Source organism: Triticum aestivum, chromosome 7D (assembly GCF_018294505.1).
Source record: "Triticum aestivum cultivar Chinese Spring chromosome 7D, IWGSC CS RefSeq v2.1, whole genome shotgun sequence".
Taxonomy (NCBI): Eukaryota; Viridiplantae; Streptophyta; class Magnoliopsida; order Poales; family Poaceae; genus Triticum; species Triticum aestivum.
In genome coordinates this window covers 512,986,770-513,058,858 of record NC_057814.1, presented here as the reverse complement: position 1 = coordinate 513,058,858, position 72,089 = coordinate 512,986,770, and the positions used below count along the sequence as shown (strand labels likewise).

General features: G+C 45.3%; 3 protein-coding genes and 1 pseudogene across 5 annotated transcripts; 1 reads left to right on the top strand and 3 right to left on the bottom strand.

The window, feature by feature from the left end:
- The first annotated feature begins 20,570 nt into the window (after positions 1-20,570).
- On the top strand, positions 20,571-28,723 carry LOC123165149 (TBCC domain-containing protein 1). Its single transcript, XM_044582782.1, has 9 exons — positions 20,571-21,118; positions 22,792-22,932; positions 23,769-24,173; positions 24,356-24,460; positions 24,808-24,948; positions 25,377-25,580; positions 26,017-26,103; positions 27,178-27,289; positions 28,336-28,723. The coding sequence occupies exons 1-9, from the start codon at positions 20,588-20,590 to the stop codon at positions 28,377-28,379; spliced, it is 1,770 nt and encodes a 589-aa protein (XP_044438717.1). The 5' UTR covers positions 20,571-20,587; the 3' UTR covers positions 28,380-28,723.
- Positions 28,724-31,020: 2,297 nt separating this feature from the next.
- On the bottom strand, positions 31,021-35,594 carry LOC123167072 (uncharacterized). The gene is made up of 3 exons (XM_044584907.1): positions 32,768-35,594; positions 32,388-32,628; positions 31,021-31,571 (listed from the first exon to the last, which is right to left on the bottom strand). The coding sequence occupies exons 1-3, from the start codon at positions 34,409-34,411 to the stop codon at positions 31,291-31,293; spliced, it is 2,166 nt and encodes a 721-aa protein (XP_044440842.1). The 5' UTR covers positions 34,412-35,594; the 3' UTR covers positions 31,021-31,290.
- Positions 35,595-41,625: 6,031 nt separating this feature from the next.
- On the bottom strand, positions 41,626-65,428 carry LOC123171215 (uncharacterized; annotated as a pseudogene).
- Positions 65,429-65,856: 428 nt separating this feature from the next.
- On the bottom strand, positions 65,857-67,381 carry LOC123169071 (uncharacterized). Of its 3 annotated transcripts, none has more exons than XM_044586917.1 (2): positions 67,258-67,381; positions 65,857-67,114 (listed from the first exon to the last, which is right to left on the bottom strand). In XM_044586917.1, exon 2 carries the CDS (start codon positions 67,085-67,087, stop codon positions 65,987-65,989), a length of 1,101 nt encoding a protein of 366 aa, XP_044442852.1. In that variant the 5' UTR covers positions 67,088-67,114; positions 67,258-67,381; the 3' UTR covers positions 65,857-65,986. The 3 variants fall into 3 exon arrangements, with proteins under 3 accessions (XP_044442852.1, XP_044442851.1, XP_044442853.1); XM_044586916.1 differs by having other exon boundaries at positions 65,857-67,131; positions 67,258-67,360; XM_044586918.1 differs by having other exon boundaries at positions 65,857-67,109; positions 67,258-67,357.
- Positions 67,382-72,089: the final 4,708 nt, after the last annotated feature.

The window sequence follows — 72,089 nt, the reverse complement described above, 5'->3', positions numbered from 1 at the left end:
CGACGTCTCCCTTGAGAAGTGTCACACTCTCCCTATCATTATACATTACACGGTTTTCATTATCTCTCACGTCTCTACTGTTCTCTGGTATCACTCGGTACCTAAGCTTTCTTTTTCACCGCCACACACACAGTCTCCACTCGTCTTTCACTTTGTCTTTCTCTCTATGGGATTCTCTCACACACCCTATATGTCTCTACATATGACTCATACCACTAAAATTACTCTCTCTCTCTCTCTCCTGTAGACACAACATTTGTTGCGGTCTCCTTTTCGTCTCCATCCCAGACTGACATTATTCATTTGTTTACCGATCAGACAACCCCGACTACCGTCTCCTCTCTCTCTCTCTCACAGACACACACACACAACTCCTGCTTCCACTCCCCTTCCCGACTACCGTCTCTCTCTCACACACACAAAACTCTCGCTTTCGCACCCCGACTCGTATTTCTCTCACAAACATTTATCGACTAGCTAGCCTCTAGATAGGTTTATACACCCGCACACTCGTGCTTCCACCATCGCATACATGTCTCTCTCCCGCTCCTTGTATCTATGTAGATTTTTCTTCCCTTCTTGAGACACGCCCTCTCGATCGTGCACACACACACTATCGCCTCATTTTAAGCTGATACCTATCGCACACACACTCCTTGTGTCTTTGTCACACATGCACTCCGTCCTCCTCCACTCTCCCTCTCTCTCACACACACATGGGCTTTTTGCAACAACTAGCAAGATGCCCATGCGTTGCACGGAACATCAAGATGCATTTGTATGAGTAGTTTATCTTGTGGGGGAAAAGGATGAACGAGGGAAGGCCTTATTTGCAAATGTGGAGAGGGGTGTGGGTATCTTTTTGCAAAATTGCCATAGTTTCCTTCCTATCCGTCAGATATAGATCGGACGGCCTATATTGCAGGATGGCAGGCACACGATCATCACCGACAATGCTTTTTATAAGAGTAGGGATAAAAAATAGAGTTGGTGATGATGGTGGGCCTGCCATCCTGCAATGTAGGTCGTCCGATTTATATCTGACGGATAGGAAGGAAAATATGGCAATTTACCCGCACTCTTCACCACATTTGCAGATAAGGCCTTCCCTCGTTCATCCTTTTCTCCCACAAGATCTTGATGTTCCGTGCAACGCACGGGCATCTTGCTAGTAAGAGTAGAAATTAGACATATACCACTTCTCGAATCTTGAAACCAACAACATTCCTCCCTTATCTCATCAAAACCGCCAAAGGAATATATTTTGAGTGAAACATAACATATTTTTAGTGATATACGTATTTCAAAACTAGACTTTTTTCTATCAAATCGGTGAATATGTATTAATCTACTTTGATCGTGTGGCAACGCATTGGCACATTGCTAGTAGTTATTATAATTTTTTGGACACCAGACAAACGATGGAGTACATATACGAAGAGAAGAGGTACACGCACGCAGTCGGCCTCTCGCTGTCTCGCACACATGAGTGTTACGTAAAGGCGACGTTAACAAATAAACCCTAAAACCCTAGGTGCACGATTGCTGCATTCGCGGGTACCGGGTACGTGGTGGAGCACCTTTGTAGGAATAGTCAGCTCGCATGATAATTTGATCCGTAGGAGTTGATGGTCGGGACCACAGGTGAACGACTTGGAGCGCGGTGGCTCGCCAGTTGCCACATATCAAGTAGCCACGTTTAAAATATCATTTTTAGCGGGGTTAAGAGTTCCGATTTTCAATGGCGCATTATAAGTAGTAAGTAGTTTTTAGAACGATTGGTATGGAGCAAAAATGGAATTCATAGTACTACGTACCTCCTTGGCGTATGGTTGTATGGTTTTTTTTTGCGATGGAGGTTGTATGGGTTTATGTTGCGAGATGTTGAACCTGGTAGTTCTAGGGCAAATACTATGGTTTAGATTTAGATGCTGGTTTTCAGTAATGAAAATCGAAAGGGGAAACCCTTCTTTGATTAAAAAAACTACTACCTCCATTCTGGTTTACTAGTCCCATCGTACTTTGGGTCAAAGTTTGTCCACGAATTTTACTTGTAAAATGTGAATGGAAAACGAGATTTTGTTATACCCAAACAAAAAAGGACTGGAGGGAGTGATTGCTCTGACACGGACGCGACCTCTCATAGCGCAGGCATTGAACCGGCGCGCCGGCCAAGAGGGCCGCACTCGCTGCAGGCCCGGCTGAGCACGCCTCCTCGCCGTGTGCAACCAGCTTAAGACTGCCCGCCTGCCTTCATTGAATCCGCGCGTGTGCCGGCAACACGCCCTTCCGCGAGCCGGCGGGCATTTTAGAACACAAAAAATGACTAAAATATTAATTGAGTTTCTGGACTTTTAATGTGCATAATCTAAATATGAATTGCATGCACATGCTCCGGTGCACCAAAGTGGGCTGAAAAATCACATGTGTGTCCTTGGTTCAATTTCTAGGTCCCATGGAAGAAATGAGAATGAAATTCAAACATTTGGGCGTCATGACTCGGCCGAGAACATCGAGAAACTTTGATTTTAAATTCATGTAAATCCAAAACTCGCCTGGAAATCATGAAACTTGGCATGGTGTCATGTCATGGCACTAACAAGTTGTGGTAAAAAATTGGGCCGATTTGGAAGCTCGTGGTTCTAAGAGGGAACGTGCCACCTTTGAGTGTGAAACGATATATGCTGCCCCCCCCCCCCTTGAGTTTCTTAACAAAGGCAACATAGAATTACATTAGTGCCCTGTTAAATTTTGGAATTATTCCGGGTTCGTTTGTCGTTTTTTATACATTAATTGAGTTTCTGATCATTTAATGTGCATAAGTCAAATTTGAACTACAAGCACATGCTCTCGTGCACCAAAGTTGGTTGAAAAATCACATTTGTGTCCTCGGGTGAATTTCTAGGTCACATGCAAGAAATGAGAATAAAATTAAAACATCTGGGCATCGTGGCTCGGCCGAGAACATTGAGAAACTTGGTTTTATATTTCTTGTAAATCCAAAACACGTCTGAAAATCATGAAACTTGGCATGGATGTCATGTCATGGTACTACCATGTTGTGGTAAAAAAATTGGCTGAATAGGAACAGATTTTGGTATAAGCTTCTTGCAAACCGAAGCTTCTCTCAAGAAGGCTCGTGGTTCTGAGAGGGAACGTGCCACCTTTGAGTGCGAAACGATATACGTTGTCCCCTTGAGTTTATTTACAAAGGCAACATAGAACTACATGAGTGCCCTGTTAAATTTTGGAATTATTCCGGCTTCGTTTGGCCTTATTTACACATTAATTGAGTTTTTGGTCATTTAATGTGCATAATTCAAATTTGAACTACAAGCACATGCTCCCATGCACCAAAGTTGGTTGAAAAATCACATTTGTGTCCTCGGGTGAATTTCTACTCCCTCCTTCCATCTATATAGGTCCTAATGCGTTTTTCGAGGCTAACTTTGACCAAACGTTAGAGCAATAATATATTACATGCAACTTACACAAAGCATACCTTCAAATTTGTATGTCAAAGGAGCTTCCAATAATATAATTTTCATAGTATACATCTCATGTGCTATTAATCTTGTCAACAGTCAAAGGCTGTCTTGAAAAACACATTAGGCCCTATATAGATGGAAGGAGGGAGTAGGTCCCATGCAAAAAATGAGAATAAAATTCAAACATCTCGGCATCGTGGCTCGGTCGAGAACATTGAGAAACTTGGTTTTAAAATCATGAAACTTGGCATGGTGTCATGTCATGGTAGTACCATGTCGTGGTAAAAAAAATTGGCTGAATAGGAACAAATTTTGGTATAAGCTTCTTGTCAGAGCTTCTCTCAAGAAGGCTCGTGGTTCTGGGAGGGAACGTGTCACCTTTGTGTGCATAATTCAAATTTGAAATACAAGCACATGTTCCAGTGCACCAAAGTTGGTTGAAAAATCACATGTGTGTCCTCGGGTAAATTTCTAGGTTCCATGCAAGAAATGGGAATGAAATTCAAAATTCTCGACATCGTGGCTGGGTTGGAAACATTGAGAAACTTAGTTTTTTAATTCCTGTAAATCCAAAACACGCATGAAAATAATGAAACTTGGCTTGGTGCCATGACATGGCACCAACATGCTGTGGTAAATTTGCAGTCCGATTTGCGAAGGCGCACACATTAACAATCAACAAAGTCATTTTGGAACAAGTGTTGTCACGTTACAATCGGAAACACAAGTATTACTGAAACCGTGGGCGTTCTACTTACTAGTACCATTTACGTGCCGCCACGCGTCCCCATTTTTTATTAGCTAGGATGCGCCATGCAGGGTAGCTATTTGAGTACGAGAGGCGTGCGATCAGACCCCTGCGCATGCTTATCGGGAGGAGAGCCCTTTGACCTCCATCTACCGTCCACCTCTCTCCCAAGGTCTCCATTAATGGCGCCCGAGCCTCTGTTCAATGGCGTGGCTATGTCTCACTCGACTGAGATTTAAGAGAGAAAAAAGAAAATCTGAAAGCACGGATCTTGATGTAAGATCCGACGGACCTATATAGCATCTACTGCGAGTTATAGCAAGACTGATGAATATATAAGGACGATTTTTTTTTTGATCAAAGAAGGGCTTGCCCCTTCCGATTTTCATTACTGAAAACCACCACAATTCACAAGAAGTTCAGCACAACTTGTTGAGAAACCACAATTCAAGGGGCGGAGGCACAAGGGGCAATGGAGCATGGTGAGGTCCATCGAGACCTTAGAGAGCTCCATCGTCGGGTCCTGTTCGGTCTGCATGATCTCGCCCTCCTCGTGCACAACCATCTCTCGACTTGGGTCGGGGTATTACAAAGCTTTACCGTCACATATTTTATACTACTTGAAGGTGCATTAAATCAACACATGCAAGTATCAAAAGGAGAGTCACGGCATGCACGCATGCGTTGTAATTAATGCATCGGTAAACGCAAATTATTGAAATATATCGAGTGCAGTGCTTTGATGTGTCGCGTCAACTCGTACATCAACAAGAAGTTTGATTATCCTCTCCCTCGCGGACTTAACTGCACCTGCCTTTGGCTGTATGACAGGTTGGCCACACACCTGTCGGGCCCACCTGTCATACACGCAAAGGTAGGAGCGTCCCTCCCTCGCCCATGAGCGTGGTGGCTGGCAAGACTAGGAGAAGCTTTCGCTACACGCTCTCCCTCCCGCACGCGATGGACATGCAGCAGTTTAATCGGTGTCAGATGGCCAGAAGCGTACTGTAGTACTCCTCCAGTGCAGTAGTACTCCATCATTGTTCGACTTCCTGAAGAGGCGAAGAGCCAAGCGCAGCCCGGACGCTCGTGTGGCAGTTTCATGTGTAGAGTAGTCTAGGATAGCGTGTGCCGTGCCTGTAAGCTTAAAATCATTGGGGTCGGCTCCATGCTATGTGGCCGTCTCGAAGTTTTAAAAAAAATAGTCTTCTGGCCCTACCTGACACCCTGGTGATTGTAGTTTGCACGCTCATCTGGTCAAGACAGGAATATATATTTTAATTTGTTTTTTTTCGAAAAGGGGGGACTCCCCGGCCTCTACATCAGAACGATGCATACGGCCACATATATTTTAATTTGTGGTGGGTAAATGTTAGAGGTTGCAGCAAATATATTGTACACTGCGGGTCTTTCAGCCAAGTTTAGAGGCAAGCATGTGGGGCCAGTGCTATGATGTGTGGCGTCAACTCGTACAACAAGGAGAAGCTTGATTTTACTACACGCCTTCTCCCTCACCCATGCGCGCGGTTGCTCGCAAACGAGGACAGGCTTTTGCTTAGTAGTACTTCTACAACAAGCTATCCGTCCCACTCGTGGTGGACGGACATGCAGCAGTGGATTCGACACTATAGAAGCAGTAGTAGTAACATCATTGTTCGTCTTCTCGAAGAGGCGAAGAGCCAAGCGCAAACCGAACGTTGCAGTTGCGGACATTAGAGCACGCATATAGCCAGGCTCTTGCATGAGACAAAATTGCTATGTGAGCCCACTATTGTACTAGTACGTACAACTACTTGCTAGTATAGCCCTGTAAACCAGAAAGGAGTATTTGCCCTTCTAGAGATTTCAACAAGTGACTAGACTACACCGAGACGGAGTACATATGGAGCAAAATGAGTGAATCTGCACCGTAAATAAATACGTACTAGTTCTATCGTTTTCCTCTCCGAGGTGCACAATATTGAGTATACTGACTAGTCTCTTTTTGACACGCATTACATTGTTTTTACACAGTACAGACGCAAGCCCTCATATACACGCGCATACACTCACCCCTATGAACGCACACACGCACGGCACTATCATCTTGAAATTTACGAAGTCACCATAAGCACCTCGTCGTCGACAATGTCGGAAAATTATGAGGGGGGTCTCTCCAACAGTGTTCCTTGGCTCGCACCTAGCATCACGGTGGTCGAACTTGGAGTCATTCATCTGGTACACGTGGCATCTCAGATCTGGACACAAGGTGACGCGACCTCTCACTTCCTCTGCCATTTGAAGCGGCACGCCGGTGGAGGGCTAGCATACTCCAATATTAGGTTGGCTCTATGTGATGTGACAACTTCATATACTAACCGGATGCTGGCTATACTCCCTGTGTAAATAAATACATGGTGTATTGTTTTATTCCTATCGGCGAGGTAACTTAATGTCTTTTTGCTACTTAATAGGATTACATGCAATGAACTAACCACCGCATGTGATGTTTGGTAGTCTCAAGTCATTGAAAGCATGCACGAGCACGGAGGGGGACGCAGCTTCATTGACTTACTGCACCTGCCTTTGAGTGTATGACACGTGGGTCCAACGGGTGGCTGGCCAACCTGTCATACAGCCAAAGGCAGGTGCAGTAGAGGGGCGAGGAGTAGATGGCCAACACGCACGTGAATTCAACGCAGTCTGCAGTTCTCATATAAAGGCTCCCGCCAGTCCAATCTACGAAATCCTACGCACCTACGCACCTAAGGGCAAGAGTGATCACTCCAATCGCAAGATCAGTTGACTAGAAGCTAGACCCATGGAGGCGATGAGCGCGAGCATCAGCCAGTTGTGCCAGATGGTCCACGACGCCGGCCTGCATCCTGGCACCGAGGAATGTCTCCAGGTAGTGCTTGAGGTCGCCAGGGCGAGGGGCCGCTTGGACGACAGCTTCGTCTCCTTGTTCGACGAGGTCCTCGTCGGCTTCCTCGACAAGTTCACCGTCGTCAAGAAGCTCGCGGACGACCTTGACATACGCCTCCAGCCCACGCGCCCAGGCTCTGCGATGCCTGCCACCCTCAACAGCCTCTATGGTGACAACCTCTTCGACGCACTGGTGGCCCTGCGACTGCCCGCCGTCGCGCCGGAGAATGTCCACCTCGAGGTCGCGCTCGCCGCGCAGCGCCTAGCGCAGCAAGACACCATCGACATAATCACCCACGTCTATGCGCAAATCGTCCACAAGGACTACTACATGCAAGAGGAGGACGATAGGACGCAGGCCTTCTTGGACCGCAGGGCAACCTTGGACGGCATTGTTTAGAAGCACGTTGAGCTTGCCGCCAACGCCGCTGCTCCTCACACGTCGGTTGGTGACCCGGTGCACTAGGGCGTGAGGATGTCGTTGATGGATCCGTATGTATCTTTATCTTTCCGTCAAATCCATGTAGTAGTATATGGTACTACTAGTAATTATCTTACCTTTCGCATCAACTTCATAATTTTCCTACGTACTCCATGCATGAACCGTGCCAGAACCAAACTTCTCATTACTCTAGGGAAAATCATTATTTTTATCTATCGGTCGCCCCATGGAGCAGAACCAAATTTTACAAGTTACAAGTTCAAAAGGAAAAGCCTGCCGTGTTCGCGTCGCACCCCCACACGGTTTGTCCGGCACGCCGCTTAAGGGGGAATGCGTGCTGTGTTGCATTTTCACTTACAAGTGGGACCGGAGTTGAGCAAACCGACTATCGGCAAACCCCCACCCCGCCCACCGCGCAATGGCTGAGAAAACAGGAGGGAGAAGAGATGGCTGTAGCTAGCACGAACTCCAAGAAAATTGGTGTTGGATGGGACTTGTGTGGGTGGCGTGTGCCGTACTGCTAGACATGAATGCTAGTTATGGCCCATGCCACCCCACTATATCGAGGTGCTGGTTACTCCACTATATCGAGTACGTAGAACAAATTTCCTGGAGTCCGTGCTCGGCCCTCCTCTATCTCTCTTCTCAGCCAGCCAGCAGACGCGCGGAGCCCGTCGTCTGTTTGCTCATATATGGTCCCACATGTCAGTGAAAACGCAAGAGGACCCACTGAACCTGCACATCTTTCACCTCGGCGTGCTGGTGATGAAAAACAAATCCAATAAAGATCTTCGGTGGCCGCTTTTGGAGTTACTCAAGAGTAGTAAGATTCTATTTACAGTTTAACCCAAGATGCACATCACGTGGCTTCACCTACCACTCTATTTTCTTGCATGACACGACCTGGATGCTGGATGTCCCACGTGTCGGCAAAAGGAGGAAGAACTCGACCAAAATCTTTGGTTGTGCTCTCGGATTAGACTAGTTGTGCTAACTTAAAATTTTATAGTGTAGAATGGATGCAAGTTTTGGTATTGGGAAGAAGAGTACAATGATATATTGATAGAGCACAATTTAGTAGATGTTCTAGCACTTTTAGCTAGCATAGAGGCTAGAGATGAGACTAGTGCACTTGTTGATAGAATAGAGGCTAGACACATCTACTTCTTTACACTCGAAGAAGAAAGAAGCACGCAAGATTGAGCCTCCGCAGATCAACAATGAATGCATCGAGAAGGCACTAATCCAACTTACAGGAGCAGTTATGGAAGTTGGATATCTTCTAAAATGTATTCGTGTGGTTCTTGTTTTCTTTGGTCTTGCTTTTCTAGTCAAAATTTTGGTGATGTATTTCCATGTACCAAAAAATCAATGATGAAAAAAAGATATGTGTTTGCAAAGAAAAATGTACGCGGCCGGGATGCGGTCGCGTGTTCGGCGCACGACCACCGCATCCGAGAAATGGCCCGGACACGACCCCATTGCCCTACCCAAACGGACAGAATCCGAGCAAAACAGAGGTCCGTTTGGGGTCGTGCATTGGAGTTGGCCTTACAAGTGGGACCGCAGTTGAGGAAACCGACTATCGGCAAACCCCCACCTCGCCCGCCGCGCGATGGCTGAGTTAGAGAAACGACTAGGTTGAAGAGATTGTTGTAGCATGGACTCCAAGAAATATGGTGTCAGATGGAAGTCGTGCTGGTGGTGTATGCTGTACTCCTGGACGTGAATGCTTGTTCTGGCCCATGCCACCCTACTACTCCTAGTACTACTTATAGTAGTAGTATCGAGGATTCGAGGTGCTGGTTACGTACAGCGAACACATTAACATATGGCCCACCTCACACTATGGCCAAATTTCCTGGAGTCTGTGCTAGGTTAAAAAGTGTTCTTTGTGAGGATGGGTGGCTGGTCTCAAGTTTAAAAATTGTTGTATTACGTACGTAGACGTAGAGATAGTGCAGCATGTGAAGCTAGTACAAATAGTGTACTATTGTTGATTGGCCTCATCCGATAACCTGTTGCAATGCACGTACAATTATGTATTCGGAAAATATTTTTTTGCCTCGTCGCAGCACCCACTCAGAGAAGCGACTCGATAGCCATTCATAAATTTAGTAAGTTTATCACAGGCATATCATTTTATTACATAGAACAGGTCATCAACCCACAACAACAACGAGGATAGATTATAAATACTAAAGTTTTCATCACACAACAAATAACAAGCAATGAAATGAACTTCAACTCAACCAATCCTCGGCGTTGGAAACGCTTGCTTTGAACCACAAGTGATTCTCTGGGAAGGGCCAGCTATTGTAAATCTCGAGGCCAACGCAGGACTGATCATCTAGGCTGAAGCGGCCTACTATATCACGACCAGGGTAGGTAACCACCGAAATGTCCGACATATAGATACAGTTGCTTCTCATAAATGGTAGTAAGTTGTGTCAACAGCAGCTGGATCGGCTTTCACCATCATTGGATAGTTTGTCCAAGGAAGAGCGAGTTTACTCCAAGAGCGAGTTTACTCCAAGAGTACTAATAAATAACTTTGATGTGTCCCATCAACTCGCAGAACGACGAGAAGCTTGCTTACTACGCCTTCTCCCTCGCCAACGCGTGCGCGGTGGCTCGCAGCACGAGGAGAAACTTTTGCTTACAAGTGGTGGACGTGCAGCAGTTCATTTGGTGTCAGATTTCCAGAAGTACTACTGTAGTACCATCATTATTGTCCGACTTCCGGAAGAGGAGAAGAGCCAAGCGCAAGGTCACCTACTAACCTAGTACAGTACTACTATAGCCAAAGCTGGTCCACCTTTTTAGAGCATGGTTAATAAATATAGGCGGCTCTTGCAGGGGCACATCATTTAGAGCAAGTACTCTCTTAGTAGGAACAAAGAAAGTGAAACAAAAGTTGGAGTGGATGCTAGATTGCCAATTAAAAGATGATTACATAGGAAAAAAATCCTATAGCATTCTATCCTATGAATCAAACGACCAATGTAGGAAAATTATGAGGGGGGTCTCTCCAACAGTGTTCCCTGGGCTCGCACCTAACATCACGGTGGTCGAACTTGGAGTCATTCATCTGGTACACGTGGCATCTCAGATCTGGACACAAGGTGACGCAACCTCTCACTTCCTCCGCCATTTGAAGCGGCGCGCCGGTGGAGGGCTAGCATACTCCAATATTAGGTTGGCTCTATGTGATGTGGCAACTTCATATACTAACCGGATGCTGGCTATACTACTACGGTACTCACACTCCAAGAAGTGACTCAAAAACCAATCATAAATTGAGTCTATGACATGCATTCGCAACTGAAATGTACCATTCATTAAATACAACAAGTCATCAATACACAACAACAACGAGGATACATGTTGGATTATAGATTATTTCCAACAAAACATTCTAGCAAATACTAAAGTTTTCATCACACAATAAATAACAAGCAATGAAATGAACTTCAACTCAACCAATCCTCGGCGTTGGAAACGCTTGCTTTGAACCATAGGTGCTCTCGGAAGGGCCAGCTATTGTCAATATCGAGAGCAACACAGGACTGATCATCCAGGCTGAAGCGGCATATATCAGGACCAGGGTAGGGAACCACCGAAATGTCCGAGGTTTAGATACAGTTGCTTCTCATAAATGGTAGTAACGTTGTGTCAACAGCAGCTGGATCGCCTTTCACCATCATTGGATAGTTTGGTCCAAGGAAGAGCGAGTTTGTTCCAAGACTATCAATACAGAACCAGGGAGAAGGTGTTTGCGCTAGCACACTAGTATCTGTCCTAAATACCATGCAACGGGTGTTGGAATAGGTCAGGAGAGGGCGACCATGGGAGACAACACCTGCTTCCTCAGTAGTAACAGTCTGAGTGCACTGTATACAGACAAGAAGAGGTGATCCATCGGAATTAGTTGCCAGGCGCCACTGAGTATATAAGTTCCGCTCCTCCTCATGCTCGTGATCATCACCATCGTCATCTCCCCCTTGCTTATAATATTTTTCAAGTATAGGTGGTGGAATGTTCACAGGACCTTGGAAACACAAGAAGAAGGTTAATTAGTAAAGGGAAACTTGCTAACCCGCATGCATGTGGATGAAACAATTATAATTACGGTGGAAGACAAACGTACCGAAACTACGAGGATCCCATGCAAAAACAGTGCCACGAGTGGTGGCAGCAAACACAAGATCCTCGTATTCAATTGCATCACAGTACACATCCGTGTATAGAAACTGATTTTTGAGCAATATCCATCCAGTCGAACCACGAAGGACGGCAACAAGCTTGTCGAAGATAGCTACAACTTGATAGTTCTTGTAATTCCAAGAGCGGTTGGGAACTCGACAAATTGCTATCTTCAGTAGACGACAGTCACCATGATCATATTTGAACGTACGTAGATCATCTGTGTGCTCAACCTCAGGGCACTCGGAGATTTTTGGAAGTGGAATCCGCTGACGAGTGTACACATTCACAAGTTCCCACTCGCAATTGTACCCAATATAAACAACCCAATCTCCATTTGTGCCAGCCCAGGACTTACCCTTAAGCGATGGCATCTTGATATCACACGTATCATTATCAAGCGGCATCAACTTGCACAAGGCGAGGCCTCCGTCGTCCGCGCCCATGCGAACAGGCTTATAGCAAAGAAGATAAGGGAGATCAAACCGCTCCTGAACCCTTGGGTTCCTTGTAATGATGTTATTAGTTGAGTCGAGAATGGGCTTGAACGAACCTGCCATGCTAGCCGAGGTGATGACGTCGCACCGATCAATGAGTTCCCCCACCACGTCATCTTTCATATCGGGGCAAGAATAACGGGGACGTTTCTGGCTTGTTGCTTCCATGGAGAAGACGATCGAACAATGGCAGAAGGAAGGGTGAAGGCAAATGGAGGAGGGAGGAAGAGCGTGCGACAGCAGTTCCAAATCGAGAGGGAAAGGCGAAGAGTCGGTGGACGGTTGCCAGTTTGCCACGGTACACGAAGAGGCGCCCCGGCCTACACGTCCTTTCGGAAATTGTACAAAAGGACTCGCCGTCGTCTCACTGACATGTTGGAACGGGACCACATGTCAACGAAACATCGTGTGTAATTTCTCGTGCAAAATGCGATCTGGCCGCGTTGGCCCAAGGTGCCGCATTATTTCTCGACTTTATTTTCTTAATGGCGTGCCGTTTAGTTTTGAAGCACGGCTGACTGGTACTGTTTGCAGAGAAAATATAAACTACTCTACCACTACTCCACCTCTAGTACTAGTAGTATAAAAAAGATATATAGGCTGGAGCTTCAGAGCTTTCTTTCTAAGGGCTGCCCACTTGCTTCTCACACTATCACCCTCTCTCCAGATCTAAAAAAGACGGCCTCACTCTCCCTCCTCACCGGTGGTCACAGATCCGCCGGGGAAGAAAAGGACGTGCAGTGTTGACGCACTCGTCGTCGGCGAGCGAGATCACGCACTGACGACAAGGCCGTCCTCTCAGACCTAGCACCCGCGCGGGATGGCCTCCGTCCCCAAGCTCGCTGTCGTAGTGCGTGTGGAGGATGAAGACCACGAGAGAAGCCACTTCCCGCCGACCCTCGGGTATGCTACCTCTTTTCGAACCATACCCTTGTTCTATTGCCCCATCTGCCATGTCGCTGCATGTGGATCTTTTTCCACTCCACCATCTTCCCAATTTGCTATCCTCTGCTCTACTGGTCACGCAGACGAAAACCTTAATTTGCACTATTAAAGGAAACCCTACTTCATGCAGACTAATCCATGTTTGGGTTTAATAAGGAAAGGAAGGGAGACTGTACTGTCCAAGAGAGTAGGCATCAAACCCGCATCTAGGTTGAGAAGGGGGAAATCAGTAGCTAAGGAACGAGTCTCGTGTCTCTTGGTTGAAGAAGGGTAGAAAGGCATGACAACGCAATAGAGAATGACCAGGTCGATCGGTTTGTTGTCCTCACATAGGAAAAAGGTGGCTAAACATAACAAAAATGGGACGTAATCCACATATGCTGCCTGGATATTTGTTGCTCTGGGCAACCATACCTCCCTCACCACTCTATGCGTCCGTGGAGGTACATCGTATTGGTGCGCCCACTGTCCGAATGGGCCTTGCATGCTCTTAGTCTAACTTTTTTGTTGTTAGTATAACGCCAGCAGTCAAGTCAAGCAATGCTACTGCTAAAGTGATGCCACATTTAACTAATGCCGCACTCAGTCTAATGCCACCGATAAATTTAAGCAATGCCATTTAATGTCATTGGATTATTTCAGGGTTAGCTGTTGATTGTGGATGTATTAAAGATTTTTCAACTAAGGCATTCTAATGATGTTGCACAACTAGTATACCAACGATGAAACTTGTTACTACCTTCAGATTTTTGCCCTGTTAATGCTTATAGATTACATACCTCACTTTCATGAGATAAGTTAATTTTTTTGTACAGTGTCACCAAAATGCCAAGGCGCTGATGTCATTTTATTTTGGTTAAACTGCACAAAAAATTATGAAAACAAGAGGAAAGGTTAAGAGTGGGCACCTCCTCCTCCGGCTGTTCTCTTGATTCGTTCGATCAAGTTTTTATGTTTGATCGATTATCAAGATTGGGATAGCAATTTTTAAGGTCCCCCCGAGTTCGAAATGATATTTACCTTGGAGGTACATGGTTTGCAATTCTTTTATACTGTCATTAGTTAATAATGCTAGTTACCTTCAGACTTTTGTATTTGGTTTAATGCTCATGCACAGCTAGTATACCAATGCTGAAATGTGTTACCTTTACATTTTGTATTGTTAATTCTTATAGAAATCTTCCAGTGCCAGAGTTTATTGAAATCTGTTCAGTAAAATCATTGTACTGTACCCTGTAATAAAATAACTACTCTACTGTTGCACTAGCCACTGGATTAGTGTATATTTGTAGTATTCGAAATTTCGAATGGTGTTGCATTAGCGTATGGACATAAATAAAGGGTGGCAAGCTTTCCCAGATATGTGCTCAAGAAAACTACTACCTGTTTTTCTAAATACTAGTAGACGTTTGGGTACTTTAAACTGAACAGAGGGTGTAGAGTTCACTCAAATTATCCCGGTAAAGCTAGTCACACCTTTGTTAAAATTAATGTTCATTATGTTATCGGAGGAGGTCTGTAAGTTTGTCTCTAATGCCTGTCGACTACATACCTGACATCATGATGTAATGTTAACTCATTTCCTTTTGTACAATGTCACTGAATTGTCAAGGCGGTGATGGCATTTTATTTTAGTTGAACTGCACAAAATATGCTTAAAAGAAGAGGAAAGTTCAGGAATCGATCATTCTTTCAGAAAGAACTATATATGCCTTTCTGACATCAGCCTCTGATGCCTTATTTATTCCTTAAAAAAGGTGGTTAGAAACAGTCTTGCTACCTTTTCCCATTAAGAAATTGGAATGCTTATATTTGTGAGTCTATGCTTCAACTAGTGCCACTTTTCTAGTAATCACACTTTCAATATCTATGCAAACAGGGATGCTCGAGTTTAGTGGAACTGCACAAAAAGTCCAACTGGTTCAACATTAGGAGCATGTTTTCTCCCAAACCTTTATATCCAATTGGTGGCACTATGAGCTGTTCATTAAGAAGGTACATGGTTTGCTACTATCTTGTTACTCTTTTTGTACTGTCATTAGATAGTAATACTAGTGGTTTGCATGTGAATTTATTGGCAGGGTGGACCTACATTGGAGGTGCAGGACATGATTCAATGACTGGATGCTCAATTTCGGTTGTATCGATTTCACCTCTTCCATCACTGCGAACATGGATATCCTTGGTCTGATGAAGAATAGGCGCTATATTTCTGCTCTGAACAAGCAAATCAATTCAGTATGAAATTGTCCAGGGCAAAACATGACTGTATCAAATTGTCCAGTGCAAAACATGACAGATCTAAGCGGAAGAGACATGTTTAAACCGAAAATACAAGGTGGGGTATATGTTTACTAGCTGCTTGATATTTGTGCAGACAGAGATGTCTGCCCGTTGCTATTTAGCAAACACACAAAGTGACTGCAATTTTGGTTGAACAGCACAAGAGAATAGTATAGTCACTGCATGCAGTGCCATTTGAAAATAGACACAGAAAGATTGGATAGTCACTTCATGGACTGCAGAAAAGTAGTACTGTACTATTTATTGGCCAAGGTGCTTCATTGCTTTGGTCTGATTATACAATGGGCATCATTTTGCCTAAGTTAAAGTTTGTATTCCGAAAATAGTCTCGCCGTGTGATCAAGAGAAGACCAAATCATATTGCAGTGGATGTTCCTCCATCATGTGTGGTTCATTCCCATGGTTCCAGCTGTTGGTGAAACCACTTACGTTTGCAAGAGGAATTGTAGACTTCACAAACAAATTTGTCATTCAGTCTGTACTGAATGTTGGCCAAGAGAAGCATCCATGTTAGTAGGAAGAACATATGTTTTTTCTAGATCTTTGCTTTTGGAGCTACATATTTGTATATGATCTGTGAATCATTGAGATGCATTAACATGTTGATCTTATGTATGGGAATCGTACTAGTTGGTTTTAGTTGTGGCTGATCTTTGCTTTTGGAGCTACATATTTGTATATGATCTGTGAATCATTGAGATGCATTAACAGTTCCTTATATCTGTTCGCTCAGTGTTTACAAGTTATCGATCGATCACTAGCTAGCCTACTAATGCGCTCCTGGCTGTTTTAGTTGCAACGCAAGATCCGAAGTGGCAGTTTTTTGAATAGAAATGCCTACCTCTGAAGAAACTGACAAGCTGCTCTGAAGAAAATGCCATGCGAATCTGAAGAAACTGCTAGCAAAAACGTTCGCAAATGCCTTATCTCCCAGCTAAAGTTCATCAATTAATGCCCTCGGCTGCGACTCGTTGCATGCTGCTCCGCGTACTGGCTGCGAGCGATTTTGAGTGCCCGCATGCAGCCGACCGTAATTAAGGCAGCTAACTGATGCGAAAAAAGATGCGCTTTAATTGTTGCGGGTCTTCTAAATCCGTGGAATCATTATTGACAAGGAGGGAGATGATTCGAGTGCACTCGTTTGACCGTAAGGCCGGCTTGCGACCCAGCACGGACGGGACAGCACAGTCAGAATTTAAGTTTCTCTAGTTTTCCACGGCAAGCTGGCGCGCTAAGCCATGCCTGCTTCATTATGCATTGAATTCCGATGACCGTCGCGCTACCTTCCGCTTATAAGTACTGTTTCTCGGCCTTCTATGGTGGCACCGTGACCCAACTCGCCCTATCCTCATAAGCCCCCACCGGCCCGACGTTGCTCGCCACTTATCCTCGCTCTCTCCATGTCCGCCATGCCCCCGCCCGTCCGCGATAGGCGTGGCCGGAGGCGGTCACCGCCGGAACTAGTGTTCGGTTTTTCACCGGAAGGCAGATGGAGGGAGGAGGCATTCTATCGGTCTTTAGATGGCAATGCGGAGATCGAGGACTTGTTGGAGCGCGACCACCTGGCGGAGGAGCAGGAGTTGTTGGAGCGCAACCACTTGGCGGATGAGCAGTGTATCGCCGATTTGCGGCGCCAGCGGGACATGGAGCAGCAGCGCATCGACGCTCTGAGTCGCGAGCAGAGCGCCCGCACGTGGGCCGACTACGTGGAGGCCGGCGCCCGGCAAATAGCCCTGGAGGCTGTCGGGCACGCACGCGTTCGCGATGCCGACTTTTACTACCAGCTCGTCAAGTGGGTTTCCCGCTTAGAAGCCGAAGCTTCGGTGGACCACGCCGGCATGGAAAGGGCCAACGCGCGCGAGCAACGCGCCCTATCACACCTCTGGCAAGTCCGAGGCGAGGCGGAGGACGCCGGTGCCGGCGTTTAGCGTGTACCGCAGATGGCGGCCGGCATCGTCTAGTTAGCTAAGAGTAAATTAGTACTTGTACGCTACTAGAGTATTAGTGGAAGTAGATAGTTAACTTGGCTATGATGGTTGTCAACGTGGAAGTTCAGTACTCTATATGTGGATCAGACCTGTTACTTTGCTCTGAATGTTGAACTTACCGTTTGAACATATGAAATGGGCTGTTATTTTTTTAAATGGGTTGTATTTTTCCTCCACGGGTTTAGAGGCTGACTTGTGGGCCTACCAAGTTGACGCGTACACAACCAGGAGATGATTGTACGTGGAGAGGATGACAGCAGGGACCCGCCAAGGTCATGGCAGTACGCAAGCAAAGTGCCTCCTTATTTCAATCCAATAAAATAATGGCTCCTCGTAATGGATTTCTGACATCTGGGTCCCATGCTATTGTCAACGTAGTCAATAAACGAGAGAGTTGCACAACGAGCGGCTGACATCAGGGACCCAGCAGCTCGCCCAGTTATTTTTGTTTTGGGTTAATTTGCTAAATGCCACTCCAAATCTGGTGTTTCTAAGAAATGCCATTGCAATTTTCAAACTTTGAAAAATGCCATTTCATGCCATCCCAGTGGCATTTTTCGAAGTCTGGAGTGGCATTTTTCAAAGTTTGCAAATTCAGTGGCATTTTTCGAAGTCTGGAGTGGCATTTTTCAAAGTTTGCAAATTCAGTGGCGTTTTCCAAATCGAATGACAAAACGTCATACTTTATATGTATTAAGTATATCAAATAAAAACTCTCTTCGTAGCTTCTTTTGTTTAGCACAAACGATGCCATTCATGCAGCTGAATGAATTCATCTTCATCATAGTGAGTTTTCTGTTTCGCCAATTATTTGTTTCATGCCTCGCATCAATCTTTCCTGCCAAGTAGTTAGGGAGAGTATAATGCATTCATGGAACTACTGCATATTATAAACTTGGTTGTACAAGCTATAAATGGAATGCATCTATCCATTGTAAACTCTTTTACTTAGATGAATTGTCCAACAGAAAATAAGAACAAAAAAACTGCAGGTACCTTTAATTACTCCGTGGTGGAGGGGGGCAATGAGGCCTTTGACTTCATTTTGGTGTGGCAATATACACGAAGCCATAAAAAATGGAGCGTACTACTTGGAGAAAAAGGCATATATATCAAAACCATGTAGTATGCGCATACTTATGGCCAGAAAAGATTTAGATTAAGTTATTTGTGTACCAAAACCAATCTGCAAAGACCAAGGTACGATACTCGCCAAGATGCAGATAGCCAGAATCCATCATGGTCCTTCCATATAGAAATAACCAAAATTATTTTCCATGCTTCTTCCCTTGCCCTGCTAATTCCCTCTTTGTAGGGCACTACGTAATCTGAATTTGGACGTATATACAACCATCTTTGATATGAATAAACAAAGCAAAATTAAAGCAAACTTCAAAAGAAAATCATACATACCATGGAATGAGAGGACGAGGGTTGAGCTAGACATGTCGATTGTACTATGCATTGCTAGTTCCATCAATACAGATAGGATTTCCTGTCATTTAATCTCATGATAGGTAAATACTTTGGAAGTAATGTAATCTGGCAGGTAAGTAATAAGTATTACCTGGATCCCAAAACATATGACACATCACTGGTACCTACAAATATGATGCAGGTATCAAATCAAGCTGTCTTCATTAAAAAATTCAAGCTGCACCATTCCACATGTACCGTCGGTCTCTGCCACCACTTTGGCAAAAACATCAGACGCAGGCTTGATCGCTTGCACAATCTAGTTAAAGCAATTGCCTACAAAAGTACAGCACGCTAGCTTCAGATGGCATGCAAAAACACATCAGGGTATTCAGTCCACATCACTGCAGATTAACCAATAAGAGGGAAGTTCAGATCGAACAGAACATCCTCACTCCATCAGCTGGACGCACCTATCGTCCTGGTGAAGATGGGTGATGAACCGGGAGCACACGCTACATGAATCAGAACTGCACATACATAACAGAAAGCGACAGTTTTTGTAGGAAAAAGAACCGCCGGCTAGCATCACACAGAGACAAAGGGAGGTGGAGCAGCGTCTGGCTTCCGAGAAGGGGACCAAGAAGAAAGCCAGTAGCAGCGGCGCGCCGGCCGGGGACTGGGGCACGCAGCCGACAGGAGCAGCCGAGCAGTAGTCGTCGAACTCGGCGTCTGAGTCGTCGTCGGTCCATATTAGCGGCGGCGGCGGCGAGCATGTGGTACATGGCGGTGCAGTAGGCGGTGTACAGGCGAGGCTCGACGGCGATCGGGACCAGGGAAGCACGACGGCGAAGGAGACGAGCGTCCGACAACAACGAGAAGGGCAGGTCATCGTGTACACGGAGATCGGGTGGCGGAGCGGCGTCATCCACGAACAAGACGACGACCACCGTGACTTCCAGCCGGACGAGGAGGGGTAGGGAGCGGCCGCAAAAGGCATTGATTGGCCATGCGTGGTACATGGCGGCGGATCGAGAGCTGTGGGACGGAGATGTGGTGCGTGGCCGCGTGGGACGTGGGTTCGTGGGCGGCAGGCTGTTTCCTCGGTTTATTTTCCCTGCTAAATCGGTGGGAGGTTTGCACGTACGAGGGGGAGGGGGAAGATTTTTTTTACTTCGTGCGATCGAGGGGTGGGATTGAGCGGTCGGACAAAGAGAAGGTCGAACCGTCACGACGCTCGATCCTCCTTTAATAGTAGAGATACGTTGGATGGCCTGTATCCGCTGGCTGTCCATGAACAAACGGTTATCGTTGGGATGAACCCGCATTAATCTTGGCCGTTGAATAACAGACTCCGCCCTGCACTCCCTCCATTCGTGACATCACTCTAGCAAGCGATGCCCCATGACCCCCATGCTGCCCCTGGATTCCCGCCTACACGCTCCAGCTCACGACGACATGTGGACCCACACCCCGACCCCACCAGTCAGAGACACTGTCTTCCACGCCCAGCCCCAGCAGAAGGAAAAAAGCGAGGAAAATTTTACGCGAGCGGCGAGCCCATCGTTCCTTTCACCGTCTCTCTCCACCTTTCCCTCCCTCCCAGATCTCCCCACCCGCCTCTCCCTCGCTCCCCACCTCGCGCTGCAATGGCCGACGAGCCCCTCGACGCGTCGCCGGCGCCCGCGGCCCCCGCCGCGGCGTCGGACTCCGCCCCCTCCCCCGTGCCCGCGCCCGCCCCAGCCCCCGCGCCCGCGGCGACCGCGTCCCTTGTCCTCCGGCCGCGGCGGGAGTCGTTCGAGCACGGGCTCCTGCCGATCCCCAAGCTGGTCTTCCCGGAGGGCACGCTCACGCAAACCCTAGCGCAGCTCAGGGCGAAGCTCGCGGCGCCGGGGCCCGGGCGCGTGGGCGCCGCGGCGCTCGCCGAGGCGCTGCAGATCCCCGCCGACCAGGCCGCGCTGGCGCTCGGGACGCTCGCCGCGGTCCTCCCCGGCGACGATGACGGCCCCGCCGCGGACGGCGCGTGGGAGGCCGACCTCCGCGACGTGCTCCTCTTCCTCTACATCCAGTCCTACAAGCGCCTCGTGCCGCGCGCCCACAAGGACTCTCCGTCCGTCGCCGACGTCTGGCCCTCCACCTCCGCCTTCGACGGGTACCTCTCCGCGCTCTCCCCGATCCAGGTCAGGCCCCGATCAATCCCCCCCCTTCCCGGCCCGATTGCTTGTGGCATGATTGCTGCGTGTTTGGATTGGGGAGCCCCCGACCGATTACTGTCTGGTACATGGATTTTGTTTCTGTTTGTATAGGGTTAAGAAATGACAACCTGCTGATATATCCATTACTGAAATGACGAGCATGAGAAACATTTGATTTTCCTTTGCTCCTCAGCGTTACTTTGTTAATCAGTAATGCACATGTAGCTCCATTTTTGTGCACTGTATGGCATTGGTGTATGGTAATGTACTCATACTTCTAGCAACCACTCTTTCTAGCTGCTGGGAGTTAGTGGCTAATGGGGTGTTTGATGATTGTCAATGATCAGGGTGATTGTTAGTTACACTGAAGTGTGATATTCCTTGTGCATTTTGGGCCTTTTTCTGTGGTTGATTACACCGTGTTTGCACTATTTGACTGGTAATTACGTTGTACTCCCTCTGTAAAGAAATATAAGAGTACTTCAAAGTATACCTTTCCCAGCTGCAACTTTACACTACTACGCATCTTTTATACTCCACGATCATATCTCTCTTTATAGAAGGCCATTTTGCCCATTGTTGAAATTTTCCATCCAAATGCTGTTTTTCCCGTGAGCTAAGAAGCACCAACATGGGGATACAGACCACGGGGATATGCGATATGGCATTTTCCAGAAACAGCCAACAAGTATGTATAAATAATTGCAAAATGTTGCATGTAATCAAGACAAAAAGATAATTTTAAGATTTGAGATCGAAGTACTACCCCATATCTTGCCTCCCTAGCCAGCAGATAAAATACATCTCACCCAGTGTCTTAGATGGCATTTGTACCTAGCCAGCAATGACAACAGGGGCAGGTGGCGGCAAAGAGGAAAGCCCGCAACGGCCAGCAACAGCTAACAAGAGCAATGCAGATGTGGATGTGAGATACCGGCAGTGTCCTGGTCCTGGCTGTCGCCGCCTCTTCTCCAGGCGCATGGCATCGTCCACTTAGGGCAGGAATATGGGGAGGAGATATTGTTGGCAATTACAGAGGAAGACATGGATGACATCACCGGACATGGAGTATATGCCGCCTGCCGACGAGCAAGAAGATCCAGGTGATGACGCAGTTGTGGCTCTCGCCTCTTCTCCAGTTCCAGGCTCTCGCACGACTGGGAGAGCCTGGAGGGTGGCTGCTAGAAGCAACTCTACTCTAGGTTTAAGCTCATCATGTGTCCCAGCCGTGTCTTCCAAGTATCCCGACCGCCAGGGCATCACATTATTTTTAAATAAAAACGGAGGGGATACTCAGGGATACGTGTATCCGTACGTATCTCTGTATGGCCGTATCGGTGCTTCAGAGCCCGCGAGGGCCTTTAAAGTGCTGTTTACATGCATCATGCTATCCTCCACTCCAAGTATGCAGTTATCATACGTTGTCCAGAACAAAATTTGAAGGCACTATTTTTCATGACAGTGAGTTATGCAAGCACGGGCTTGTGCTACTGTGCTCCTTTTCCACCATTACTACTCAGTTACAATTACATTTTTCTCCTGTTGCCATTACATGCAAGGCACAACCTGCATTTCTTCTGCCTAGATTAGGCAGAGATCCACAACCTCTACTTTTGTTAATTGTCAAGCAGATACTTACTATTTATCTCATATTGCAGCTTGTACGCAGTAATAGCCGTCGGTTTATGCCTTCGCAAGCAGATGAAGAAGCTCATCAGTTATCTTATTTACAAAAGCATATGGCCAATGTTTTAACTCTTTTGGCAGATTCTGTTGATGGAGAGGGTGATGAATCTATGGTTAGTATCAATTAATCTGTAACAAGTTCCCTTTAAGAAATTCAATATTTTGTGTGACAAAGTTATCACTTTTGTTCTTTGTCAATAACATTAATGCACTCTGATTAATTCCCCTACTAGAAGGTCATCATGTCAAGCTGTAACTTCAGATCTTAAAACAGTGTGTGTAGTAGATGTAGGGCACACTTTTGGATAAAACTGGTATAATACCGGTAATACTTGGTTTTCTGACAAACATACTACATAATACTTGCTTTCCTGACAATAATACTGGTAACTGAATTGAAAAGAAGGCAGAACTACTTTGTGTAACCCCTGTCCAATGCTCATGGCCACTGAAATCAATGAATTAACAATCAAGTAATTAACCCAAGCAGTGCAAGTGCATGCACGTCAAAGGCTAGAAGCCTCATCAAACAAATAAAGGAACTGGAAGGATCACAATTGTGTGGTGAAGACATTTAAGGATGAAAGTAGACAAGATATCCATATTCCTATGTGCAGTTGAGGATAAAGTAACTTGGGTTGGTCATTCTAGTTACACATATGATGGAATATATCTGTAGATTACATTGCAAATGTAACGCACTTTCGATGAATCGGATCTTAGATTGAGGGAAGAACAGAGCTAGTTCATCTTCTCTGCAGTACAAGAGATCTTGATATACACCATCCATGGTTGTGTATGATTGCAGAACAAAATTATCCACATTACTGTCATATAGGAGTAAATGAAATAATCTCGGCCGCATTGCTGTGTGATACTCTTACTCTGAAAACTCCCTAGAGTAGAGTAGTATAGACACTAACTGTCATTTGTATTTCTCTATATGCAGGTACTGACAATGGAGACTTTTGAGCACCTTGGGTTCTTGTTGCAGTTCTCTGAAGGAACTCCTTTAAGCCAAGCTGCTCCATTTTTTGCGAATTCTGATCCAGACATGCCTGCTGCTCCTGTTCCGGCTACTCAAGTTCATGACTGGATTCTGCAGAACATAGCTTCTTCCTTGGAATATACTGCAGAAAAAGCTATAACCAAGGAAAACAATCAACGGAGTGTATCTGATCCTGATGTGGCAATGGCTGATGCTGTCACAAATACAAGAATCCAGAGCAGCTCATCAACTGGTGCTTCTGTGCAAAACAATCCTGGATACTACCGAAATACTTCTTTTGTGGAGGGTATCTCCAAAACTTCTGTTGTCAAACACGGGTCTGATATTAAAGGGCATTCAATAAAGGTACCCATGTATTAGTTTTTAGTAATGTAAATTGATATCAAGGTTACTGAAGACGATTTGCTCTGTGATTCATATCTCGGTTGAAGTTTAAGTAACATAAAGTGTCTATTTAAGTAAGGGAATTCCGAAGCTGAGTTTTGCGACCCTTCCTACAATAAAGTTAATTGCTTTTTTTTTTGTAGGTATTGAACTGCCATGATTCTGTTATCTACATCCTAGCCCCTCTCAAATATGCTACGGTGTATGGATGTTCTGACACAACTGTTGTTCTTGGTGCTATTGGCAAGGTATGTATGCAATGTAATTTTACTATCCATATTTCTATTTGAATGCATCAGGCAACATAATGTTATTCATAAGACTATTGTTCTTATATTCCAATGCATAGTTTTCAAGTTCTGCTTTATCCTATATTATGCACATAGAAATTGGTATCTTCAATTACATAGTTTCAAGCCCACGGTTAGAAAAAGCGCTAGGCGTTAATTGTGCGTTTAGCCACCGCCTTGCGTTTTCCTAACCAAAGTGCATGCTTATGCGCAAATGTGCACATTAAGCGCTAGGCTTTTTTTTGCTATCTCCTATGTGCGTCTTTTTAAATATGTCCAAGCCTAATATTGTTTCATGCTGTCAGGTGGTAAAAGTTGAGCATTGTGAACGTGTGCAAATAGTTGCGGCTTCTAAAAGAATCTGTATTGCCAATTGTCGAGAATGTATCTTCTACTTAGGAGTAAATCACCAACCACTTATCGTGGGGGACAACCATAAATTACAAGTGAGTATATGTTTATCCAATTATTATTTTCATCTGATGAAGTGTACACTACCGCATATCCTTGTTATAGAAGACAAAAAAACTATATGAACAGTGGGATTCAATTATTATTTTCATCTGATGAAGTGTACACTACCGCATATCCTTGTTATAAAAGACAAAAAGCTGTATGAACAGTGGGATCAAATTTTGGAAGCATTTAGATATATACGAGGCACAATATGTTATGTTTTCTCCATTCCTGGACATTTGGAGATCAAAGAGGCATCCTTTGGAACACTCGTGAAGTTTTAAAGTCAATCCTACCAAATGTAGAAGACTAGCATTTATCCTGCTAAATTATAACAGCAAAAGTTGATAATGGGCCTGTATTATTTGATATTTACTGCACATTTCAACAACAATTTTCTTACCTCTTGTTTTAACAGGTTGCTCCATTTAATACTTATTATCCACAACTTGGGGAGCATTTGGCACAAGTTGGTGTGGACCCTAACATCAACAAGTGGGATCAATCTTTTGTGCTGGGAGTTGTTGATCCACACGATTCATTATCTCATCCTGCAGGGGTTTCTGATGTCCAAGCTGAGTCTGCCACTTGTCTAGATCCTGATCTATTCACAGACTTCTTGGTATGGAAATATGTTATTTACCTAGATGATTGCAGCTTAAATAAAGATAAACTAATGAACTCCATGAAAATATTTGGTTGTTTTGCCGAGCAGATCTCAGTTCTCAATCTATTGGTGTATGTCAACTTGTTGTATCTGATGCGTCCACATTAACCTTATTATTTCCTTGTCCGTGGCAGTTGTAGTACTAACTGAGACATCATTTTGACATTCTCAGTTGTAACTAGTTGTCACTTGGCAACAGTGAATAACCTGATGCTGGAACTTGATATATTATTTAAGATTCACAATGTTATTTTTTCCATGGTTTCTGACCAGCCAAATATTATTTTTATTGGTTGTGCTGTAGTAATGTAGAATTCATCATGCAATACATTTTACACTGTTAATCTTCTCTGTAATTTTTTTTGACTGTTTGGCTAATATCTTTCTCCAGATTCCTAGTTGGTTTGAGGCAGAAGGTCCTACCAAGTACAATCCATTTACGTTACCTGAAGTTTACTGGGCATCACAGAGGAAAAAGGTACACCTGCAATCCAAATTCATTTTTGCATCATTTACTCGTTAGTCATTACAAACTAGGACAGTTATCTTGGACATACTTGCACACAATTGTGGGATTCGATTAAAGCAGGCACATACTGTTTATTAGATTACAGTATTTATATAGTGGAACGTGGTGCTTGAGTATGTCTGGAGCAGGAAGGATCCGAAGTTGTTGTAGGAATTAGTCTAGATTACCCTGAACTTTTGGGGTTCGGTCACTTAACCCCCTGAACTAAATAACCAGATATTTAGAAGCTCCACAATTGGAGCAAGATTACGTGGATCGGTTCTGCCATTAAAAATACCACAACCAGCCCTTCCACTTGTCAGCTCTCTCCTAAAAACTGGCCACAGCTGGAAAATTATTCACTCCAATTCTCTCAACTCTCCCCAACTCACTGCTCTTGCTAGTGGCCAGAGGCAGAAGTCCCCAATTGAACCCTTAACTCTTAGAAAAGTTTGCTTTTCAACAATAAACTCTAAAATCGTTTCGGATTGCACAATTAACATTTTCATTTGAAAATATCTATTTAGTATGATGATTAGGCTTGCAAAGTTTACGTTACCTACACCACTCTACGCTATCTTGAAGTAAACCAGGCTAGGGGGTTATTTTCTCTGGTTTGGAGCTGTAGGGGCTAGAATACCCTGTTTCTCAGATTATGGGGTTAAGGCTGTAGCATTGATATTAAGGGAGTAACTTGGACTTATTTCTTGAATGTAAATATGCAATATTAATTTAGTAAGGGTATATATATGTCAAAACCGTTGCCCTTTCCTCAACCACCAATGTTATTTGAATCATTGCTGATTCAGACAAGCACAATGAGCTGAAAGATTGAAATGAATACGTATTTCCTGGTAGGGTTATGAGGTGCTGGCTTGGACTTGGTGAGTCCAATGTTGTTGGGAACAGTGTGATTAGTTCACTCTCTTGTTATTGTCTGCTGCTCATTATGTAATAACATACTGATATGTTAATGAGTGTATTTCACATATTCTAATATCTTATATATTTCTAAAATTTGGCTTCCTTGCTGCACTTCTTCAGAATGCTTCCCTGGAAGACATTCAAAAGAATATACGAGAGCTGGAGCTTGATGATAACCGGAAAAAAGAATTGGCATGTGCCCTTCATGCTCAATTCAAGGACTGGCTATATGGTAATTTATTCCTTCATTGATATTACTGTGATGATAGATTAATGTGCATATTTGGTTTCTTTCGTACTTGTCTCCTACCAGCTTTTGACTTGACGCCCTCTCTTTTCCTTGAGTCCATGATACTGTAATTGGCTATCTCATGGCAATCCGTGAGAACTTGATTTTCGTGCAATATCTGTTCTAGTTAGTTAGTGGTCATTGAAAAATGATCTTACATTGTGCATTATGGTGGTTAATTATGACTTCAAGCAACGATCTGGCACTGCCTTATCTGGAGTAATTACCATTGATTTCTACTCCCTCCGTTTTTATTTACTTCGCATATTAGCTTTCAAACTTTCTAAATTTTGACCAAGTTCATACAGAAAACAATTAACATCCACGATACCAAGTCAATACCATTAGAATCATCATTCAATATATTTTCATACCATATATATTTTTTGTTGTGAAAGTTTAGATTGTTATCGATAAATTTGGTCAAACTTTATAAAGTTTGACTTAGGTCAAAGCTAATATGCGGAGTAAATAAAAATGGAGGGAGTACATATGTGTTTGAAACTGCACATAATGTAGTCATCTTTGTTTTTCTATTAATAATATTCTACTGACGGTAACCACTTTCTAGAGAACAACTGATGCTCTACTGCTAAAATAAAACAAATTTAAAAAATGGTTCTTAATCCCTGTTTAGGATTCAGGATTAGTCAAGTTCGTAATTTGGGAGACTTGGACAGGACTAATGCACTTTTGATGCTTGCCATGGTTAGTCCTGGTTGCTTTGTTCTTCATTCCTGAAGTGATATTTACAATATTTAATACAGTGATGAGAATGTGCTTCTTGGTTCTTTCTTTCATTTGAGTCATAAATTGACCAAATGAATTTGTATTTGTTACCGAAGTAGCAAACTCAACTATATGACTACCTGGTCCTTATATCTTCAGTTTCCACCATCGGACTTCTTTTCACTGCAAAAATCGTTTCCTTTGCTCTTGAAATGAACTGTTGGGAGTTAACAATTAGGTGTTTTAAATCTTGTGTCCAGCTTCAGGAAATATCCGCCAGCTTTACTGTTTGCAAGGCGAATAAGCATATATGATCTTCATCTGTAAGTGCTTAGGCGCACCTGTGAAGATTGTGCATCCTTTGCCCGGTCCCCTTCCATAGTCCAGTCCTGTCCATCCGACCGCATCGTCCACGCTGACTTCTCGTCGACTGAGCTGATTCAACCATGTAGTGTTTGTCAATGTAAAAGAAATAATGTACTGCCCATTTTGTCTATTAATTTTGATCGCTTCCCCTTGTGTTGGTTGTGGTTGGTGCAAGGATCCAAATGGGGGTTTGGTAGTTTCATATTTATATCCTTTGTAACATATACGACCATGAAAGCGGTTACTCGATTCTTTAGTGGAAATAAACATTTTTTTTGCTCATCAGTTTGGCCTATTTCTATTTATACTGTAAATGCACTCTTCAAGATTGGTGGTGTACTGAGTAAGTCGTACGCAAACGTGTTGGCTGTGTATGTTTTGCCCAAAACTTCTAAAATAGTTAATCACACCAGGCTACATGTTAACGAGTTATATGCTAATTTATAGAGCGCTATCAAATACACCCTATGTTCTAAAAGGGGTATGGAAGATAAAAAAAAATGCCCGGTTTTTCTTTCTGGAAAGACAATATTTCTTTCATCCTTTTGCATTGAAATAACAAATTGGATGTTCCTAAATATAAGACGATTTGGCAGTTCAAAATTGCGTCTTACATTTATGAACAAAGTGTGTACTTTATTAGACCAAAGTTGACATCAAGGTCTCCATGAATTAAAATATCCATGTGCCATCCTCTCCGGTCAGAATGATGTCCCCGATTTGCATAGCCTGTAGTATGTCCTATTTAAATGGCCTTACTAGAGCTTCACAACCTTCATTGTTGTTTGTAATGCGTGCACCGGCGGACCCACACAACAATAGCTTTCATGTGTGACGCTGCCGAAGTAGCAAAGTAGCCACACGACCAAAATCTCTTTTCCTTCACAGAGATGAGATTGATGAAAACGAGATTAGAAAATGCCATGTGTATATAGATGCTGATGTGGGAAAAGGAGACACCGAGAATTCAAGTTAACGGTCCATGAAATATTATATCAACTGGCGTCCTCAGGGTTGCACTAGTAGTACATGAAGCGCCGCTTGGTGGGCGCATGGTTGCAGTAGTATTCCGCCAAATCGTGCTTACTGGGTGAATGGATCTCTTTGTGAGTGTATTCTACACCGTGAATGCAATCTCACAGGATATGCTTGCAGCCCAACAATTCAAATACGAGATAACCGGATGTTCAACAAGTTTTTCAAAATCATCGACTCCAAATTCAACGATACTATAGCCGTCAGAACCGACATATATGGTCCCACACATGCTGCCATTGAGCTTCATCCAACAATGAATGTACGTGAATGGTCTGCCCTTGGTCCTGTAGTACATGGTGGCGACACGTGCAAGTTACACAACGTGCAGAGCAACCTTTAGTGACTGAATGAATTTACCAACATATATAGCAACAAGCAAAACTTGCGATCTCTACGTTGACGCCCGCAATGGCCACATTGCCTCCACTCGTTCAACCGCGCCGCAAAACCGCATGATAGAGTTGCAGATGATGTACTACCGATGTGTAAGCGCCTTCACATTTTGTTCATGGACGACGTGCATGTCAAAGGGCGCGAAGTTCTTTCGGTCATGAAGCAGAGCATGCAAGCTTTGCCAAAAGGCCGGGCCCTTGTTTATGCCTACAAAGTTCAAAGCCTGCAGATACGGCCAACCACGCATCACCACGTTCAAAAAAGCGCTATTAGGCGCTCGCCTAGGCGTGCTTAAGCGCTGGGTGTTGGCATAGCACCTCGCTTTGGCCCTAGGCACTCAAAAAAGCGGCCGACAAGGTCCTCCGGCGAGAAATCAGCCTCTCCGCACAAGGAATCATGTTGCTCAGGCGAGAAATCAGTCTCCCCGGCGAGGGATAGAGGAGGAGGGAGAGAGGCAACCTCGTGCAGCAAGACACAGAGGACGAGGGAGGGGGAAGGGGGGGGGGGAGGCAGCGTGAGGAGGAAACCTAAATTTCCTATCGACTGCACCAGACGAGGGTTTTAGTAGGAGGATATGAAGATGGGCCCGTGGTTTAATGGGCTAGCCAACCCATCTAGCTTATTTCTTCACGTTATAGTACGAACACCTAATTGCGCCTAAGCTAGAAAAGCGCTAGTAGGTGCCCAAACGTATAATTAACGCCTAGCGCGTTTTTGAACTTTGCGCATCACACAACAACTCATCCTTGATCACCGAGTACCCCGTCATCGTCTTACTCTAGAAAACAACAAGTAAAAGAAAACCTCAATGGCATTTGACCACACGTGTCAGGCGCGGTGGCCGCCAAGGACGGCGTCTCAAAAGTGTGACTATGGAGGGTACCGCCAAGGACGGCATCTCAAAAGTGTGACTATGGAGGGTACCTGGCTAGTGTCCTGACTGGTCCGGTCCGCCTGGATGCAGGCGGTTTAAGGGTCCGTGTTAAAGATGCCCAAACCTCCTGGATATAAAATTGGAAATGCAATACTGAATACCGTCAACGAAACCAATGCAAATCAGCTAAAGGGCCGTACAAGGGAAATCCAAAACATATCAGAAGATTCTACCATTCTATTATGATTGTGTTGATAAATGATGCTTCCACGTTCAAATATACAACTATAACAAATACTCCCTCCATCCAGAAATACTTGTCTTAGAAATGGTTGCATCTAGACTTATTTTAGTTATAGATAAGTCCCTTTTATCCATTTCTAGGACAAGTATTTCCGGACAGATGGAGTATTCATTTTCAACGACATGTTCGGATAGATGATACACTACCTCACACCTCACATATATCATATTAAACTAATACATTATGTTCCCCTAAAAAAACCCTAATACATTATGTTCCATCATACAAAGAAAAAACATATCAGAAGATTCTACCCTTCCATTCTTTCAACTTCCTAGCCACATTGGAGATAGGGTTCATTTCTGCAAACTTTGAATCCATATTGGGATAAAAATAGATGAAATCTTGTGTCATTGTGGCCATTACATCAGAATGAGAATGACAGGAACTGGTAAGAAGTTCATTCTGAGTGCCATGTTTACCATGAGCCATAAGTTTGAAATCCTCGTAGCGCCCATAGTATGTTTCATCATATGGATGCACAATCTTCGCCCCATTAAACTCACAAGAGAAACATCGAGCTTGCATCAAAATAAACAAAAACAATTAGATTATTAAGTACTTATATGATATCTCTTACAACCACGTTAGAACATCACTGTACATTATCAGTGTTTTCATAATCTGGAAGTTAATTACTATCATCATATCATATACTCCTTCCCTTATGAAATACAGTATATGAAATTAAACTGAACTGCTTAAACGTCATATATTTCGTAACGGAGGGAGTACGTCTTAAGAAACATTCTTATCATATAACTATAAAAAGCAGTATACATCTCTGATGTCCAGATCATGACAATAACTATTTGTAGAGAGAAACAGAAAAGAAAATGTAGTTCTATTTGGCCAAGTTCTCTAAAGCTCTATTATCTCTTTATTAATAATGCAGCATCCATGTTAAACCATGTCATCTTTGAAATAAACAGCCATCAGATTGAGTTAATTATAAATCCAAAGCCTTGGGTTATATAAGAGACATGGCAAGTGCGTCCATCTGCTGGCAACTCACATGGGAGATGCTCATCTGCCAAGTTTTACACTCTCATCATGCACAAGGAGGCGCTTAACTAATCATGGCTGCATCCGTCCATCGCTGCAAGTGAGAGTCCACTGACGACATGGTTGCACTGCCAGGTATTTCTATTATTTTCTCTCATAACGTGGCTCCATATAAATGCACTAACAAGAATGTTTAGAAAATTTGCCCACGTGTATTGGCTAATCGACTGTGATAAATTTTCCGTTTGAGTTTTCAGAAAAACAAAATTTAATTCATTGCACAAGCCACCAAATACCAGTGTGTACATGATAAGAGAGAGCTGAGAGCATACCATTATCCATAGAAGAATCCGATACAGGGGTGCACCAGGATGGTCTCTCCTGCCTCTCTTTGATACTATTGCTACATTGAGCAAAGAATAGTTCTGGAGATGCGACAGCAGAATTTGGCGCTGTTGCCAAAAAGTTGATATGGAAGTATTCAAATTGGAATTTCTTGTTAACGAGAGCAACACTTGGTCCGTCTGGTACCCTAGGATTCACACCGCAAATGATATGAAGTTTATAGTGCACCTATATGTAACACAGCAGAAGAGGGCATCCGATAAGGCGATAAGTGAAAGGACTTGAGCAGATGGAAGTAAACTGGTGCACATTATTAGAACTAGAATTCAAAAGCAAGAAAACAAAAAAGAGAAACCAATGCACCAACCCCTTTTTGCTGAGAGTAGTCGCTCAATACCGCCTTGACCTTTCTGACAAAGAAGTTTTGGTCGCGCCTAAACTTTTTCCGAAACTCTGAAATGAAAATTTTCTGGTTCTTGCTCAAGACCTGTGAGCTTGAGGTCACCTGGTTCGGTTGCTGAGCCTGCTCCTCGGACTGGGTAGGTGGAGATTTATGTGGCAGAGCCATGGTGAGGCATTCAACTCCATCGTTGGTAAGTGTGCCCTGCAATAGTGCTAACAACTTGGCAGACTCCATGTTCAACGAAGACGTAGCAAATTTGACCAGCTCATCAGGGTCATCGTGCCATGAAACAACCGCCGCTTGCATATAGGCGTACTGGTAATTGCCAGGCACATGATGACCATGCTTCTTTACCTCACGGATGGCCTTGTGTACATCCGCACCGCTCCTGAACAAATACCAGATGGCGTCGTGCTCTGTGAGTTCAGGGGCACAGGTGCGAAGGAACGTAACAAGGCCGTAAAGGGAGCAGCACTCGATGCGTGCAAGCATGCGTGTGCATATCATGTCCACCTTGAATTGCAGCTCGAACTTCTGGGGCGTGGGGAACATAGAGCCGTACCAGACGGTGTTGAGGATGATGTTGGAGACAGGATCCCTGGGGCCATAGCAGTATCCACCCCTCAGGAGGCTGCAGTGGTGATGCCTGCGCAGGCCGTCCCGAGGCAGCTTGGCAAGTGCCTCTAGGTAGTGCCCATGGATCTTGCCGAGGAGCAAAAGCTTCAGAGCCAGCGTGTATCTGAATGTCAACTGAGGACCGAGCCTCTTCTTATGTGCCCTACTCCCCTCTGTGGATTCTGATGTCTGCCGGCTTCTCTTTCTCTTTTTATTGTTGTCCTTCTCATTAACACGAAGATGATCCAGTGATATGTTGTTGAGATCCATGCCCGTAGGGCCTTGCCTGAGCAGCTCGGCGAGGCTCTCGAGGGTTGCAGGCGAGAGAGGGTCTTGTCCAGTCAAAAGCATGGAGACATCGCGAGAGGCCATAGTCAGCGACGCTTTCACCAGGACATCTGGTTCAGGATGCCTTGCAGACACAGCAGCACATTCCAGGGCGACCTTGTTGGTAATACTGAACAAATTGCGCCTCTTGTTACGATCTTGCTCAATGAGGCGCACAGCGGTGAGAAGATCGGCCCTGGCCAGGAGCAGGTAGCTCATGTCTTCCCTACTGATGAGGTAGCGGTAGTGGGAGGTGAGGAAGCTGACAAGACCGTCCAGCGACCGCCGCGCGAGGGTCATACCATGCGCATTTAGCCGGGAAAGCGGCACTCTGAAGACAGACTTGTCGTTCGTGTCGGTGATGATCTTGGAGAGGATCCACTCCGACGACGGCGCCTCCACCCCCTCGTCGGATTCGAGCGTCGGCGGAGGGGTGTAGGCGATGGTATTGGCGATGATGTTGGAGACTGGGTCGAGGAAGCCGATGGGCATGCCGGCCTTGAGGAGGCGCGGGACCAGCGAGGGAATCGCCGCTATCGGGAGCAGATCGAGCGCCTCCCTGTAGAAACCATGGATGTAACCAAGCAGATCGCTTATATCCTGCTTCTCATCGGTTAAGACGGAAAGACAACGGTCGCCGATGCGGCGGTCACGCTTGCCATGCATGTCGACTTGCTTTCCTCGCCGGCGGAAGTGCCTTGTTTGTGCGGTTTCTTGTGGGCGTGGGTGGGGATTGGGGAAGGAGGACGGCGGCCGGTAATGTTGGGGGGAAGACGACCTAGCAGTCGCCTAAATTTTTACGGGATTTGTTTCACCGCAGCTCGCAAGGTACCGCAGGACATGTTTTAGGTTTTCCTTATAATACTTTTACGGTACCGATCTGCAAATGCTAAGCATGGGCCTGTCAAATAGGAATAGGATTTGGCGGCGACACCAGCTCGGAGCAGCGTTCTATGCCGTGCTGCGACCGGGGAGGGCACTCCGTTCCATCCGCTCTATAATTCAGTTTGAGCTGCAAAAACGCGGTCATGGCGGCTCCATGGATCTGGACCATGGCTGGTCTCCGATTCAGTAAATAAGCAGTGTTCTGATTCCATCATATCAATCTGGATTAATTAGGGGTTTCTTGGTTTTCTTTTCTTTCCATATCCGGCTCGATCTGGTACACATCCAACTCCAGTTCTTTCCGGATCGAATTGGCGCGGGGTGGGAAGGATCTATAACTAGTCAGAGTTGCAACCCTTGTCGTTCTGATCCACCTGCTGTAAGTCTGTTCATCCATCCACGATGGAAGCTCCAGATCGAGATTGGCCCGAGCTACCAATCGACATATTGTGCGACGTGCTCAAGTTGCTCGAGTGCCCAGACCTCCTCCGATCCGCCGCTGTCTGCTCAATCTGGTACAAGGCCTACTCCGCGCAACGCTGCATCAGTTCTTGTCCTGGACACCAAACACCATGTCTACTCTATTGCACTGAGGCCGCCGGCGGGCTCAGAGCTCTCGGCATGTACAGCCTCTCCGAGCGGAAGGCCTACACCATGCCGCTCCCTGAACTTCCGATCAAGAACTGGATCGGCTCATCGCACGGATGGCTAGTCACTATGGATGACAAGTCTGAGCTGATGCTGCTCAACCCGATCACCAGCAACACTATTGTACTCCCTCCGGTGACAACCATGGAACATGTTAAACCTGTCCTAAACGGCGACGAAGTTCTTGAAAAGTATGAGGTGTTTTACTATGATGGAGAGCTTCCGAGGGTCGTGGAGAAGGACACCAGTATATTTTCTTTGGAGGAGTTTGGTCACATGGTCTAACTAAAGGCGACCTTATCGTGTGATCCATTGGTAGGTGGATGCATCGTCATGCTCATCCACCAGCCGTACGGCCAGCTCTCGTTTGCCAAGGTAGGAGATGATCGCTGGAATTGGCTCACCGTATGTAGCTACTACACAGATTGTGTACACCACGACGGGTGGTTCTATGCAGTTACTGAAGATGGCGCGATCGATGCGTACAATTTACATGAACCGTCTGTCATCCACAAAAGGTTCTTACCCAAAATAATCCAGAGGGTTTCGAAATGTCACGTTGTTCAGGCACAATGGGGAGATGTCCTCCAAATCATCAGGAGGCAGATTCTTAATCCTGATCGTGAACAACCGGGCAGTCGGAAGTGGATCACTGAAATTGAAGTGTACAGGGTTGATTTTGATGAGCAGAAGTGTGTCAACATCACCGGGATAGGGGACTATGCATTGTTCATTGGGAGCAGCACAACGTCTTGTTTAAGCGTGAAGGACTATCCAGACTTGATTCCAAACCATGTCTATTTTACTGACGACGACGAGGCAGCACACATTTTCCGGAAAGATGACCCTCCTGAGGTTGGAATTTACGACATTAAAAGTAATACAACGGTGAATGTGGTTCATCCTGAACTTTGGATGAATTGGTTGCCTCCAATATGGTTGACGCCGAGTCTTGCAAAAACGGGTACGGTTCTACTTGTCCCTTGATATCTATTTTGGAGGATGCTGCTTGTTGTATATCTCAAGCTTTGAGCAGCATTTATTTACGTGTTATATTTTCTAGTGCCCTCCTCATAGAATTTATAGAAATCAACTCCCAACACTAAGACAGTTAAAAGTTTGCCATGTAACATTTTTTCTTTTCTCTTGGAACATCATTATTGCTTCGCATTGGTTTTGATGTGGATTTTTAGTTGTACTTTTTATTGATAAAATTCGCTTGGTTGTGTTGAACTTGCAAAACCTAGTTTTCCTAAGGTTGACATGTTAGGTCATTTGGTCTTTCATGGGTGATAAATGAGCCATTCTCAAAGGTTGTTGTCGCAGTTCCACGAACATCTGAACAGATAAATTATCGCCATCAGGTTGCATCTGCAAATAACAGTAGCTCATGCATACTGATCATCTAATTAAACCTACCTTTGTGGCCAAGTAGGTGGTGAGTTGCATCCATGATAGCAGCACGAGCAGGCTTTGGGGGAGGAAGTTCGTGGATTATCACTTTCATTGCGTCTGTCTGGAAGATTCCTGCGTATGATGTTTCTATTTTCTGTTACTCAAGTCCATTACATTGACATACTGGTCCTAAATAAACTGTAATGCTGCAACTGAGATGCTGCTGATGTGATTGTAGATGATATGGTAGCTGTTTCTGATGTGATTGTAGTGGTGGTTTGATGTTGAGAAGATTCCTGCGTATGATGTTTCTGATATGATGTGTTGTATACAGTAGAGGACGGTACTCTTTCATGGAACAGTCATTGTGATTGTATCATTGGAGCTCTGTGTATCGGAAAGCACAGGCACTGTTGCTGGACCTGCAATATGTTGAATTATTCAGATGATGAAGTAGAGCATCGATTGTAGATAACTTGGTCGGAGAACATAGGTTATATACTTGCAACAGTTTGGTTTGCGCCATCTCCTGGCTGGAAAGCCAACTTGTGCGATTTTCAGACGAGACATGTCCCCTGATGCAGCAGGAGGCAGAACATTAACTTGGTCGCTCGCCTCCCTTCTTCCAAATATATGGAATATGTTGAAACTGCACGCATCCTGGTGAAAAGAACAGTTAAGCCGGTCCCATTTGATGGAAATGAAATGTTTGGGCAAACACTGTAGAAGCAGATGTATAGTGAAACTACAATAGAGCTGTAGAAGCAAATGCTATTGAAACTACAATAACTATGTTTGAAACCTGAACTATGACAACATAATCAATAGAACCAACGGAATATCAAGAATGCCTAACTGGATGTTATTGATACCTATTGAAATGAAGGAGAAGCATGACGGTTGATTTTTGCTCATCTCTTTCAGGTAAGCAGAAGGCACTACTGCAGCATGCAATGGGCAAAAAACGTTCAGAAATTCCAAGCACACTGGGAGAAAATTAGAATCCAAGATTCCTGTCTCGTTCATAATGCGCCTTGTAAGGTTTATTAAGCTGTAATCTAATTGGAATCAGAACTCAATTAGGCTATAATAGTGGAACAAAAATTAGAAATCAACATTAAAGCCATGAAGTGCGGTTCGGTAAACCATAAACTTTTCTTTTAACAAATCTACAGTCTAATTGGTTCAGGACTTAATTGGGCAGCATGGTGTACATGTACAGAAAAATCATAGAGTCGGCGATGAGCTCGGATGGAAGTGACGGCCGGCCCACTCGGCGCTGCGCTTGGATGACGCGGTGTGCAGTCCGGACTCTGGAGTGAGCGCAACCCCCTGGTTAGGCGACAGCGAGCCTAGCGTGCCGGCAGGGTGTGCAACCTGTCCACGCGTTCCTGGCATGGTGAGAGTGCACACGTACAAGGGATGCAGCTTCCATGGTATGGCGACGGTGAGCGAGTGTCGCTCGCAGCGGGTGTGAGCTTCATGCGGCAATGGCGACGGTGAGTGAGCTTGGCGGCGAAAACTGAGCGGAGGAAAGAAAGTCACAACAAGGGACATAGATGGGGCATGGGGGAGCCTGGGAGGAATCGAGCGGAGCGGCAATTTGAATTTTCAATCGAGGAGACGCTCGCGGCAAGAGACGGGGAGCCTATAAGTAGATGGACGGAGATTCTGGCTGGATGGATGGATAGAGCTGTAATGGCGGAGACGACCAGGTGTGGTGGCTTGCCGTGTTGCTACTTTATTACGGGCCAGGCCGGTCTCACTCTCACCTTGTGGGCTGCCGCCGACTGCCGGCATCCCCACCAAGTTAGGGCCAGTTCTTTTCGCCCTATAATTCTGGAGAATCACGATTCTGGAAACTGCCCATAGAATCGTCTGCCCACAGAATTGTCTGTCCAGTTCTTTTCTGTAATTCTAGCATGTGATTGTTGTATGAGTTGTGGTCTGAAATGTCTGTAATGTCCCTGAACTGAAATTGTGTGCTGAATTGCATACATCCATCCATCTATCCAACAGCACGAATCATCATTGACAATAGCATGTTCATCTAGCAAAATCATCAATCCATCCATCCATCCATCTAGCAAAATCATCAATCAATTCATCCATCCATCTAGCAAATTTATCCATCAATCCATCCATCTATCAAACATAAATCCGTGCATCTATCCAACATAAATCCATCCATCTATCCAACATCAGCATACACCAAGGCCGGATCGGCCCAGCGGCAGCGCGGAGGCAGAGGAAGGCCAGAGCGCCGGCGGGAGGCGTCGGCGTCCAGAGGCAGAGGAGGGCCAGAGGGGTGGCCAGAGAGGGAGGGGCGGCGGGCCGCGACAGGAAGGGCCGAGGCAGACGACGGGAGGCGTCGCCGTCCAGGCCACTGGGGGGGAAGCGGCGAGGTGGGGCCGGCGAGGCCGGATCGGCCCGGCGGCGGCGCGGCTGCCTCCTGGAACCCTAGCGCTCGAAGGGGATCGAGCGAGGACCGAGGGGAACGAGTCGTGCTCTTGTTTTTTGCTCTACGGATTGTGGAGGATGGCCAGTGGCATTTTGGCTGTAAAATGCCGCTCAAACAAGGGTATTCTGATAAGTCCAACCGTTTTCTTTTGCGGGATGTCGTAGAATTGCCAGAATCGCGGTGGGATGGTGCTTTTCGATTGCACTGGTGATTGTGGCGATTCTGAGATCATTCCTGGGGCAACCACGAGTTCTTTTGCGATTGTGATTCTCCCGGCAGTAATTCTTCAGAATTGGGTCAAAAGAACTGGCCTAGTAGACTCAAAATAATTCAACTCAAAAACAGAAGTTGACTCTTCCCGCAAAAAAAACAGAAGTTGACTCAAATAATAATAATAAAATAAATATAACGCTCGCATGGGGCTCGTTTGACCATTCCACGGCATATCCACGTAGGTACTTGTGATTCAGTGAGATTTGCAAGGGGTGATTTGTGTAAAATTGCCCCCCCCCACCCCCAAACCCCAAAAAAAAAGACAACATGTAAAACATAACTCCAGATAGTTTGGTCCAAATCATTGCAAACCATACACAAGAATGAACCAAGCAAAACAAACACTAGTAGAAAAAGGGCCATTTGTCCCGGTTCATAAGGCCCATCTGTCCCGGTTGTGGAACCGGGACTAAAGGGCCGTTACTAATGCCCTAGGCCTTTAGTCCCGGTTCTTATACCAACCGGGACAGATGGGCCTCCACGTGGCCGCTCCGGCGAGCCCAAGCAGGAGGGCCTTTGGTCCCGGTTGGTAGCACCAACCGGGACCAATAAGCTTTCACGCGTCAGCATTTCAAGGGCTGGTTTTTTTTTAAAGGAGGTGGTTTAGGGGTTTTGGGGGTTAATTTAGCTTGTTATAGGTAGCTAATAGAGAGATGTGTCCTATCTTATCTCCGTGCTACTGCTATACCGCTATTTCTAAACATGACTTAGATTGAAGTGAGATCAAGTTTGGATTGTACTAGTTTCGACATGCACCACATGCATGTTGGCTTCACTTCAATCCAATCCATGTTCATTTCACCCACAGATATATAATAACTCTTCATGCTCGCATCATGCATCATCATAATAACAAGTCCTACTAATCATCATCATACAACTTCTACTCGTTATTAATAACAAGTCATACGATCATCATCCTGATAGTCATCGAACCAACCCTACTTAATTGTTCTTAGCACATCATCATCAGTATTATGCAGGACCTAAATACCCTATTTAAGGTAAAATAGCATAAAACAATATAGACCCTGACTCTCCATTATGGAGAATGGAGATCATCCTGTCTCCAATTCTTGCGCGGCGCTTCCTTTTGCTTCCAAGAACCTCCTTACGACTGTCCATACATTTTTTCCATTCTCTGATTCGCATGTCTCCACTTCTTTTAGAAATCCGGTATGGACAGTTGAGCTTCGTAGGATGACCTGGATATATGTTCAAAACACTAAGGCTGCCATTCTGATACATCAAATGAGGCACACAGTCCTCTGGGATTCTCTATTGAAAAACATAGTAATAACTTCATACTTAGTAATGATGTACTAGTTTTAGAAGTATGCAAAAGATGCACAGATGTCGTAATAGTAAAAAATCTTACCAGGGTATCTCCATGGTAGTTACCGTAGTTCAACACGTGCACTAGTGGCATGTATTGACCGTAATGTTGAGGAGTTTGATTGTAGATATTGTAATTCTCAAGATCAGTACAAAATCCGACCAGATGATTTTTCTCCTGATAAGTTAACTCGGAGCCATCGTTGTAGTGGGTTTTGTCTACCATGTTCCGCACATTATTTGAACAATCAAAATAAGCTGTCAATGAAAATAAGCTGTCAACTATTTTGAAATAAACTATATAAATTAGTTAATAATTAACTATGTTTGAGAAACTCACATAGCGGTAGAACTGGAGGCGTATCAACAAGGACCCAAATGTTCATATTGTCTTGGTCGATGTCAGGATCACCAAGATCCATGATGACAAGCATACCCTCATCAAAACCATACATCTTGCAAAATGCTTCCTAATTTTTGCAACCAAAATGGGTTACGCTCTCAGCATTATACAGATTTACTTCAAAATCCACATCATGATGGGTCCTTAGGTGAATTTTCTTCGTTTCAAAACAGATCATAGGCTGCCACTCATGCATCTCAGTAAGTAAAAAGTATATACAAGTTTCTCTTTTCGCTAACAAAGTTCAGAACCAGCAAGGAACTAACAAACATAGACATCACTTTTCGTTTGTTGAGGCACACATGCAAGCATACATAGAGAACTATGTTAAATCATGCATAGATATTAAAACTAACTTATGCATGCGCAACAATACTAAACCACCATACTAAATTTCCATGATAATATCCTTGGCCGCTTTCATTGTATCTGGCAGGAGACTAGCAATTAGCTCCTTAAGGGCAGATGGGCAACTCCTCTTCAGATGCTCGTAACCAGTGATGCCATCATGGCCTCCAAATTGGAGGGAGAAGCAAGGAACCGTAGGCAAGCTTCCTTGAGTCGCTTGCAGCTATGCTGCTCAGCTAAGGCCAAACTGGTAGCCACCATGTTGGTATGAATGTTGCTGCATAACTTGTGCTCGCATATCAGTTTTAGCCTCTCGACGTTGTACCTATCAGCTGCCACGAGCAGATGGCTAGCCATCACCACATCTCGGCGCGCCTCACCTTGGTTGCTAGGCATGTTTTGAAGATCAGGCAACAAGTCAGTGTATATGAAACGGAGCAAGCACCTGAACGCATCGGGTTCCATCTCCTTGATTTCAACAAGATTGTTAACCTTCTCCTTCATGGCGCCGAGGAGCTCCGTCTTGAATACAGATGACCTAGCAGCGAGGACGATCCTATGGGCCAAGAACTTATCCCCTCCGACAAGAAAGGTGACGTCGGCTCCATCCATGCTCTCTAGGAGGTTGCCGAGATGCCGATGCAAGTCGCTTGGAGGAACCATAGTTTCTTGATGGAGGGTATTATTATTATTCTTGATGATAGTTAGGTCGCACCTGATGCTGAAACAGTCATCTATTATATGATCGGGCCGCTCAAAAACATCCCACCTCACAAAGTACTCGCATGTTGAATCTTTCCGTTGGAAGATGCAATCAGCGACGGTACAGCAGAGTTTCTGCACCGGTAGCACGTCCTTTGCAAGTACGCAAAATTTGACTTCCGCCTTGATATCCTTGGCGTCGGGTGAATCAAGAACCATGCTCACGAGTATGTTGTAACCAACATGTTTTTCCGAGTCGTCACCGTTTCCGTTTGGGTAATACACCGCAAACCATTGGTGACCTCCAAAACTGAAAGGGGAAGAAGCCATGTACTCGCCCTTGTTGAACAGCTCCTTGGCTCTTGAGTGTCCATCTACCTTGACCAAGTATGACCCTCTCTCATCTATATTCACGGCACAAACCTTGCACTCATCTGCCATTAATTATTACTCCCTCCATTCCTAAATATAAGTCTTTTTAGAAATTATACTACAAACTACATACGGATGTATATAGACATATTTTAGAGTGTGGATTCACTCATTTTACTTTGTATGTAGTCCATAGTGGAATCTCTAAAAAGACTTATATTTAGAAACGGAGGGAGTATATCCTATCCTATTGCAGGGCTAATGGATAATGGTGTTAACAGAGGATCAAGGCCATTACCAAAAGTTCCTCCCAAGGATCCTATATCCTATGGGCGGCGATAGGCGCCGGCGGACCGGCCGAACTGTTGGGCCGGTCTATCCCCAGCTGTCGGATTGAACTAGTCAGGGCCGTCTGATCTGCGCGCGAGCCCCCACCAAATGAACCGTTACAGCAGAAATAAACAAGACCTGTTGCAACCATTGTTTCGCCCCATCACAGTGAGGAAACAGGGGGAACGCTTGGTCCCCGCGTCGGCCGTCCCCGATCCGTGGCGGCGGCGGCCGGATCCGCCGGATTTTGGTTTCCGGCTACAGGCTCAGCTCGAGGAGGGGCCTCCCCATCTATCACACGACCTTCTGATTTCCTTCAACCATGTCTTACATACGTGGTAACCTCCTTGCCGCCATGGATTTGGGTTCAAGCTCTGCGATGAGCTCCTCCGCAGTTGATGGCCGAAGGCGGCAAGACCCTGGTGGTACTGTACCGAGGATGCAACGATACGTCAACCCCGGTATAGTCTTCCAGGATGCAGCACATCATGGCCGGGATGAAATTGATCTGGTATGAAAACCAAACCCTAGATCCTATCTCTCACAAAAAATGTTGCAACATTTGATTTCAGTTGATGAGCATGACATGGAAAAAATCTTCTCTACTACTTGTGTTGATTATTTAGAAATTTTTCTGACAGTGCACAAAATGCTAGTAAAAAATGTTTCTTAGTGGTCTCTGCTAATAAAATGTTACAACTATGTAGTGAACTTGGTACAATGCTACATCCTAAATGCTACATCCTACATCCTATATGCTACATGAAGGAGAATTGGTTCAAAAAAACAATGAAAACAGAGGGACGTTGCATATCTTCATGACGTAGATGTGCTACGTGCTACAACTTTGTAGAAATGTTTGGTGAAGAAAGAATCTTGAATAACAGTATGCTAAGTGTTTTTGTTGTAAAAATTTATGCTATGATTGTAGCAAAAAAAAACTTGTTTCTGAATTTGTGTTTCACATGCTGCATCCACTATGTTTGGCGTTTTTCTGCATGGTTTTTTGATGCAGCAAACAAAAAGTTTGACTTGGGTGCTTTGTTGCAGAATGTCGGTTTGCAGCCATCGATTTTCATTGATGATGATCTGCAAAATGTTATGGAGCAAGAATAAAATGATGGCATTGATTTGGATGATCCTCCAGGAACGGATACTGAGGACACCTTGCAGCAGAACACCGGTGATCCAGCTCATGTGAATGCCCAAGTTGCCCGTAACAATGCCAATGGAAATGCTTCAGCACTTGTTGATGAACCTGATGAAGATATATCATCGCAACCAATTGTCCCTTTTGTTGGAATGGTTTTTGACAATGTTGAAGAAGCTCAACGAGTGTACAATGATTATGCAATGAAGATGGGTTTCGGAACACGAATTGTGACATCAAAACACAGTAGGATAAGAGGCTCAGGAAAGAAAGGCATCTTAATCTATAGAGTTTTTGAGTGCATACACTCTCGGAAAAATCCTTCCAATAATGCTGGTGGAAGCATTTCTGACAGCGCTGCAACAAATCAAAGTGATGATGCTGAAATGAGCTATGCTAGTAATAAAAAATCGGCAAGCAAGCAAGCTGGCACCTATATGGATGTGAGCGACAAGAGGCAACAGAACAGATTGGAGCGGTATGATTGCAAGGCGCATATGGGTGTTACCCTACGAGACGGTACATGGGTTGTGACAGTTTTTGAGGCGGAACACACGCACCAACTAATGTTGCAAAGGGGGCGCCGGAGATTTTGCCGTTCTCACAGAAAAATCCCGGATGCGGACTTGCAATATATCACCTCACTACACTATTGCAACATATCAACAGCGAATATGATGGGCTTGCTTGGAGATGCACGGTGTTGCGATCCAAGAAGTTTGCCGTATGTGAAGACTGATGTGACAAATGCAAGAGCAAAGCTGCGAAGGGGCCTGTCAGAGCGTGATTTGGAGCTGACAATCGAGTACTTTGAGAGAAGACAAGTGGAGAATCCCAACTTCTTTTTCTCAAAGCTAGAAGAAGATGGAGCTGTTAGGGCACTTTTCTGGGTTGATGGGAGAACAAGGGCCTTGTATCCAAAGTACAAAGATTGTGTGTTTTCGACACCATATTCTGCACAAATCGCCACAACTTGCCCTTTGCTCCGATTGTTGGCATTAACAACCACACACATACTGTTTGCTTGGGGTGTGCTTTGTTGCCTGATGAGACCATCAAAACTTACAAGTGGGTCTTCCAGCAATGGATGTTGGCAATGAAAAACGAGCATCCGTTGAACATTATGACTGATCAAGACCAGGCAATGGCTAAAGCCATCTCAATGGTATTTCTAGATTCAACACACAGATGTTGCAAGTGGCACGTCTTCCGGGTTGCAAGGACAAAACTGGGGAAGATGCTGGGCAAGGATGAGCCTTTTGCTGAAGCATTCTATGGTTGCATCAATGATTCAGATACCGTTGAGGAGTTTGAAGAACGATGGAAGCAGATGGTCGAGTTATTTGGTGCGGATGATAAGAAACACCTCAAGAACATGTGGGACAGCAGGGAGATGTGGGCTCCTGTGTACTTTAGGAATAAGTTCTTCCCATTCACAGGAACAACCGGGCGGTCCGAGGGCCTGAATTCCTACTTCCAGACTTTAAATCATCATGGAGACTCGGTTTGGACATTTGTCCAGCAGTTTGCGCTTTGCCAGGAGCTAATGCTTGATCGTGAAGACAATGCTGGCTTCATCAATGAAGCGACGAGGCCGCCACTCTGGGGCAAGTAAGTCCAAAGTCATGTAGCATTTTTTTAGTTTTCCAGTACAGTGTGGTTGCAGCATTTCTTTGAAACATATGTACCAATTCTTATTGATGTTGGAAGCTTTTTTTGTTTGCAGTTACAACATTGAAAAGCAAGTTGCAGATTTCTATACCAGGGAGGTATTTTTCAAGTTTTAAAAACTATTGGCTAAATCAACAGGCTATGGTCTGCAATATCAGCTGCAAGGGGATGTCATCTGCTTTCGCCTTGTTGCAAATTATGGCGTCAACCCAAAAGTGTACACGGCGCGTGTTGCTCCTAAAGATCAGACATACATGTGCACCTGCAACATGTTTGAGATGTGTGGGCTGATCTGCCCACATATCATCCGTGTCATGGTGCACCTGAACGTGCAAACGATACCTGCGACTTACATGCTTCCAAGATGGTCTAAGAGAGCAACCGACCTTGCGCCTGAACCGGGCGATGGGCATAGAGCTATGCATTTCGGCGTCCCCACGACAAACACCCTAAAGTTTAGCTCTCTATGCCGGAAGTTTGGGAAACTCGCTTCTGATGCATGCTTCAATGATGAAGCTTATAGTTTTGTCTCTGGGCTAATTGATCAGGGCAGTGTTGGGGTTGCTGCAATAAAAGCTAGAGCAACTGATGGGGTTGCAGGAGACGAAGAAGCCCAAGGTCATGCAGCAAATGAACAAAGTGTCAGGGGTACAAGTACAGGTCAGCGGGATCCACCCCCCGTAGGACTGCGGAACCCACCAAAGTCAGCAAAGAAGGGGAGGCCAGAGGAGAAAGAGAAGCGCAGGAAGCCACTAATTGAGATTCGAGAAGATGAAATGAAGAAGAAAGCAAAGAAGGACGCGGCGAAAACGAAGAAAGCTCCAAAGCCAAGGGAAAAGAAGACTCCATGCAAATATTGTGAAGATGAAGATCACAACGTGAAGGATTGCCAACTCCTTGCAGCTTTTCTTGCTGCGAGTGCGAGCGCGAAAGCTCCGGGCGTCGAAACAATCCTTACACTTTAGGATATTTTCACGAGGGAAAAATGATGAATTGCCTTGTAACACCCCATGACTTATGATAAAAAGTTGTGTTGACTAGCTGCGAATGTTTGTTTTGTGGGATTGCAACATATTACTACATGCGTGGTTTGTAAAAAGCAGAATGTTGCTTTTTACAAGAGTTGATTTAAAAAAATTCTTATTGTTATATGTTTGTGAGAGCTTACTTTTTGTAGTATGATGGTGCCAAAATTTGTAGAATTTTTTTTAAAAGCAGAATGTGGGTTTTTCCTTATATTTAAAAAAAAATAGTACTCAATGGTTGTTGTAACCATAGCTTGATCCATGTTTATAATGAACATGTTTTAAGCTTTTGAAAAGCATGGTTGAAGCTTTTGAAAAACATGGTTGATTCTTTTTGGAAATATGGTTGAAGCTTTTAGGAAACATGTTTGAAGCTTTAAGAAAACATGTTTATAAGATTTCTGAAAAGCATGGTTGAAGTTTCTGTAAACAAGGTTGCAGCTTTTAGGAAACATGGTTGAAGCTTTTGAAAAACATGGTTGAAACTTTTTCAAAATATGGTTGCAGCTTTTAGGAAACATGGTTGAAGGTTTTTGCAAACATGGTTGAAGCTTTTTAAAACATGGTTGAAGCAAAATAACAAGTTTGAAAAGGAAAAAGCCTTGAATGATTTAAAGTGTTGATTTAGCTGTACAACAAAAGTTGGGAAAGGAAGCTTATTTACATTATGCTTCCAGCAAAAAAATTGTAGGGATGTAGCTAATTTGCAGGTAAAAATGTATATTTTGGCTCTGCAACAAATCTAACAGAAGGTTGTAGCTATTTCCTGTGAGGTTCCAGCAATTTAAGTGTGTGACAAAAGTAGCATTCACATATCATTTTTCAGAAAATATGTTTTGAGGGGAAAAATGCACAGAGATTCCCTTGAAACTTCGATGGATGAAGTTTGAAATATTTTCATATTTCAGAACCAGCGAAACAAAAAACAATTGTCCATGCATGATCATGTTGGCAAACAGAAGAACGCATCCATTAAAAACATAAGTGCATCATCCAAATATCAAGTTATCATCGGTTTACATACCAAAAGGACACATATATTTACTGGAGGTATCAACAGTTTACATACGAACGCGCACTACTCTAATCCTATCAGAACGCTACCACCTCGGACATGATCTAGACCTAACGAAGAAACAAGCTTGTTCGTCTTGAACCTTCCAGAAAATCAAGCCGCCAACTCATCCTTGAACGCCCGCTCCTTTGGGGCATTGTTCATTGGGTGACTGAAAAGGTTGTATGCCACATCCATGCGGTATCGCGCCATGTCTTCCTGTAAAAAATGAATACAAAAAGTAAGCAAGTATGATACTAGTTATTCTTGTGTTGCATGAGTATTGAAAACAAAAAGTAACAAGTATGATACTAGTTATTCTTGTGTTGCATGAGTGATGAATGCAAAAAGTTCACATCCATCCACCGCCAAAAATTGATATGGATGTAGCAAAATTATGATATGGATGAAGCAAAAGCAGAATGTAGTTGTAGCACACTAGACATATGGATGTAGCAAAAAAGCCTAGTAGGTACGAACTTAAACCACATATGAAGCAAAAACAAAACATGGTATTCTTCTGTTGCATGAGTATTGAAAACAAAGAAAGTAGATTGTAACAAAATGACAAGACAAAAAATTAAAAATGTGTACCTGCTTGAACTCTCTGATTGACTTCCCATCATAGTTCTCCACATATTTGAGCCCAAAAAAACCACAATCACATCTGTGAGATAAAAAAAGTTCTCCATCGTACTTCCCATGCGTAGTTGAAAAAACAAAATGTTGAAATGGAACACATGATTGAAGAAAAATTCAAAAAGAAAACTCACAGGGTATCTTGCTTTGGGTAATCCTCTAGGTCAGCACGGGCAAAGGATCCAACATTGACATTGAATTCGCTGCACTCTTGTGCGAGGGTTGCAAAGTTTGTGATCTAGCACCAAAAACACACACAAAAGTTTCAAAAATAAAATGAGGTGTGTAAAGATGACAACATGGCATTTATGTAGATGAATTAGAAGGGTAAACAGAAAAAATTAGAGAGCATGAGCCTACCAGGTTATTGGCTTGCTTCTTCAAAGGAGATTGTTTTCCTTTTGAATGGATTGAGTCAAATACATTCCACTGCTTGTGAAGAAAGTTTGCGCAAACAACTATCCAATGGCGATCATGAACAATTGTGAAAAAGAGCTGGAAAAAACAAAAGGAAGGCAAAAAGGTACTCAGAACATGTAAAAAATGTTACAGCCGCGTCGCAACATTTGGATCATATTTGGAAGTATTTTGTGGTGTGGAACAAAAGAAAGCTTCATGAAACTTACGAGGTCAAACTTTTGAACCTTGAACATTTTCATAGCCCTTTCAAGCTCAGCCATGAGTTTTGCTTGTTGGAAAGTTGATGGGTCCTGTTTTAGTAGGATCTACTTGAAAGATACAACAAAATGGTTAGTGTGTGTTGCAACGAAAATGTGAAAGAAAGAAAGGAATGAAGCATTGCTTGTTTTTACAAAAACTTACACCCGCGTGGACTGAGAAAATGTATTTCTTCAAATCCCTTTCGTTTGCTGCACGGGATGCGAGGTTGTTCATCTCGATACATAGTGACATAACCTCATCATTCATATCCCCGCGAGGCTTGAAGCATACAAGGAATTTCTTGTATCCAATGAAAAATCCACCTAGCTTGATGAAAGGTGTCCTGTTACCATAGATGCAACCGAATGAATCATTTGTTTCGAGCAAAAAAAATAAAAAATAGAAAGCAAAAACAGATAGGGCTTAGGTAGCTCACACTTGTTCATTGGGTTGTGATTTCCTCAATGGTTTCCCATGCTTTACAAACCTCTCATACATTTCTGCAGCCTTGTCGACCTTTTGCTTCTTTGCCTTGGTATTTTTTATGGCTGGAACTTTGGCCATCCTCTTCTTCCTAGTGTTCTTGTCATGTGTGCTAGGGCCACTGCTTGCATCAGCAAAATGCTCTTCTATAGCGACCATCTTAGGAGTTGTAGCAAAAAAAAAAGGATGAGTTTGCAAGAGATTGTACAAAAAGAATTTGCTGGAATCACACAAATGTGAAAAAAATGATATGGAGAAAAACAAAAAGAAATGATGCAAGAGGAAGGAAGCATACTTGGGCTGTCATCATCGTCTGAAACAGGAAACACGAGGATGTTTGCATAGATGGGGCTGACTGTGCTCTTCTTAATTGTAGGCATCTGTGGAATGCATCATCCCATAGTCTTCGGAGCCCTTTGGGAACAACTCACAAGATGGCTCGTCGTCCCAAATGCCGGCTGTCGCACTCCTGGGTGCATCATAGAAGAGTGGGGGGCTGTGAGGTGAGGCGTTGCCTTCCATCTCAAAACTCACTCTTTGTTGCTCACGAGTTTCCGCAGCCTCTGTTGCAACTTCTAGGTTCAATCCGGTGACTTCATCCTTGTTGATGCTAGGTGTTGTACCTTGAGCTTGAGCTTGAGCACCAATGTCGCATTTGCAGCTTTAGCATCATTCTCTTTTCCGCGACATTTGTCCATGATAGGTGCTTCAAAGGAAAAGTTGGGCTCATTGGTAGCTATGATGGCGTCTCCAACATCACGAAGGAGAGCGGCCATCCGGTTGCACTGCAATCCCTTTAAACACTGTCCAAACTTGCCTACTACACCATCCACCTCTGCTGCAAAAATACCCTTGTGCTTGTCGTAGAGCATTTGAAACTGAGTTGGTACCTACAAGAAGGCAAGTGTCCAACATTTTTAGTGACAAGTATATCCAGATTTTGAGAAGTATGGATGTAAAAAAAACACAAATGTGGGTGTAGCACATTAGAGGTATGGATGAAGCGAGAAACAAGTAGGTGTGCTGCTGTGTCACTATGTATCAAATAAATAGTGTGATTGTAGCAATTTACTGTCATGGATGAAGCATAAAAAACAAATGGTCTATACCTCTAGGTAGCAAATTATTGATATGGATGTAGCAAAATTATGATACGTTTGAGGCAAAAACAGAATGTAGTTGTAGCACAGTAGACATATGGATGCAGCAAAAAAGCCTAGTAGGTATGAACTTAAACCACATATGAAGCAAAAACAGAACATGGTTGTAGCACATCAGAATGAGGGATGCAGCAAACAAAATATACACTTGCAACTGGGTATAGTAAATAATGCAAAGCCAAAGGTAAACAGGAAATGAATACAAAGAAAAAGATAGTGTTGATTGGGAAAGAGTACCCTTAGATCTTGCATTCTAGGGAATGATTGCTGCAGCCAATCGTTGAGCGATGATGATAGGTGTGGTTCAGCATCAACATTTTGTTGAGCCTCGTTTGATTGAGAGTCCTTTGCTTGAATGTCAGCACCTTGAATTTGGCTTCCTTGGCCACTAGTTCCTTGGCCACTAGGTGCTTCAGCACCAACTCCCTGCCCACTGGCTGCTTCAGCACCAACTTCCTGTCCCATGAGTTGTGCTGCATAGGGGGTGTTGCACAAACTCCGGATCTAGGAAAACAAAATATGAGGGGAGACAAATAAGAAGGCTGCCATAACCTAAATGGAAAAGCAAAGATTGCTACATGTAAATTCAGTGAGCAAAAAATAGGGGGGTGTTAATACTCCATTGGCAAAGGAAAATACATAGGCGGGATGTAGCAAAATTACTTTGGTGTTTTTCCCGTAGAAAGGTTGGACAAGAGTGAGCTTGTTCTTGTCAACTTTATCCAACCAATCAAAATCCTTTTGGCAAACAAAGCGTATCCTCGGCACGGAATAATCAATGGCATGCTCATTTGGGAGGCCGGGCGGGATATCAATATGATCCATGTATATGATCTGCATGGAATGGAAAAAGGACATTAGCCAACAAAAACATAAATGCGAGCTGTAGAAATGTACAGAAGGTTTCATGCAGCAAAGAAAAAAGATGGAGGTATTTCATAATGTTGCGTTGCATACCGCTAACATGGGAAGGCATGAAGCGATCTGAAACTCTGCTGCTTTTTTTTGTATTTGCTTGCATCCTCTCTAGGGAATGTAGTAATTTCCAAAATTTCCTACGCACACGCAAGATCATGGTGATGCATAGCAACGAGAGGGGAGAGTGTTATCCACGTACCCTCGTAGACCGATAGCGGAAGCGTTAACGCAACGCGGTTGATGTAGTCGAACGTCTTCACGATTCGACCGATCAAGTACCGAACGCACGGCACCTCCGAGTTCAACACACGTTCAGCTCGATGACGTCCCTCGAACTCCGATCCAGCCGAGTGTTGAGGGAGAGTTTCGTCAGCACGACGGCGTGGTGACGATGATGATGTTCTACCGACGCAGGGCTTCGCCTAAGCACCGCTACGATATTATCGAGGTGTAATATGGTGGAGGGGGGCACCGCACACGGCTAAAAGATCGTAGATCAATTGTGTGTCTATGGGGTGCCCCCCTGCCCCCGTATATAAAGGAGCAAGGGGGAGGCCGCCGGCCAAGGAGGAGGGCGCGCCAAAGGGGGGAGTCCTACTCCCACCGGGAGTAGGACTCCTCCTTTCCTTGCTGGAATAGGAGAAGGGAAGGGAGAAGGAGAAAGAAGGAAGGGGGCGCCCCCCCTCCCTAGTCCAATTCGGACTAGTCCATGGGGAGGGGTGCGGCCACCCTTTGGGGCCTTTCTCTCCTTTCCCGTATGGCCCATTAAGGCCCAATACGAATTCCCGTAACTCTCCGGTACTCCGAAAAATACCCGAATCACTCGGAACCTTTCCGAAGTCCGAATATAGTCGTCCAATATATCGATCTTTACGTCTCGGCCATTTCGAGACTCCTCGTCATGTCCCCGATCTCATCCGGGACTCCGAACTCCTTCGGCACATCAAAACACATAAACTCATAATATAACCGTCATCGTAACGTTAAGCGTGCGGACCCTACGGGTTCGAGAACTATGTAGACATGACCGAGACACCTCTCCGGTCAATAACCAATAGCGGAACCTGGATGCTCATATTGGCTCCCACATATTCTACGAAGATCTTTATCGGTCAGACCGCATAACAACATACGTTGTTCCCTTTGTCATCGGTATGTTACTTGCCCGAGATTCGATTGTCGGTATCTCGATACCTAGTTCAATCTCGTTACCGGCAAGTCTCTTTACTCGTTCCGTAATACATCATCCCGCAACTAACTCATTAGTTACAATGCTTGCAAGGCTTATAGTGATGTGTATTACTGAGTGGGCCCAGAGATACCTCTCCGACAATCGGAGTGACAAATCCTAATCTCGAAATACGCCAACCCAACAAGTACCTTTGGAGACACCTGTAGAGCACCTTTATAATCACCCAGTTACGTTGTGACGTTTGGTAGCACACAAAGTGTGCCTCCGGTAAACGGGAGTTGCATAATCTCATAGTCATAGGAACATGTATAAGTCATGAAGAAAGCAATAGCAACATACTAAACGATCGAGTGCTAAGCTAACGGAATGGGTCAAGTCAATCACATCATTCTCCTAATGATGTGATCCCGTTAATCAAATGACAACTCATGTCTATGGCTAGGAAACATAACCATCTTTGATCAACGAGCTAGTCAAGTAGAGGCATACTAGTGACACTTTGTTTGTCTATGTATTCACACATGTATCAAGTTTGCGGTTGATACAGTTCTAGCATGAATAATAAACATTTATCATGATATAAGGAAATAAATAATAACTTTATTATTGCCTCTAGGGCATATTTCCTTCAGTCTCCCACTTGCACTAGAGTCAATAATCTAGTTCACATCGCCATTTGATTTAATATCAATAGTTCACATCACCATGTGATTAACACCCATAGTTCACATCGTCATGTGACCAACACCCAAAGGGTTTACTAGAGTCAATAATCTAGTTCACATCGCTATGTGATTAACACCCAAAGAGTACTAAGGTGTGATCATGTTTTGATTGTGATATAATTTTAGTCAACGGGTCTGTCACATTTAGATCCGTAAGTATTTTGCAAATTTCTATGTCTACAATGCTCTGCACGGAGCTACTCTAGCTAATTGCTCCCTCTTTCAATATGTATCTAGACCGAGACTTAGAGTCATCTAGATTAGTGTCAAAACTTGCATCGACGTAACCCTTTACGACGAACCTTTTGTCAATTCCATAATCGAGAAACATATCCTTATTCCAGTAAGGATAATTTTGACCGCTGTCCAGTGATCTACTCCTAGATCACTATTGTACTCCCTTGCCAAAATCAGTGTAGGGTATACAATGGATCTGGTACTTAGCATAGCATACTTGATAGAACCTATGACTGAGGCATAGGGAATGACTCTTCATTCTCTTTCTATTTTTCTGCCGTGGTCGGGTTTTGAGTCTTTACCCAACTTCACACCTTGTAACACAGGCAAGAACTCTTTCTTTGACTGTTTCATTTTGAACTATTTCAAAATCTTGTCAAGGTATGTACTCATTGAAAAAAACTTATCAAGCGTCTTGATTTATCTCTATAAATCTTGATGCTCAATATGTAAGCAGCTTCACCGAGGTCCTTCTTTGAAAAACTCCTTTCAAATACTCCTTTATGCTTTGCAGAATAATTCTACATTATTTCCGATCAACAATATGTCAATCACATATACTTATCAGAAATGTTGTAGTGCTCCCACTCACTTTCTTGTAAATACAGGCTTCACCGCAAGTCTGTATAAAACTATATCCTTTGATCAACTTATCAAAGCGTATATTCCAACTCCGAGATACTTGCACCAGTCCATAGATGGATCGCTGGAGCTTGCATATTTTGTTAGCACCTTTAGGATTGACAAAACCTTCTGGTTGCATCATATACAACTCTTCTTTAATAAATCCATTAAGGAATGTAGTTTTGTTTATCCATTTACCAGATTTCATAAAATGCGGCAATATCTAACATGATTCGGACAGACTTAAGCATAGATACGAGTGAGAAACTCTCATCGTAGTCAACACTTTAAACTTGTCGAAAACCTTTTTGCGACAATTCTAGCTTTGTAGATAGTAACACTACTATCAGCGTCCGTCTTCCTCTTGAAGATCCATTTATTTTCAATGGCTTGCCGATCATCGGGCAAGTCAACCAAAGTCCATACTTTGTTCTCATACATGGATCCCATCTCGGATTTCATGGCTTCAAGCCATTTTGCGGAATCTGGGCTCACCATCGCTTCTTCATAGTTCGTAGGTTCGTCATGGTCTAGTAACATAACCTCCGGAATAGGATTACCGTACCACTCTGGTGTGGATCTTAATCTGGTTGACCTACGAGGTTCAGTAATAACTTGATCTGAAGTTTCATGATCATTATCATTAACTTCCCCACTAATTGGTGTAGGTGTCGCAGAAACTGGTTTCTGTGATGATCTACTTTCCAATAAGGGAGCAAGTACAGTTACCTCATCAAGTTCTACTTTCCTCCCACTCACTTCTTTCGAGAGAAACTCCTTCTCTAGAAAGGATCCATTCTTAGCAACGAATGTCTTGCCTTCGGATCTGTGATAGAAGGTGTACCCAACTGTCTCCTTTGGGTATCCTATGAAGACACATTTCTCCGATTTGGGTTTGAGCTTATCAGGATGAAACCTTTTCATATAAGCATCATAACCCCAAACTTTAAGAAACGACAACTTTGGTTTCTTGCCAAACCACAGTTCATATTGTGTCGTCTCAACGGACTTTTAGACGGTGCCCTTTTTAACGTGGATGCAACTGTCTTTAATGCATAACCCCAAAACGATAGTGGTAAATCGGTAAGAGACATCATAGATTGCACCATATCTAATAAAGTACGGTTACGATGTTTGGACACACCATTACACTGTGGTGTTCCAGGTGGCGTGAGCAGTGAAACTATTTCACATTGTTTTAACTGAAGACCAAACTCGTAACTCAAATACTCTTCTCCACGATCAGATCGTAGAAACTTTATTTTCTTGTTACGATGATTTTCCACTTCACTCTGAAATTATATGAACTTTTCAAATGTTTCAGACTTCTGTTTCATTAAGTAGATATACCCATATCTGCTCAAATCATCTGTGAAGGTCAGAAAATAATGATACCCGCCGCGAGCCTCAACACTCATCGGATCGCATACATCAGTATGTATTATTTCCAATAAGTCAGTTGCTCACTCCATTGTTCCGGAGAACGGAGTCTTTAGTCATAAGGCATGGTTCGCAAGCATCAAGTGATTCATAATCAAGTGATTCCAAAAGCCCATTAGCATGGAGTTTCTTCATGCGCTTTACACCAATATGACCTAAACGGCAGTGCCACAAATAAGTTGCACTATCATTATTAACTTTGCATCTTTTGGCTTCAATATTATGAATATGTGTATCACTACGATCGAGATCCAACGAACCATTTTCATTGGGTGTGTAACCGTATAAGGTTTTATTCATGTAAACAGAACAACAATTATTCTCTAACTTAAATGAATAACCGTATTGCAATAAACATGATCAAATCATATTCATGCTCAACGCAAACACCAAATAACACTTATTTAGGTTCAACACTAATCCCGAAAGTATACGGAGTGTGCGATGATGATCATATCAATCTTGGAACCACTTCCAATACACATCGTCACTTCATCCTTAACTCGTTTCTGTTCATTATGCAACTCCCGTTTCAAGTTACTACTCTTTAGCAACTGAACCAGTATCAAATACCGAGGGGTTGCTATGAACACTAGTAAAATACACATCAATAATCTGTATATCAAATATACCTTTGTTCACTTTGCCATCCTTCTTATCTACCAAATACTTGGGGCTGCTTCCAGTGACCAGTCCCTTTGCAGTAGAAGCACTTAGTCTCAGGCTTAGGTCTAGACTTGGGCTTTTTCACTTGAGCATCAACTTGCTTGCCGTTCTTCTTGAAGTTCCCCTTCTATCCCTTTGCCCTTTTCTTGAAACTAGTGGTCTCGTCAACCATTAACACTTGATGTTTTTCTTGATTTCTACCTTCGTCGATTTCAGCATCACGAAGAGCTCGGGAATTACTTTAGTCATCCCTTGCATACTATAGTTCATCACGAAGTTCTACTAACTTGGTGATGGTGACTAGAGAATTCTGTCAATCACTATTTTATCTGGAAGATTAACTCCCACTTGATTCAAGCGATTGTAGTACTCAGACAATCTGAGCACATGCTCACTGCTTGAGCTATTCTCCTCCATCTTTTAGCTATAGAACTTGTTGGAGACTTCATATCTCTCAACTCGGGTATTTTCTTGAAATATTAACTTCAACTCCTGGAACATCTCATATGGTCCATGACGTTCAAAACGTCTTTGAAGTCCCGATTCTAAGCCGTTAAGCATGGTGCACTAAACTATCAAGTAGTCATCATATTGAGCTAGCCAAACGTTCATAACGTCTGCATCTGCTCCTGCAATAGGTCTGTCACCTAGCGGTGCATCAAGGACATAATTCTTCTATGCAGCAATAAGGATAATCCTCAGATCACGGATCCAATCCGCATCTTTGCTACTAACATCTTTCAACATAATTTTTCTCTAGGAACACATCAAAAATAAACACAGGGAAGCAACAACGCGAGCTATTGATCTACAACATAATTTGCAAAATACTATTAGGTACTAAGTTCATGATAAATTTTAGTTCTATTAATCATATTACTTAAGAACTCCCACTTAGATAGACATCCCTCTAATCCTCTAAGTGATCACGTGATCCATATCAACTAAACCATGTCCGATCATCACGTGAGATGGAGTAGTTTCAACGGTGAACATCACTATGTTGATCATATCTACTATATGATTCACGCTCGACCTTTCGGTCTCCGTGTTCCGAGGCCATATCTGCATATGCTAGGCTCGTCAAGTTTAACCTGAGTATTCCGCATGTGCAACTGTTTTGCACCCGTTGTATTTGAACGTAGAGCCTATCACACCCGATCATCACGTGGTGTCTCAGCACGAAGAACTTTCGCAACGGTGCATACTCAGGGAGAACACTTTTATCTTGAAATTTTAGTGAGAGATCATCTTATAATGCTACCGTCAATCAAAGCAAGATAAGATGCATAAAAGATAAACATCACATGCAATCAATATAAGTGATATGATATGGCCATCACCATCTTGTGCTTGTGATCTCCATCTCCGAAGCACCGTCATGATCACCATCGTCACCAGCGTGACACCTTGATCTCCATCGTAGTATCGTTGTCGTCTCGCCAACTATTGCTTTTACGACTATCGCTACCGCTTAGTGATAAAGTAAAACAATTACATGGCGATTGCATTGCATACAATAAAGCGACAACCATATGGCTCCTGCCAGTTGCCGATAACTCGGTTACAAAACATGATCATCTCATACAATAAAATATAGCATCATGTCTTGACCATATCACATCACAACATACCCTGCAAAAACAAGTTAGACGTCCTCTACTTTGTTGTTGCAAGTTTTACGTGGCTGCTACGGGCTTAGCAAGAACCGTTCTTACCTACGCATCAAAACCACAACGATAGTTTGTCAAGTTGGTGCTATTTTAACCTTCGCAAGGAACGGGCGTAGCCACACTCGGTTCAACTAAAGTGAGAGAGACAGACACCCGCCAGTCACCTTTAAGCAACGAGTGCTCGCAACGGTGAAACCAGTCTCGCGTCAGCGTACGCGTAATGTCGGCCCAGGACGCTTCATCTCACAATACCGCCGAACCAAAGTATGACATGCTGGTAAGCAGTATGACTTATATCGCCCACAACTCACTTGTGTTCTACTCGTGCATAGCATCAACGCATAAAACCAGGCTCGGATGCCACTGTAGGGGAACGTAGTAATTTCAAAAATTTCCTACGCACACGCAAGATCATGGTGATGCATAGCAACGAGAGGGGAGAGTGTTGTCCACGTACCCTCGTAGACCGATAGCGGAAGCGTTAACACAACGCGGTTGATGTAGTCGAACGTCTTCACGATCCGACCGATCAAGTACCGAACGCACGGCACCTCCGAGTTCAGCACACGTTCAGCTCGATGACGTCCCTCGAACTCCGATCCAGCCGAGTGTTGAGGGAGAGTTTCTTCAACACGACGGCGTGGTGACGATGATGATGTTCTACCAACGCAGGGCTTCGCCTAAACACCGCTACGATATTATCGAGGTGTAATATGGTGGAGGGGGGCACCGCACACGGCTAAAAGATCGTAGATCAATTGTGTGTCTATGGGGTGCCCCCTGCCCCCGTATATAAAGGAGCAAGGGGGAGGCCGCCGGCCAAGGAGGAGGGCGCGCCAAAGGGGGGAGTCCTACTCCCACCGGGAGTAGGACTCCTCCTTTCCTTGCTGGAATAGGAGAAGGGAAGGGAGAAGGAGAAAGAAGGAAGGGGGCGCCCCCCTCCCTAGTCCAATTCGGACTAGTCCATGGGGAGGGGTGCGGCCACCCTTTGGGGCCTTTCTCTCCTTTCCCGTATGGCCCATTAAGGCCCAATACGAATTCCTGTAACTCTCCGGTACTCCGAAAAATACCCGAATCACTCGGAACCTTTCCGAAGTCCGAATATAGTCGTCCAATATATCGATCTTTACGTCTCGGCCATTTCGAGACTCCTCATCATGTCCCCGATCTCATCCGGGACTCCGAACTCCTTCGGCACATCAAAACACATAAACTCATAATATAACCGTCATCGTAACGTTAAGCGTGCGGACCCTACGGGTTCGAGAACTATGTAGACATGACCGAGACACCTCTCCGGTCAATAACCAATAGCGGAACCTGGATGCTCATATTGGCTCCCACATATTCTACGAAGATCTTTATCGGTCAGACCGCATAACAACATACGTTGTTCCCTTTGTCATCGGTATGTTACTTGCCCGAGATTCGATCGTCGGTATCTCGATACCTAGTTCAATCTCGTTACCGGCAAGTCTCTTTACTCGTTCCGTAATACATCATCCCGCAACTAACTCATTAGTTACAATGCTTGCAAGGCTTATAGTGATGTGTATTACTGAGTGGGCCCAGAGATACCTCTCCGACAATCGGAGTGACAAATCCTAATCTCGAAATACGCCAACCCAACAAGTACCTTTGGAGACACCTGTAGAGCACCTTTATAATCACCCAGTTACGTTGTGACGTTTGGTAGCACACAAAGTGTGCCTCCGGTAAACGGGAGTTGCATAATCTCATAGTCATAGGAACATGTATAAGTCATGAAGAAAGCAATAGCAACATACTAAACGATCGAGTGCTAAGCTAACGGAATGGGTCAAGTCAATCACATCATTCTCCTAATGATGTGATCCCGTTAATCAAATGACAACTCATGTCTATGGCTAGGAAACATAACCATCTTTGATCAACGAGCTAGTCAAGTAGAGGCATACTAGTGACACTCTGTTTGTCTATGTATTCACACATGTATCAAGTTTCCGGTTGATACAGTTCTAGCATGAATAATAAACATTTATCATGATATAAGGAAATAAATAATAACTTTATTATTGCCTCTAGGGCATATTTCCTTCATCCTCTTCTTCTCTTGAAAGACTCCAACCTCCTCCATCGCTCGTGCCAACAAGTGCTCATCCCAAGCGAATTCATGCACCAAAGACATATCTTCCAAGGAAGCTAGATACTTGAGATTCACCATATTGCCAGTGCCTGGGCACAAAACTGTTGCCAACGCAAGGAGTGTCCAAGTCCTATTTATCATAACCACGTCCTCATCGCTGCAACTAGTGAGCAACTTGACAACATGGGCGATTGGAGCCATGTTCCCCTCCTTGTAGATGCTGCGAAGATCATGTTCATCACTCTTCTTAAGAAGCTTCACGGGTCTATCACCGTATGGCACGTTGAAAATCCTTTTCACCATGAGCTTGCTGAAGGTGATGGACTTGTTCTTGTGTTTGAACTCAGAGATTATGTGATTCGTGTTCATCACAACAAACTCAATGAGCTCATGGGGCACCTTGAAAGACCGGATGTCCAACAAGTCTCCAAACGGTCCCTGCCTTATGATTCTCCGTTTTTCCGGTGATACTTGCTTCCCAATCTCAGCCAGCCTTTTTGAGTTAAACCTTGACTTAAAGCCACATAGATTGCCTTTCTTCTTGATCTTCTTCTTAACCTTCTTACTCCCCTCATTCTCACCAGAGGTGCCTGCAACATATGCGAAAAGGAAAAAAAAACAAGTCAATAAAACCCTAAAACTGCATCATCAGTAGCTAGCAAAAAAACATACATGAACGCCTAAAAAAATCTGTATGCAACACCTAAAAAAAAATCTGATTTTGAGTTAAACATACATAAACTTGCTTAGGGGGCATGAATGTACATATTTGTATGCAACACATAGGGATTAAACAGTACGTTTAGGTGCCTGCAACAGAAGTATGCAGGGCTATTTGATATTAATAACACCAATAGTAGCGCGTTGATGCCGATGGTGCTCAGTTATCAGATGTATAGATGTACCAACTAGACTGTATATATCTATATTCAGCACATACATCAACATAGCCCATTGGAAGAAGGGAAACAGAACCTTTAGCATTACTAAATTGTAATTTCTGAACAAATTAAATGATAACCTTATTTAAATTCTGGAATTTAAAGAAATAGGCAATCACTGCATAGCCAATTTTCCAACTTGGTTGCAATGAACCACATGGACACAATACAAGTGGTGAAGTTTGTTTGGCAAGGTAGCATGAAGCACAAGTGAGGAAGCAACAAAGCTGATTCTGCATTTCGTGGGTGTGTCTATCTGGGCAGCTGGACACCGCTGTTGATCTGGACCCACTGTTCTCCATGAGCCACAAAGTTCATCCTAGTTACCACTAGAGGCAAGATATTTTCCCCAGAAACCATATGCACGCAAGTGCACAAGCTCAAACTGGAATTAAACAGTTCAACGAAGCGACAACGGTTACGATACATGCACCGGGGAACAGAATACTCTAGCTGATGGCTACTGAATGATTTAGATTTGTCCTTGCACTAGCGACTGACATAGCAAAGTGAATCGTCAGGCAGGCTGCATAGGTTAATGGGAACAAACATTCACTGGCTGTGCTAGTGTGGATGATGATGTTTCTGACATGAGATCACTCAGTAAATTAAATGTGTGAAATTGTTTCTAACAAGCTTTCTGATCTACTCTTATTCGACACAGTGAGCGCTTTGAATCCAACAATAGCTACTATATTAAAAAACTGCTAAGAATTTGTGAGTGAGATCTCAAGATTTATCCGCCGCATACACAGTTGGGCCCAAAATCGGACAATTAGCTCCCACCACTTGACGAACAGGGAATTAATGATCTGGTACTAGAAATAGACCGTTTGAAATACTATAGGGCAACAAAAAGTAGTTGCCAAATGCTTTGGCATCACAAACCCTAAAATCGTGGAAGAACGGATCCCTCACAAACCCTAGGTCCTAGATCCTCTGCTTCAACCTGACAAAATCATGGAAGAACAGATCCCTCACAAACCCTAGGCCCTAAATCCTCTGATTCAACCCATGGCCACAACCTGACAAACGCATGCCGCATCATCTACCCCCTGCTGAGACGGCCGGTAGGAAACCACGACCACGCACCACATCACCAGATCGCTAGGGGGTGGAGCAAGGACAGATGCAGGGAGAGAAGCACAGGCGCAAGCGGAAAAATTACCTGCCGAAGGATCCATTAGACACAGGGGAAGGGAGATCCGTCCTGGGGCCGGTGCTCCAGATCTCAGGCGCCGCCGACGCCGTCGCCCCTCCGGTCGCCGAAAGCCGCTGCCCCTCCGGCCGCCGAAAGCCGCTGCCCCTCCGTTCCCCTCTCTCAGTGACGCGAAATGACCCCCTCGCGACCCCTTCGTGAATGGTTGCAACAAAAACTGAGGAAGCAACTAATTGGATTGAGGCCGGACACATGACACAACATCTATCCTTGAATCTGAAGAGATCCAACGCGCAGAGCGAGTCCGGCGGAACGGTTCGGCCGGTGCCCCGGCCAGAAACGATTCCCATATCCTATTGGGTATCTGTTCCCCGCCTTTTCTTCGACTGATTCTCGATGAAACTGCCTGCTCAGGATGCGCTGCTTTTTCTGACGAAACACGCACGCTGGTTGATTGTTACTGTACGTATTGCTCCTACGTGCACTAGGACACAGCTTATATGACACAATTTGGTTTTTTATACTAACTCAAATACAACGGCTAATTACCCCTAACGTCGACCTATGGCAAGAGACCTTGTCTTTAACTAACTACTAGGATTAGGACTATTACTCCGATACGGGGACGACTTTGGTGAGAAGCGGATCGACGGCTGGACGTGACCCATACTCATTTAACAAGCCTTAACAAGCAAGGAGTACTATTTTGGGAAATACATGGATGAACACAGGCACACATGAACCCACTTCGGAAAACACGTTCTATGAGCGCTCCGAAAATTTCACGGAAAAATAACTTTTCTTTTGGCCTGTGCAAAAAGGACAAAATAATTTGTTGTGGAACCCTATTTAGGATCACTGAAATTTGTCTTTCTTGCCGACACAAAATAAAAACGATATTTCTTCCGCAAAACTTTGGGCCGCAGACATATTTTGCAAACATGTACCATGAAATTTTGTTCTGAAATTGTTGGCATTTTAAAACACATTTAAAATACCTTTTCGAAAAGCAGGTTCATATGTACCCGGGTTCAAGACGTGCCTTCTCGTATTCAGTTAAATTCCTTGCAAACCATAACAAGAACTGAGGCGAGCAAACGAAAAAAAAAAACAGTACAACAAACATGCATCTCAGCAAATAGAAAATCCAAGCAACAACCAATCAGTCACATTATACCTATATATATATATATATATATATATATATATATATATATATATGATTTTTGTTTTCGATCAAAATGAACAGGCAACGAACATAGATATTGTTTTTTCGGTTGTGGGCAGGTATACACATGCAACCATACTTAAGAGAACCAAGTTGAAACATGCCTAAACATTAAACTAATTTATGAGCGACGATCAAGCCATACTACTAAAATTGCCAAGATAATATCCTTGGCTGCTTCGAGCGGAATCGGTATGGGCCTAGCAATGAGCTCTCCAAGGACAAACGGGCAGCTGCTTTTCAGATGCTCATAGCCATCACTTGCCATCATCGTCCGCAAATTGGAGGGAGAGGCAAGGAACTGCAGACATGCTTTCTTTAGCCCATGACAAGTATGCTGCTCAGCCAAAACCAAGCTGGTCGCCACCATACCGGCATCGATGTGGTTGCATAGCTTGTGCTCGCATATCAGCTTCAGCCTCTCAACGTTGTACCTGCCCGCCGCCACGAGCAGATGGCTAGCCATCGTCACATCTAGACTTCCCATCTCAGGAGCGGGTAGCGTGTCGGTGTATATGAAATAGAGCAAGCACTTGAACATGTGAGCTTCCATCTCATGGATTTGAATTAGATTGTTGTCTTTCTCTTTCATGGACCCAAAGAGCTCTGCCTTGAATACGGGTGACCTAGCAGCGAGCACGAGCCTAGGGGCCGAGAACTTGTCCCCGCCCACAAGAAAGGTGACATCCACTCCATCGATGGTCTCTCGCAGGTCGCCGAAGTGGCGATGCAAGTCGCTTGGTGGAACCGCAACAAACTGGTCTTTTTCTTCACTTTGGGTGTTGTTGGTTAGATCAAACCGGATGCTGAAACAGTCATCCACTAGATGCGTGGATCCCTCTAAAGTAGCTTGCTGGAACGTGTAGCGAATAGATGAACCTTTGTGTGGGGAAGACATGATCACGGGTGTGCGGCCGCATTGGTAGCCCATCCTTGTTGTCAATCATGCTAAGTATGGTTTCCGCCTTCACGTTGGTGGCATCAGCTGGATCAAGAACCAGGCGAATCCGTAAAGTTACTAAGCTCCCAGAAAATACTGCTATGTGGTGAATCGAGGCGATGTGGGCGTGTGGGACCACTCCGTCAGCCTATGTTGACCCACGGCGAACCGCCTTGAACCAACAGGGGTGAAGGATCGCGACGATTTGGGGAACACGCGTCCCTTCCACGGTTTGACCTCATTGCGGGCGTGGGAAGGGGAAAGATGTGAGAGGGAGGGAGGAAATTGGTGGCGACCTCGTGCGATTGTGGAAGGAGCTTTGGGCGGCGGCCGGCGGCAGCGATGTGGCAGGTTGGGAGCATGCAGCGTGAGCGCTTCACGGCTGGGCGTTCGCCAGCCTAGACCTCGCCGGCTAGGAGCAGTGTTTTTCCTGACTCCTTGCTTTGCCGCTCTTCCTTCTTTTAGGGTCTGTTTGGTCAGGTGACTTAAAACCAGTGACTTATAAGTCACGCCTGTTTGGTTGTCATCTGACTTATAAGTCACCTGACCACACCTTTTCACCTTATTTTTTTATGTAAAGGTGGTGGAACCCACGCAAAAGGGGGTGACTTATAAGTTTTAAGTTGGGGTGGAGCAACTTATGACTTATAAGTTGGGTCTGTTTGGCAAAATAAGTCATTTTTTTCACTTTTCGACTTATAAGTTGGTGACTTATTTGGAACCAAACAGGCCCTTAATTGTTCACCCCTCTCCCTTTCCCTTTGATCTAGACTCTGCGAGACGGTGGTGCCGAAGCTCTTTCCCGGCGACATGAACCTCATGGACGTTTTTTTTACCTATGTGGAGTTTTTTTCTTTCTGCCAACTCAGCCCGACGAATGGGTCTGGCCAATTAGTGACGTCATCAAAGTGCTTAGCATCTACCGTCAGTGTGCTTTGCCACTGTCAAATCTCCGGTTCGGTGCAAGTGTAACGTTTTGTAAAGTGATGATTTTCCGAGAGTTGTGACACGAAAGTGGTGCTTCTGCATTGTACTCATAACAACAAAGGAGACCAACACGCTGTGGCAAAAAAAATATAGTCCGTACTATATCTGTTTGCCTTGTCTCTAAAAAGCAATGCAAAAGTCGTTTGAAACGTGTACGCATACATTGCGTGTTTGGTCTTTGGACTAGGGGGAAATGTACACACACACTTGTAGATAGATAGATCAAAACACATCAATTTATATACGTTTAGTAATATGCTCTTACAATTTTCGGTAAACAACTAGTGCAACAAACTATTATCTATCCCTCGCAAAAAAAAAGAACTATGATCTATCTTTTCCCTTCAATAATAATAATAATAATATGATCTATCCTAAAAAACAACTATGATCTACAATGAACTGGGATAAAAAAGCCACATCGCATCGAAACCGAAATCTTTATTTGGGGGGCTTGTAGTCTTGGATCTCAGGTTGAATACTTCACCGTTGTCAATAAAATAAATAGCATCTTCTTCAATCTCGTCACCCGCAACAATAGACTTGCTAGAGTGTTTGCTAAGAAAGAGCGCATGGCCATGTAGACCAGTCGACACGGGCACCCACGTTCTTGCACCGATGTCCGCTTCAAAAACCTCCACCTTACGAGTGAAACCTTCAAGGTAGCTAGTACATTCCATCTCGCGTCTCACCATAAGCAGCTTCCCATGCGATTGTACCAGGTACCAGGCGGTCAGGATATCAACATGAGGTCTCTCGTGGTCGCGTGCCAAATGGATAGCGTCATTAATTATGTAGTCGTGGGGTGATCTATTTCCCGGTGCATCTTTGTCTTTCTCAAGAGTGACAATCGGGCCTGTGATGACGCGCTTAATGCTGGTCACCGTGGGTATGCCCTTGGTATAAAAGGCGACGCCCAAGGAGATGAGGTTCTCAGCCTGTGTGATGGCATAGAGTGTGTCTCCGAGAAACGCGACGTCGATGATGCGAGTGAAGGGTTGATGTCGTGGCTTGGGTAACCACACACCCTTGCCTGGGTTTAGCAAGATGATGGGATGATTGCGGTTGTCGGTCCTTATGACGACGAGACCATGGAGGCCAGAGTGCGTGAGCACCTTGTGGATCCCAAAGGTTTCGGGAACATTGCCGATGACAGCGTCAAGCTCCGGGAGCTCCAGCATGGTCCTTGAGAAAGGATTAGTGAGCACGTATGTATGCTTGTTGTGAGCATCGATGACATCGATGGTGAGAAAACAGTCGGTGGAGCCAACGAAGCGCTGGTTTTCTGGGAGGGGAAACATTCTGTGGGGGGCGCTGTCAAAGGGCAGCAACAGGGATCCTGTTGGGAGCAGGACCCCGGGTAGCTTGCGCGGAGACGGGACAGAGCGCCAGGAACGGCAGACTGCTTGGAAGCGAGCGTGGTGAATCGGGTTGGGGAGGGCGGCGATGATGATGCGTAGAAGCTCTCCGGGGAGATCCGACCATGACGCCATGGATGAATCAAGCCGTTGGTGCCTACTCTGGAACAAAAGTGCAGCTAGCGGAGCATCAGATTTTTTGCACCCATGGATCACAAATTAAAGCGTACAACCATGAAACATCGGACATATACAGACTATGGATGGAGTAACTTAATTGCACCAGGAAGGAAGGAGAAGCTTACCAGCTGAAGGAAAGTTATCGGGGGGAGATCCGAGCATTGATCTACGTACGCTGCTCGATTCAGCTGCTATATATATGATATGATGATCCTACCTACGGATACGTATACCAGTACGAGTTTTTTTGCAACAGGAAAGAGAGATTTATAAGTAGCGCTAGGCCCCGTCCGATGCTAGACCTACAAGGAAACATGCATGTTCTAGCCAACCCGGAGACTAGTTTTCCGTTCCGTGTACGTCCGTGTTAGCTACTTGTATTTTAAATAAATATACCTACGTAGGATCTATCTAGTCTAGTACCAACTGCTGTATCCATCGATCAGCATAGATCGATGGTGATGATGGTGTCCGTTTCGGCGTGGTCGGATCTCCCGCGAGAGCTTCCACGTATCATCATCGCCGGCCTCCCTGAGACCCTGACCCGATTCACCACGCTCGATTTCGAGCAGTCTGCCGTTAGTGGCACTCGGTGCCCTACGGCCCTACCCCATCAAGCTAAGCTACCCATCGTCGTGCATCCGACTGGCTTCTTGTTGCGTCCCTTTGAGAATATCTTCCCCCTCCCGGAAAACGAGCGTGCCATTGGTTCCACCGACGGCTTTCTTGCCCGTCGCCTCACCGATGTTGATCGGAACCGGCATACCTACACGCTGCTTAATCCTTTCTCAAGGACGTTAGTGGAGCTCCCGGAGCTCGACACGGTCATTGGCAGTGTTTCCGAATCATTTAGGATCCACAAGGTGCTCATGCACTCGGGCCTCGATGGTCTCGTCGCTATAAGGATCAACAACCGCAAAATATAGAAACATTGGGCAGTTCCAGATTGGGAACGAAGTCTGCGATGAGAGAAGGCGAGGCGGCGACGAGGCCGCCAAAGGCGGCCGGACTACCGCCGCCGCTTCATCAATCCTCGCCCAACGGACGTGCTGGGACACATCAGATCCTTCCGTTCTCTCCTAGTACCCTGGCGGCGGTGCCGTCAGGAGGAAAGGAGGGGTCGACGGGATCGGGTGGTGACCGCGGCGACCTGCCGTGCGGTGAGATCGGACGGGAGGAGGCACGATGGGTGCAATGGCGGGCGTTCTTCTCCGACGGGACAGATCTTGTCATTTGGATCGAAGGACGTCTTCGTTTTACTCCGCGTTCGCGATGGATGGTTCTCCTTGATCTGGAGAACGATGTCCTCGCTGGCGATTTTCTCCCGGACGGCGACATGATTGAGGTTGGTTTTAAATTCAAACTTGATTTTTATGACGTGGTTGTTGGTGAATGTGTGCAGGTGGATGTGCAACCGAAGGCATCGGAGATGATCGATTTGACCGAGCCGATGGTTCATGCACGACCGGGAGGGCGGTTTTGGGCGCTTCTGGAGAGCGACGATGAGGAGCAGGTCGAGGGTCATGTCCCCATGAAGAATGACGGATTGCCCCTGGCCTCGCAGAGCGCTGGTTCATCGCCGGAGCTCAAGATCAAGACCGATCGGCGTCGTTCTTCAGTTCAAACTTCCAAACCGGCCATGAAGCCGTGGAGCGGACCGATTCCTAAGGTAATGAGAGAACCGGTAACGTTGTCATATTTCTTGCCGGAAAACTGGACTCTTGTCACGCGGAAGAAGCAGAAGAAACGGCGGCCGTCGGCGGCGCAGGCGCCGGAGCCGGCGATTGACCGATCGTGCGTGATCCGGGCGGAGCGGATCTCACGTTTGAAATTGCTGCTAGGATCTGACGGGCTGGAAATAGTGGGCCGCTGTGCGGGTGCGCCTGCGACTGGGCCGTCGGGTCAGGGAGAATTGGATGCGCGCGGGCCGGGATTAGCGGGGCTAGTGGCCCAGGCAAAACCGGTTGGCGGCGAGCGGGCTGTGGAGGCTAGCGTGCATGAGATTGCATCGGATCGAGTGCCATCGCATGCACGATCGTGTTTTCCCTGCCGAAACGTAGTTGTCGCTAGGGTTCGCCGCCGCGGACGGATTGGTTTTCCACCTGCTGTGCGTGGACGTGCGAGGCGGGTGTCGGGCCACTGTGGAGCGCTTGCGACGTTGGCCGGCGAGGACGTGATGCCGCCCAAGGCTCCGCCACCGGCGAAGGCTCCACCACTTGCGAAGGCGGCGTCGGGGGCTGCTACTGCGGCTGTGGCGGTCTCGGGTGCGGCCGCTACGGCGCCAGCGCGGGCTGCGGTGCCTCCTGCCAGGGCCGCGGCGCCGCCGCCGTCAGGAGCTGCACCCCCTCAGCCACAGCGCCCTTGGCCTCGACAGATGGCCGGCGGGCGGGGTGGAGCTGCCAATGGCGCTGTTGGCCGCGGCTCGGGCGCGTTCGCAGGTGACAGTCACAATCCCCCCCGTGGTCAGTGGGGGGACGATGGCTACAACGCTTACGGGCAAGGCCTTCATCGCGGTTCGTCGTCCACCGGTGGTGGGCGTGGCTATGGTTGGACGGATCAAGGTGCTGCCGGTCGAGGGTTTCACGGAGCACCCGGAAATTTTGTTGAGGGTGCGGTTGGCCCCAATAACCGATTCCGGGGCCGCTACCGCGGTGGGCGGGGTGGTCACCGGCGCCCTCCTCCTCCGCGTAATCTGCCCGTTGCCACGGGTTCGGTCACGGCCCTTGAGGAGATGCCCACCGATGGTGCTGGTCTAACTCAGGTGGCGGTGGAGACGGTTCGGGCCCTCGCTGATGTGACGGTGCCGGAGACCATTCAGCCTGCTGATGCTGCATCCGACAAAGGTACGGAGAAGTCCGGGGGTGACAAGCCGTCCAAGTGGGCGACTAAGAAGAAAAAGTTGACCTGTTTCCGGTGTGGTGAGACGGGACACTTTATGGTTGATTGCTCTGCTGAGTTATGTGATATTTGTCGGAAACCGAAGCATGTGGCGGCTGAATGTTCGCTTCTTTTAGGGCCCAAACCGACGGTTAACATTTATGGGCTCTGTTGCTCTGAGTTGATGTTCTTTGAGTCACCAAGTGTGGCTCCGGTGGCTCCTGTCATTGAAACTTCCTTCCCAGGTGTGGTTAAGGTGGTTCATGGACCTCTCACTGAAGCTCAGATTATTCAGCTGTTGCAGGAGTTGGCACCGGGGAATTTTCACTGGTCTCTGTTGAAGTTATCAGATCAGACTTACAAAGTGGACTTCCCTTCTAAGGAGGATCAGATGAGAATTCTCAAGTTTGGCATGAGTAGAGTTACTGGTACAAGTTTTGTGTTACAGTTTGGTGAGTGGAAAAAGAAGGAGCCTCAGGGTACGCCGCTGACTCAGATTTGGGTTCTTTTTTCGGGGGCGCCATCTGAACGAACCGCTGGATAACTTCTTGGTCACTTGGAGCCTGGGATCCCTGCTCGGCAAGACGGAGCAGGTGGATATGCCCTTCACGCGTGCTCATGGTGTGCCGCGCTTGCTGGTTAGTGTGGCTAATATTGAATTCTTGCCGGATGTGGTAAGATGGACTCACAAGGGCGTTGCTTATATGTTGGACGTCGAGTATGAGGACCCTGATCTGTTTCAGGAATTTGAGGAGATACATCATATGGACACTTCTGAGGGGGGAGGTGCTCCTGGTTACCAGGATGGTAGTGCACAAAATGATGGTGACAAGGCTTCAGGGCATGCGGATTCGTCCAAGGCAGGAGAGTCTGCTCAGGGGAAATCACCGAGTTCTGTTCCGTCTAACATGGTGCAGCTTGGATCCTTAGGAGCTTTCTCAGCGCCTCCTCGTCTTTGGAGTGATCGCGTGGATATGGCTGATCCGTCGGAACAATTGCCGCTGGCGATTGCGGGGTCTGACTCTTTGTTGGTCTTGGACGGACTGGGAGGAACCAGGGGGCAGGAGGTTCACGTTACTCCACCTTCACCTAGGCTGGAGGTGACGGTTGCGCTGCCAGGTTCGGCGGGAGTGGGCGGGCGGGAGGTCCGGCCCTCATCTGCTACTTCTTCACCTGCCTCAGGGGGCCCAAGGCTTGCTCGGTGGCTATGGGCTCCCTGGAGGTTCTGGCGGGTTTGGGTGGGCCATGCGGGCAGGAGGCCTGTGCACCACCTTCTCCCTCCCTGGCGATACGCTCCCCGTCGTCTACTGCGGCGCCATCACCAGCCAGTGGAGGCGGCCAGGGGTCTCCCGCTGTTTCACTTGCGGCTTCGCCCGCCTCAGGTGCTTCCACAGGTGCTGGTGCGGCGCCAGTGGTTGGTGGGGTTCTGATGGCGTTTCCGGGATCTGGACACCGGCCAAGACCGCGAGAGGCCTCGAGGATGCTTGGTGATCTTTCGGCTGATCCAGTTCAGTTGAGTTCTGTTGGGGGTCGGGCAGGCGGTCCTACCCCCAATAGGGCCACGAGGGAGGAGGTCATAGCTTTTGGCGGGATCCCAGATCCTATTTCTGAGGGGCGGCGTATAAGCAGCCGTCTCCAGGAGCAACCGGATGTGGACGACATGCAGCTACGGTGCGCTTTGCGAGCGGCCAAGCTTCGTGACATTGAGGTCACTACTGGTATGTGTGTCAATTTGTCTAATTCGATTTTGCATTTTCCAATGATGAGATAGTTCATAATGCAAATCAATTAGGGGTCTCCCTAGGTAGTAATGATACTGAGATCAATAAATCCGTCAATGATATTCTCGATCTCGAAGCGGAGCGCGCTTTGGAGATGATTCGTAACATAGCTGCGGTTGAACCCATCACTACAGGAATCAGCTATTTTGCCGTCTGCCACGGCGGACGGCAAAGGCATGAACGGCGGACGGCAAAGGCCTTTGCCGTCAGCCGCGGACGGCAAAAGGCTCCGGCAAAGTAGGCTACGGTAAACAGGTCCTTTGCCGTCTGCTTTTTATGGCGGACGGCAAAGAGTCCTT

What these genes read in the sequence shown, in the direction of transcription:
- LOC123167072 (XM_044584907.1), bottom strand. Translation starts at nt 34,411, where the DNA reads ATGCATGGCAAGCGTGACCGCCGCATCGGCGACCGTTGTCTTTCCGTC. An exon ending in ACTACTCTCAGCAAAAAGGG is followed by an intron (nt 32,629 to 32,767) that starts GTTGGTGCATTG and finishes TGTTACATATAG; the next exon opens with GTGCACTATAAACTTCATAT. An exon ending in GGATTCTTCTATGGATAATG is followed by an intron (nt 31,572 to 32,387) that starts GTATGCTCTCAG and finishes TTTTGATGCAAG; the next exon opens with CTCGATGTTTCTCTTGTGAG.
- LOC123165149 (XM_044582782.1), top strand. Translation starts at nt 20,588, where the DNA reads ATGGCCGACGAGCCCCTCGACGCGTCGCCGGCGCCCGCGGCCCCCGCC. An exon ending in GAGAGGGTGATGAATCTATG is followed by an intron (nt 22,933 to 23,768) that starts GTTAGTATCAAT and finishes CTCTATATGCAG; the next exon opens with GTACTGACAATGGAGACTTT. An exon ending in TTCTTGGTGCTATTGGCAAG is followed by an intron (nt 24,461 to 24,807) that starts GTATGTATGCAA and finishes TCATGCTGTCAG; the next exon opens with GTGGTAAAAGTTGAGCATTG.
- LOC123169071 (XM_044586916.1), bottom strand. Translation starts at nt 67,294, where the DNA reads ATGCTCGGATCTCCCCCCGATAACTTTCCTTCAGCTG. An exon ending in CGATAACTTTCCTTCAGCTG is followed by an intron (nt 67,132 to 67,257) that starts GTAAGCTTCTCC and finishes ATGCTCCGCTAG; the next exon opens with CTGCACTTTTGTTCCAGAGT.